The 64,913-nt window shown below is 51.4% G+C and overlaps 1 protein-coding gene across 2 annotated transcripts; it reads right to left on the bottom strand.

Annotated features, from left to right (window-relative positions):
• Nucleotides 1-4,423: 4,423 nt before the first annotated feature.
• Nucleotides 4,424-34,926, bottom strand: LOC119431085 (PC-esterase domain-containing protein 1A-like). Of its 2 annotated transcripts, XM_037698543.2 has the most exons (7): nucleotides 34,698-34,926; nucleotides 34,558-34,637; nucleotides 33,084-33,307; nucleotides 28,961-29,174; nucleotides 26,889-27,058; nucleotides 17,578-17,737; nucleotides 4,424-4,805 (listed from the first exon to the last, which is right to left on the bottom strand). In XM_037698543.2, the coding sequence occupies exons 1-7, from the start codon at nucleotides 34,771-34,773 to the stop codon at nucleotides 4,587-4,589; spliced, it is 1,143 nt and encodes a 380-aa protein (XP_037554471.1). In that variant the 5' UTR covers nucleotides 34,774-34,926; the 3' UTR covers nucleotides 4,424-4,586. The 2 variants fall into 2 exon arrangements, with proteins under 2 accessions (XP_037554471.1, XP_049512992.1); XM_049657035.1 differs by lacking the exon at nucleotides 34,558-34,637 and having other exon boundaries at nucleotides 34,698-34,924.
• Nucleotides 34,927-64,913: the final 29,987 nt, after the last annotated feature.

Here is a 64,913-nt window from a genome sequence, read left to right as displayed (position 1 = left end):
GCGATGGTGTCTTGCGTCGCTGGCATTTCTCACACGCAGCTACGTATCTTCGAACGGAGCGAGCAAGCCCTGGCCAAAAGAAGCGTCGGCGAATCTGGTCGTAGGTACGTGACACACCGAGGTGACCGGCAGTGGGAGGTTGTGAAGTTCGTGGAGAACAGCCGAGCGAAGGTGTTTAGGGATCACAAGGAGTAATGCTGGGCCGTCGGGGTGAACATTGTGGCGGTAGAGTACGTCGTCTTGAAGTGTGAATAAGCGAAGGGAACTGTCGGCAAGTGACGATTTCAGGCGGTCAATGATGATACGCAAGGACGGGTCACGGCGCTGCTCGTCGGCGACATGGACCAGTGGAAAAACAGAGAGAACGCAGGCGTCGGTGTCAGGCTCAGACGTAGAGGTCGGGTCTGCAAGTGGGTAGCGAGAGAGGCAATCTGCGTCCTGGTGTTGGCGTCCCGACTTGTACATCACTGTGTAGGGATATTCTTGTAGTCGGAGGGCCCAACGACCGAGCCGGCCAGTATGATTCTTGAGCGACAAAAGCCAACACAGCGCATGATGATCTGCGATTACTGAGAAGGGCTTGCCATATAAATATGGGCGGAACTTTGAAACAGCGCAGACAAGAGCAAGACATTCGTGCTCGGTAATCGAATAGTTGCGCTCTGCAGTTGTCAGGAGCCGGCTAGCGTAGGCTATAACGCGGTCATGTCCGTGTTGGCGTTGCGCTAAGACGGCGCTGATCCCATAACCACTGGCATCGGTTCGGACCTCTGTATGTGCGGACGGGTCAAAGTGGGCCAAGATCGGCGGATTGGTCAGAATCGTGATAAGGCGTGAAAATGCGGCAGCCTGAGGGGAACCCCACTGTAAAAGGCACGTCTTTCTTCAGAAATTCAGTGAGTGGTCGAGCAATTGCCGCGAAATCTTTCACGAACCGTCTGAAATATGAACACAGCCCCACAAAACTCCGGACGTCTTTGACAGACTGAGGTACAGGAAAAGCCGTTACTGCTCGAACCTTCTCTGGGTCGGGTTGTACTCCAGAAGCATCGACGAGATGGCCGAGCACTGTAATCTGTCGGCGCCCGAAGTGGCACTTCGATGAGTTTAATTGGAGCCCAGCCTTGCGGAAGACGTCAAGGATAGCTACGACGTGCCCAAGGTGCGTCTCAAATGCAAGAGAAAACACAACGTCGTCGTCGAGGTAACAAAGGCAAGTTGACCATTTGAAACCTTGAAGCAGAGTCTATAACCCGTTTTAACGTGGCGTGGGAATCACAAACTGAACGGCATAACCTTAAATTGGTAGAGGCCAGCTGGAGTGACGAATGCGGTCTTTTCTTGGGCTTGCTCATCGACGGAAATCTGCCAATAACCAGATCGAAGGTCAATGGACGAAAAGTATTTGGCACCGTGAAGACAATCAAGAGCGTCGTCAATTCGTGGTAAAGGGTAAACTTCCTTTTTAGTGATTCGGTTTAGGTGGCGGTAATCAACGCAGAAACGCCACGTGCCATCTTTCTTTTTGACGAGCACGACCGGCGATGCCCAAGGACTCGACGAGGGCTCAACAATGCCTTTGGTGAGCATCTTGTTTACTTCCTGGTGAATAACTTGCCGCTCTGCCGTGGACACGTGATACGGTCAGCGGTGAATGGGAACAGCATCACCAGTGTTTATCCGATGCTTAACAAGGGACGTCTGACCAAGTGGGCGATTGTCAGTGTCAAATATGTCGCGGTAGGAAAGCAAAAGGCGATATAGGGTGGCTGCTTGGTCAGGGCCAAGGTCCGGAGCGACCATGGGACGTAATGGGCCGTCGAGGTTCAAGGCATCTTGCGGGTAATCAGGAGGATCTGGAGACGCGTCGGCTGCAAAAGCAGTGACATGGTCGTCCGTCACTGACCAGAGCGTGGCCACCGCTATGCCTTCAGGTAACACTTGCTTCCTCAAGCTAAAATTGATAACGGGGAGAGACATCCAATTAGCGGCAAAGGTAACGACGGAGTGTGGCACAGAGACGTCACGCGCCAGGAGGACGTCACGAATAGGTGCAACGACATAGTCGCCATCAGGCACGGTTGCCGTAGAGGCCAATTCAACGAAGGTTAGGGCTTTTGGAGGTAACCGAACAAACGCTGTAGTGCAGAGGGTGTTCGGTTGTTCGGGGCGAACGTCGGAAAGAAGAGGAAGCTCGAGGCACAGCATACTGGTGGTGGAACAGTCGATGAGGGCAGAATGCGTCGTCAGAAAGTCAAGCCCGAAGATTAGGTCATGAAGGCAACTGGTCAGCACGGTGAACAGGACTGGAACTTGGCAATTCCTACGCGAGCAGTGCACATACCACTGACGGCAACAGTGGCGCCATTGGCGACGTGTATGGCTCGAGTGATGGCAGGCGTAAGAACCTTTTTGAGGCGACGACATAGGTTAGCGCTCATTATGGACACTTGGGCTCCAGTATCAATCAATGCCTTGAACGGAACACCATCTACGTCTACTTCAATTAGGTTCGCGTTCGTGAGGAGCATCAACGGAGCACCATCTACGTCTACTTCAATTAGGTTTGCGTTCGTGAGGAGCGTCAACGGAGGATTTCGACAGGACTAACCTGATGTAGCACTACCTCCAAGAGCTGCAAGGCCTAGATTTCTGTCCGGCGGTTTGGCAAGGAAAAGCGGCGAGGTTGGGGTGACGGGGAGAGACGGCGTTGAGGCGACGGCAATCGCCCGGAGGAGCGGCTGTCAGGAGCATCAGAAGTAGGGTACGGACGGCGAGGTGAGGAACGGCGAGCGTCGGCGTATGGGCGAGGAGCAGTGAATGAGCTCCAGTACAGCGGCATCCAGGTGGTGCAGCAGTGGCGGGATACGTGACCAACTCGGTGGCAGCGGAAGCAGATCGGTTTGTCTGGGGTTCGCCATTCAGCAGGATTGCATGGTCTGGGAGCAAAATACTGGTCATTAAAGGTTGTGGACATAGGAATGGGTGCCGAATCAGATTGGGAGACAGAGCAGGCGGTAGGGATGCCAAGGTTTGCAATTTCTTGCCGCACAAGTGCTTGTATAACGGAAATAGTAGGGGCTGCTGGGTCAAAGGTACCGTCGAGGGGTCGTGGATGAAGGGAGGCCGGACTCGCCGCTTCAATCTCACGACGAATGATACACGTGATAACGTTCTCTTGAAATGATTGTGTGGCAGGAAGAGCGGAGCAAGAGGACGTGGCAGGGGTGTTTGGGAGCCGGGAAAACTGTGGGACAATGCGGCGGCTTTTAGCTACCTCGAAGCGGCGGCATTCTTTGACGATGGCGTCAACAGTAGAAACGTCGTTATAGACGAGCAAATTGAAGGCGTCGTCCGCGATGGCTTATAGGATATGGCCCACCTTGTCAACTTCGGTCATGTGCTTGTCGACTTTCCGGCAAAGCGCGAGCACTTCCTGTATGTAGGAGACATACGATTCTGTCGACGACTGGACACGGGTAGCAAGCTCTTTTCGCGCAGCCTGTTGGCGACCTGACAGGTTGCCAAATAGGTTGCGAAGCCTCTCTTTGAAAGTGTCCCAGCTGGATAGCCCAACCTCATGGGTGCGAAACCAGACACGCTGTGTCCCGTCCAGATAAAAGATCACATAAGCAAGCATGATGGTAGGGTGCCAGTGGTGGCTTCGGCTAACACGCTCATACATGCTGAGCCAGTCGTCGATGTCAACGCCATTTTGGGCGGAGAATGTCCCAGGATCACGGAGACTAGGAAACATAACGTACGTTGTGATTGATGCCGCAGGTGTAGGTGGCGACGGGGTGTTTCCATCGGAAGCCATGGCTGAGAAGACGATGGTGCGGCCGCTTCGGAGCTCCGTGGCGAGGACGGGGAACGTTCCACCTCCACCACAATGTTACGCGAAAGACGAGTCAGCAAGACGAGAAACTATTTACAAGTTGTATTTACAACAGCGGTTGCAGCGCTGACCGGTTAAATTCACAGCGCGAGCCCAGCTTGTTCTTTGTCTTGTCTCGAGTGATTGCGCCCGCGCGCCTCGTTCAAACAATCAAATACCACACGCGTGTAGCAATATACGAAATAAACCCATAACATTGCATTGTATGTAGAAGTTTTCAGCATCATATCTCAAAGAGTACAGATTCCAAAGAACTTTTTTTTTCTCAAAGACCCACTCCTTCCCATATTCATGCCTCCTGTGCTGCAAGCTGTTAAGAAATTCCTCAATTTACCACAAAACATGCCAGCCAGCTACGTGCACCATATATGCTTGAAACCCTCCGCCCTTGAGAACAAGTGGAAGGGTCAGACGCTGGCGCCCTTGGCAGTCGGTGTGCGAAACGCAGCAGCCGAGTGACATTCCTGACATTGGAAAGAGTAGTAGAAGAGGCCCTGGCTTGGGCAGGGCATGCAACTCTGTGTACACTGTAATTGGGGCTTTTTATTTAGGAAAATGGGCATCAATAAAACAACCAAGGCACAACACGATGCTTATTCCCAATCATTTATACATAAACGTTCATATTTAAATTCTTTGGCATGTCCTATTGCATTGTATCCTGAAACGAATTCCTGAACTCGTTTCGCTAGAAGCCATTGCTTTGGCCATTAGGCTCAGGCTGGCCCTGGTTGTTCCATGGTCCTGGTCCCTGAGGTTGGAAACCAGGCTGCCACGGATCTTGCCACCTTCCGTTTTGACGTGGGACGCGAAAGGGATGATGCCCATTGAAGCGTCTGGCCCTCCAGTTGCCCCTGCGTGCCTTCGGTCGCTCGGATGGTGGGACCTCGGTGGCGTTCTTGATCACCTGCACAGAAGCCAGTGACAAAGTTGGAACTGTTGGTGACAGATAAGCCTACTCTGATGGGTCCAGCGGATGCCTTGGCAAGCGCCGAGAGTGAAGCAAAAAACGTTGAAATTGTGGTGGCGCTGCCGTCGCCTTATTCTGAATCTGCGGCCAATAAACAAACGTTGGCTCCGGCCGTTTCGGCAGCGCTCATTGGCTGAGGCGAGCTCACGGGCCAAGTAGCTGTAGGCTGCTCGACGCACCGTCATTGTTGCGTTGTTTGAATTCTTTCGGCCGCTATTTTTCCATTTTATTTACAATAAATCGATGAGGTATAATATCAGTGTTGCCGCCACTGAGTCCGCCTGTAAAAGCTCCATGCAGCTGAGCTAGGGTCTCCAACGCGGCAAGTGTCCGGCCGGTGGGCGGGGCCGCTCATTCGGGAGAAAGCGACAGTAGTGCCACCAACCTTTCATTAAAAAAAAAAGCTTCAGTGAGGAGCCTGTGTTGGACCCACTCCCCCAATCTAGCACACTCTGACTCAAGGCCTTTCAGGTGCCACTTAATCCTGTCTATTGAAAACTTACTTTCAACAGATTTCTTGCATCTTCAGAATTGCAAGGTCTACAGCTGAGATTAAGAATTCTCAATTCTGTCGTGAGTTTTGTCAAGTTTACAAAATGTGGATTCCGCGCGAAAACTAACTACAGGAACATCAACAATGTGAACATCAACTATTCCGTGTATTGAAAAGCTTGAAAAAAAAAAATCACTTATCCAGCTGGTTGAAAGTTATGCCTGTGCAAGACATTGTGAAAAACAATGAAAAAGTGAACCTGCTAGATACTGACACTGAGCACAGACACCCAGCTCACTCATTTAACTGAAGCATTTTGCATATGTTATCCAAAATTGCAGCACAATTCCAATCATAAGTTTTTCTACATATATGCGACACATTTTAAATATCATTACTTTCGTCAGTGCTTTTGCTGTTGATGCACTATCTTGGTGTACACAATTGTGTGCACAGCGTCTGAAGGGGACATACACAGCAAAGGGCTCCAATTTTTGTTCTTTTCATCACCTGAACGTTTTGCACCTGTAGTTGGTGCAAAGAGAGCAGATTGGAGTGTTGAAAGTTGTATACCCACGTGCTCTCGATGTGTTGCAAAAATCTTATCTTATTGCTTTGTTGCAACAAAAACAAAGCCTCAGAAAGTTCAATAACATCTGAAAAAATAATATTATTATTACTTTGCAATAAAGTTGCGAGCATGACCAGGCAAGAAAGCTGAAGCTTGCAGATTGAGGGCAACTTGGCCACCTCATACACAGGGCAGCTTCATAGCAGCTGATTGAAAGCATGCATTTTACTCAATGCAGTTAGCAAAATCTGACCCAACTCTATTGGAAAGAACACTAATCGACGTGCCAGACCTCAGAAGACTTCTGCAGTTCTGTCGGGGCAATACCTACTTCATATTCCAGAAGAACATCTCCAAGCAGGTCCATGGAACAACGATGGGTGCTTCGATTTCAGTCACTAGAGTCTCGCGCCCTCTCCAGCTTCACACCACGTCCAAGGATCTTCCTTTGGTACGTGGATGAATGCTTCACCACGATCAAGAAAATGGCTTTGAGGGCATTTCTTTTGAATCTCAATAGCATAGAACCGGCCATACAGTTCAAGACGAGGAAGAAGCCGACGGCCGTCTGCCTTTTCTAGACACCTTAGTAAACTGCGACAGTAACAGAATGTCGTTCAGCGTATTCAGGAAGGACATGCACACCGGCATGTACCTCAACTTCAGCTCCGTGCACCCGGCCTGTCAAGAAAAGTCAGTGGTCGCCTCCCTTGTACGCCGTGCAGAAGACCTCTGCTACTCAACCCTGGAGGACCGAGCAGCTGATCTGGCTACTACGTGACGTGACCTATCGTCTTCGGGCTACCCCAGTTCGTTTATCTGAACTATCGAAAATCGCTTAGCTGATACAGCGCGACAACAGCCCCAGCGACACGAGAAAAGGATTCCAATACCATACGTCCTCAGCATAAGCGAAGTCGATGTCACACATGTCCCTACGCGCAAGCTCAGACACGCAATGGTGACTGTGAAAGACAAGTTTGTGAAAGAGAAGTTCCCGGGGGTCTTGTACAGGATTCCTTGCGCTGGTTGTGAACACGTGTACATCGGTTGAAACGGGCGATTTCGGAAAAAGACTAAAACAACACAACTATGATGTCAACAACAAGCACGTGGCAACAAACGCGCTGGCTGAGCACGCAGTGACCACGGGCCATGGCATTGACTGGGATAATGCGAAGATAATTGGAAAAGAAGAGAACAAGACGGTAAGGCTTTACCTAGAATCCCTTCATATCCAAACGACAACAGACACGCTTAATCGCAACTCAGACAATCTGCCCCCGATATACACCCGATGCTCACGTCACATCAAGAAGCGTATATAAACAACCTTCACTTTAAGTTCCCTTCATTGTGAACAAGGCTCCCGTAGCGGGGCTGAAACTTCTTTTTTGTTTTAAACGATTGGTCGGTGCTCGATATTTCCTGCCATTAAAAAAGTTAAATTATGGGGTCTTACATGCCAAAACCACAATCTGATTATGAGGCACGCCGTAGTGGGGGACTCCGGCAATTTGGACCACCTGGGGTTCTTTAACATGCACCTAAATCTAAGTACGCGGGTGTTTTCGCATTTCACTCCCATCGAAACGTGGCCGCCGTGGCCGGGATTCGATCCCGCAACCTCGTGCTCAGCAGCCCAACACCATAGCCACTGAGCAACCACGGTGCCCTAGCAAAAATTCTAATAGAAGTTTGTATTAGTCTAATACAGTTTTGTATTAGCTGTATTAGTTTTGTATTAGACTAATAGAAATTTATTAGAAGTTTGTATTGGTCTAATACAGTTTTGTATTAGTTGTATCAGTTTTGTATTAGACCAATAGAAATTTCTATTAGTCGTACTGATTTACCTATAAGACCAATAGGCCCTGTATTAGTCTTATGCAAACAGTGTTGCGTGTCTACTAGTATCTCTGTTAGACTAATAGTCTTACTATTGGTCTTATGCAGATTGTTGCTGGTCTGATACAACATGTATTGCTGGATTCCACAGCTCGTGTTTGCTGGTGAAAGTTGATGAAAAAAATGACTAGCGGACCCCTTGCTTGCATGGAGAGGTGTTTCTATTTAATCATTGAATAATTAAAAATCAGGCCTGCTGTACAAATGTGCAGCAGACTGCGTTCGCACGTTTGCATTAGTTTCAGCGCACTAAGCTAGTGAAACTGGCCATCTCTCGGCGACATACACAAAAGCGACGTGCGCCAACATGGTCTTGCCAATTTTGCTTCACTGAACCTCGTCGCGATTAGTCGTTGAGGAAACAGCTAGTGTTTACAGCACAGCGAATACTTCCCCATGAAAAAAAAAAGACAAAAAAAAAAACCGAATTACCAGCTGTAATCTGCAAGGCAGAATCGCGCTGCCCGGTCAGCTTACGAACGACGGTGCAATAGTACAGAACACCCATGGCAATAGCAGCAACCATATTTGTTTGCGGCTGAAGTTTTGTTAGTGTCGTATTTTTTGTTGAAGTGCGCAAAAAGTAAATGTAAAAACTTTTAACCTAAATTACTGACTTGATACCGCATATAAAAGGCCGTAATATTTATTGACATCAAAGAGCAGTATCGCAGAGAAGGGAACACGGCGGTTGGGAAGGGTATAAAACTGCGACCGTAGTCAGCCGTAGTTGCGCACAGCACGTGTGCAATGGCGGCCGCCATGTCAAGGCGAGGCGTGCGTGTTAGTGAATGAACGATGTGTTTTTAAGGAACCCGTGGTGTTAGCGCCTGCGCAATCTCATTCGTGCAGTAATATAATTGGATAGTTTTATCTATGGATGCTGTTAATACTTCAAAACAACGCAAGGCAACTGTTTTACCCCTGTCCTTCGCGGCTTTGTGGATCTATCAGCGTGCATCGATGTGCAGCGTTTTCCCCGGCGCCGATTTGCCATTTCGAGGTAATTATACTTCTTATTTATGCCTCTGTAGTACAGTATGAAGCATTTTCTTCTTTTTTTTAAAATCCTGACGGTGGACGTAAGTACAGTGCTGTCGGGCCGATAGCTGTGTGCGTTGCAGCAATAACATGCCTGTTTCCGACAACGCTGTGCAAGATTTCTGTCTAGAGTTCCTTATATTTGTCTACAGTTTCGATGGAACATACATCTTATGTTGATTTTGTGTGCTTTGTAATTGTCCTGTCACGTCAGGTAACGTCATTGTTTGTTATAAATATTTTGAGCTAGCATATATCAACTGTCCTAAAATATTGCCGAGCCGCATTTATTCTAATTTGGAAGCAAGTATTGCCAGCTTAAACGTTTCGTGGTAGAACTAGCACCCCTGCTTTCAACTGTTTCTATATGTGTGTATTTTTGTACCCAGGTTTTTTTAACCACTTCATCAAAAGGACGTCCTCTGGTGGAAGTCAACGAAAAGCTCTCTCAATCAAGATTGCTGACCTGACGAAGATCTCGAAAGAGGAATCTGTAAAAAGATATGCTGTGCTAATAAATGCTTCTAGAAATTTTACCTGTTTTTCGTTATCTGGTGCATTGGCAACATTTTCTTTCACAGCAATAGACTTATTAGACTAACACTAATAGGCCTATTAGACTAATACACTAATAGACCTACTAGACTAATACACTAATAGACCTACTAGACTAATAGGCCTATTAGACTAATACACCAATGTCTATTAGACTAATACACTAATAGACCTAATAGACTGTATTAGTGTCAATAACCTAATAGGCTATTAGTTTTTGTATTAGAATTTTTGCTAGGGGTAGCTCACTTTAACAGCTGCCGAACTGAATATCTGACAGTGCGGCCACTTTAACTCAATAGACTTCATGACTGCCTAAACTGCAGTGATTTACTTTGTACCTGTCTGTCAACGTGTAGCTCTCCGTTTTGTAATGCGAGATTTTCAGGGCAATGCAGGTTCAAATAGCGCATTCTTCTTAAAACCGTGATGTAAAGCTGGTGCATGAAACACACGGGCAACGAATTGGCATGCCGCCGAGCTGCCAGATGCTTGGCACGGCTCGGCTACAGTGGTTCGACTTTAGTGCGAAATCTAGGCAACGCAATTTCCCGTGCAATCATGGAGGACTTGTTCAAATATCCCGCCAGCTGTGCCGTCGGGCACGTTGCAAGCGTCTGCCGCCAGAGGCACTGGCCGCACCCCCCAAACATGTGATTGGTTTGATGCTATCGTTCATCATGTTTGAAGCAACAACCTCCTCAGTCGTTCCTTCTGCGCAATGGATTTTTTCAGTGGGTTTAGTGTGCTTTTTACGCTGGCACAGTGAGCACATTTCATGTGTGAAAGGACAAGATGCCGGAGCACCTTGTTGGGGAAAAGCTGAGGAAAAAGACCTACCATTGACATCGGTTTGCAGCATGTAGAATGCAAAAGTAAAATGCGGGGTAGCTTGAACTAAAGGCGCAAGGCTAAAGACACAGCGGAGCTGATTGGTTCCTAGCTGGTCGTGGCTATACAAAGTGATGCTAAGTTATCCAAAGTAATGCCAAGTGATGCTAAGTTATACGAACTGTATAAGCATTTCCTCGTGGTCCGTGGCATCGGGAACGCCTTGCGAAGCACTTGCAGTCCGAGCACGAAAGCTATCCAAAAGCTATGTACAGTGTACAGGCAGCAGACGGAACGCCAGGATGACATCACAGTGAATGTGCAGTAGTGTACAGCTGGTGGGAGCTCCACGACACCGTGTCTGTGTCGGGCGAAGTGAGCGTGGACCTGCGCGAGCGGTTACCAGGCAACACGAGGTGACATCGCTACTGCTTCGGCGCATGCGTAGCTAGGCGAGGTTGGGCGCAGCTGTGGCTTGGTTGTTGCTATGCAACGGCGCAGTTTTCTGCGGACTTCGAATGTTTCTCCTCCAGCTTTAACAGCGAAGCTGTTGAAACTGCTGTACAGCTATATCTTTCAGTACATACATCTTGCATAGGACAAGGCAAGATGTATGCACTGAAAGATACGCAAGGTAATGATCAGCAATTTCAATAACATAGTAAAAGCAGTGGAAGAATTCTATGCTGACCTGTACAGTACCCAGAGCAGCCAAGCTACCCTCATTCGAAGTAGTGATTAACAGGATGCAGAGGCTCCTATAAGGAGGGATGAAGTTAGAAGGGCCTTGAAAGACATGACCAGGGGAAAAGCTGCTAGAGAAGATAGAATAATAGTCGATTTAATCAAAGTTGGAGGGGATATCATGCTTGAAAAGCTTGCGGCTCTTTATACGCAATGCTTCACGACTTCAAGTGTACCAGAAAGCTGGAAGAACGCAACATTGTACTTATCCATAAGAAGGGAGACGTTAAATAATTGAAAAATTATAGACCCATCAGCTTGCTCTCAGTATTGTATAAAATATTCACCAAGGTAATTTCCAATATAATCAGGGCAACACTTGACTTCAGCCACCAAGACAACAGGCTGGCTTCAGGAAGGGATATTCTAAGATGAATCATATCCATGTCATCAATCAGGTAATTGAGACATATGCAAAGTACAATCAACCTCTCTAAATGGCTTTCATAGATTATGAAAAGGCATTTGATTCAGTAGAGATACCAGCAGTCATAGAGGCATCGCATAACCGAGGAGTACAGGAGGCATACGTGAATATCTTGGCAAATATCTACAAGGATTACACAGTAACCTTAGTTCTCCACAAGAAAAGTAAAAAGATACCTATCAAGAAAGGGGTCCCAGGCAAGGAGACACAATCTCTTCAATGCTATTCACTGCATGTGTAGAAGAAGTATTCAAGGTCTTAAGACTGGGAAGGCTTAGGAGTGGGGATCAACGGCGAATATTGCAGCAACCTGCCGTTTGCAGACGACATTCTCCTATTCAGCAACAATGGGGACAAACTACAACATATTATTGAGAACCTTAACGGAGAAAGTGTAAGAGTGGGCTTGAAGATTATTATGCAGAAAACAAAGATAATGTTCAATAGCCTGGCAGGATTCAGGATCGCCAGTCAGCTTCTAGAGTCTATAAAGGAGTACGTTTATCTAGGTCAATTACTCACAGGGGACCCTGATCATGTGAAAGAGTTTTACAGAAGAATAAAATTGGGTTGAAGTGCATACGGCAGGCATTGCCAAATCCTGACATTAAGAGACAGGAAGAGAGCGGTGTGGATCAGAGAGCAAACGGGGATAGCCGATATTCTAGCTGACATTAAGCGGAAGAAATGGAGCTGGATAGGCCATGTAATGCATACGATGGATAACCGGTGGACCATTAGAGTTACAGAATGGATACCAAGAGAAGAGAAGCTTAGTTGTGGATGGCAGAAAACTATAGGTGGAGTGTTGAAGCTAGGAAATTTGCAGGCGCAAGTTGGAATCAGCTAGCGCAAGACAGGGGTAATTGGAGATCGCAAGGAGAGGCCTTCGTCCTGCCGTGGACATAAATATAGGCTGATAATGATGATGATAACAGTTATACGGCTGCAAATGTTCCGAGGTGTCATGTACAGGAATCGACATATTCGTACATCCAAGAGGCATTGGTGCTCCGGCTCAAAAAAGTGTGGTCTCAAAACCTTCCTGTCAGCGGTTCCCTCCTGCTCGAAAGCATAAGGACTTTGCAGCAATTGGTGGCTGTCAAGATTTAAGACCTGCAACAGCAGCAAACACATGCTGTGGAGGATTGGCAGCATGGGCAACTTCTACAGTCTCTGGCAAACTACCGTATTTATTTGAATATAAGGCAAGGTTCTTTTCTCAGAATTTTCTGCCTCGAAGTCACCCCCCGCCTTAACACTTTGAAGGTTTTTGCCGTATCTGTACGGCGGCGGTTTTCTGTCCCGCAAGGTCTTTGCCGTACGGGTACGGTTTCGATCCTCCGTTTGAAATTTCGCGCCATAATGACGATGCATGCTTACCGGGAGGTGCTGCCACCTTTTAGGACTTACAAGAAGCGTTTGACATTTGTGCTACTTTCTTGCGGAGATAAACAGAACTGATTTCTAGTTTCAGCGCGTGCGTCGCGCAGACTGCGGCAACACCCCTCTCGCTGTTTCGGTTTCGCCGCGTGATCGCAACAGAGGCGCGCGAAACATTTGAAGGGGCGGCGGAAGTTGATTTCTACCTTTATTGGCGCTGCTCTTAGCTTGTTTATCACCGTCGCTCACGAGGTATTCTCGCTCTCTGCGGCAATGCGCTTTCGGTTCCACCGCGTGATCGCAATGGAGGCGCGCGAAACGTGAGTTTTCTCTCCGTCGGCACTGTCTTGCAATGGCGCTGAAGTTGATTTCTATCTTGATTGGCGCTGTCTTAGCTTGTTTATCAGCGCCGCGTGATCGCAACGGAGGCGCGCCAGACGTGAGTTTTCTCTCTGTCGGCACTCTCTTGCAGGGGCGGTGGAAGTTGATTTCTATCTTGATTGGCGCTCTTAGCTTGTTTATCAGCGTCGATCACGAGGTATTCTCGCTCTCTGCGGCAACGCGCTTACGCGGTTTCAGTTCTGCCGAATGATCGCAACGGAGGCGCGCGAAATGTGAGTTTTCTCTTTGTCGGCACTCTCTTGCAGATGCTGCGGAAGCTGATTTCTACCTTGATTGGCGCTGCTCTTTGATTGGCGCTACCTTGATTTGCGCGATAAGGCGCTGTGCGTAGAACCGTGTTTCAAGGAATACCCCACTGAAATATTGTTACGCGCTATGCCGAGCATGGAAGAATGCGCCAAAAAGGCGGTGAAGACGACGATCGGGGCAGCGCTCGTGTTGTTGTTCTGCCATCTTGCCTGCAGCCGTCTCTCTTTGTATATATCGTGTAAATATAATTTTCCTATCCCTTTTGCTACTCACATCCCCGTGGCAATATTATGGAACATTTGGAGTTCTGAGTGATGCCGACATCAAAATACTGTTTCTAATTTTTTTTCACTATTTATTCCCGACTTTATACATTTTGTACATTCAATATCCACAATAAACTAATTTGACCCCATCTGGGAAAGTTTTTTCAAAATAATTCGACCTTCAAAGGGTTAAAGCGACTTTTGCCTTTAGGTGTGGCTTCACAGCAGTGCGCGCTGTGATGCCGTGAAGCCACACCTAAAGGCAAAAGTCACTTATGGTGATGCCGTGAAGCCACACTATAAGGAGAAATGCATGCTGCCCTGAAGCCGCACCGAAAGGCAAAATTCTCATATAAGCCGCACTACGCGTGTTGAAGCTCCCTTCCGTGCGCAGGCAATGCTGCCAATGTGGGACAGAGTGGCGCCGAGGACCATGCTCGCAACAGCCTCTTTGCGGAGACTTTAGGGTAGGATGGATGGATGGATGGATGGATGGAAAAACTTTATTTTGGTCCATTGGGTCGTGCTAGTTTCCTAGCCCAAAGCGGGCCGCTCCCACGTTGGGACCGAAAGGTCTAGCCTATCGGCCACTTCGCGGGCCAGTTGGACTGCCCATAGCTGTTCATCTAATATGAGACTGCATAGAGCTGCGTCCCACCGCTCTTCAGTTGTCCTTGTCGCTGCGTAACGCGGAGCAGCGCCAGAGCATATGACTTAGATCTATGGTGCCGTTACATTTATCGCATGTCGTAGGAGTAGAGATCTCCGGATAGATCTTGCTGATTAATAAAGGGTTCGGATAAGTTCTTGTTTGTAAGAGGCTTAGCGTAATGGCCTGAGCTCTATTTAGTTTACTGTGTGGAGGGGGGAAGACCCTGCGTTGTAGGTAGAAGTGCTTGGTTAGCTCGTTTTACGTAAAGTACAACGAGCTCGTTTAGAGTAGGATGGTGCAGCGAATAGCCTCCCCTTCCGCAGATTCTGGGACATTGACAGCAATGTTGCAACATGTCCCAACTTAACTGATGATGGCATTGTTGGTGCTATTGCATCGCACCCATCGCTGGGAGCATACGATGAGTAGGAGGATGGCAACAAGGCAGCTGTGCCGTGCCCAACAGTCATAGAAGCTACAAAGGCACTGAATGTATGTGCCTGTTTGTGATGGGAAAGGGATGTTGAAGACGCTGAGACCAGTATTAAACAAATTTGAGGTCACAGTTGTCTCGTCCAGGCTGCCATGGCGGCAGACTAAAGCGTCTCACTTCTTTCAACGCACTTGAAAATAAAAGCATCTTCGGATGCTTTATTCACTGAACAGTGCATCTCAATTTTTTCCGAGTAAGTGGCTGCAAATTTCTTGTCGCCTGTTAATCCGTACTACCAGTTAGCACCTACTTTTCCTTCATCCCCACCAGGTCCGGCTTAACAAGGTTCCACTGTACATGAATTTGCCTAAAGTTTGTCCTCCTGGCTTCAAATGGCTTTGTGACTAGGCAAACTGATTACTTGCAACAAAATACTGCATTATAAATGACACAATTTGTGCCAATTATGCATGTTCTCAAAGTCTCATTGCCCTGTGTGTTTAGAAAAATAGGACTGCTTTGATATTGAGGTCAATAAGGCAGCTAAAGCGTAGTAAAGAAAGCTGCAAAGATTGTGAAGTTGCAAGCACCAAGATCAGAGAAATCTTTGTACCGACCATCATTCCCATTACAATGAATGATCACAGCAACAGAGTTGGTCACATTACAGTTGACTTCTGGTGATTCAACCCTGATGGGACCAGCGAAAGTGATCAAATTATCAGGTGAGTCAAATTAAACAAGATGCAGAAAAAACGCCATAACAAACCACTGATTCATTTGCCAGCATTTACCCAGCACTTGCACCTCCCCAAATCAAATGCGCGCCCACTTTCTGTATGTCCAAAGTAGAAAACTATTTACCCTTTTCGCGGAGCAGTTTGTTCTAGAGAAACGAGATGGCGCTTACGGCGGCGCGCCATACGTCTCCTCAGCGACCGCACACTAATACGAAACCATTACCGCTTCTACCTTGCTTCTGTGCAATCAGCTGTTGGAAATGCAACTGAGTTTTCGCTAACGCACTGTGCTCCAATCATGCTGGATTGAATCATGTGGATTGAAGACGTGTGCAGTAGTTGGCTGCAAAAATAGTGACTGGCATTTCAAGGAATGGAATGAATATGTGGGGCCAAGTTGGCGGACCGCTGCTGCAACTGTCCGTTTATGTTTTCGGCACTTCGAGATGTACGGATTTCCCCGAGGATACAGAAATTTGCTCATCCACCAGCCTTGTATTGCTATCCTTCAAAGAAAGGGCTTCAGCCCCGGTACGTCGGCAAGAGTGAGTACCGCTCGTTAAACAATGATAACGGTAGTAGCGCCGCTTCCTGTCATAGTAGGTTTTGCGCACAGTATCTACACACATCTACACCAACCAGTGCGGAAACTTACGCCCACTCTTTCGCCAACGTGTCAAGAATACGTGAATTGGCGCACACTTGAATGCATGCGCACTATATACGCACAATTAGTGAAGGTACTACACCGATAGCGCACGAATAGTCGAAGCTGAATGTTTCGTGAAGGTCCACAAGAGTAAGTGAGTTACTAGCGATAATACGCATTTGCTACAAGGTATTACAATGTGTAGAACAGCTACGTTTCAAGCCTTGTGTGCAGCAGGAACAAATCTAACGGAACTGAGCACACCCACAAGCGATTAGGCAGAAAATAATCAGATAGTGGCCGCACTGAGGAACCTTACTGAGTCAGAAACGTGACAAGCCGCTGCTTCAAAATATTTGCCAGATAAAGAACGAAGACCAAGACACCATAGTCGTGAATCAATTCATGAGCGGAAAGTTTGGGTAGCTTCGAATACATAATTATCCCCGCTTTTAGAGCCAGCACCATATACACTGCTCGCGCCGTTTGAACATAGCTTAATCAACTCTGAAAGCGCTTTTGCATCTTCTTTGAAACTGGCCAAAGCTTAGTGTCGTCCACCCAGTCACTGTCTACGATATCTCCCGAAACAGCGGTTTGCTAAGCCGCACCGGCATCATACACATCCATTGTAAACACGGAGGCAACGGAGGCAGTTGAGGCAAGCAATGGATGCGTCACCACGTGATCAAACATGGCAGCGCCCACGGGATCGCCGCGAAAAGGGTTAATAGTAGAAATGACATTAAAGCACCTAAACCAAGTACAAATCTAACGCGCACCCGATTTTTTAGCAATAAAAATGCCCAAGGGTCTAATGTGTTGCACGACGACGGCCAATTTCCTCAATTCAGCATCGCTGCAATACACGTATTAGGCAGAAAATCATACGAACACTGCTAATGCGGTTTTGGTTTCGTATCGGACCGTAACTACACAGCCAATTTTCGGCCAAGTTTTCTTGAAGAACCGGTGCGCATTAGAATCAGTTAAATAGTGTACTCAGCCATTGGGAGCTGTGGTCATGCGTGAAAATATGCACGTTCGATGGGAGATTTGACGCGTGTTCAATGCATTCACTGTCCCCTAAGCTACGCTGAGACGGACGCTGCCAGTAAGGGGGACGCTATTGGGTCACCATAGGGGTCTGGCATGTGTGTACCGACTGGTCTAGTTCGGATTATCCGGCGAAGGGCAATTTTGGGATCTAAACGAAAGTTTGGGCCAACAGAATTGCATGGCCACTGGCCCGGACCTTCATTGACAAATTGAAATAATTGGAGTCCAATTAACAGAAGTCTACTGTAGTAGGAAACTCAATAGCTCCTGCCACAAAACTGTCAGTGGTGCACCCTTGGAGCTCACCTCTTTCTTGACTTCCTCATCACATCCAAGGATGGTGCTGAAGGAGAGCTCGGCAGGAAGCATACTGCATTCGCTCGCACTGTCCTCGTCGGTCGCATAGTCGAAACCATTCTTTTCAGCCAGCATGATCTTCTTCTCTTCGCCCGTGATGTACTTGTGACTGAAAACAAACGGGCAGCATGTACAGAAATGAGGTGAAAAAAGTGCATGGTATACCTCCCAAAAAGACCATAACTGCATCAAGTTTAAAACATTCTCTACCATAGAACCATGGAAGAGCTTTCGATGAAGTAACAGACGAGTAACAGCTCACACCTGCACTTACCTGTTCAATCACACTGGCTGAACATATAAAATTAGGTCTTGAGTATTAAACCAGTCAGAAGACAAAGTAAAGAGAACAGACGTGGCACACACAATGACTGGACTAATAACTGTCCAGTCGTTGTGCGTGCCACGTCTCTTCTCTGTGCTTCGTCTTCTGACTGGTTTAATATTCAAGAATATATACCAACTGACCCAGATCGCAACTCTAAAATTAGGTCGTGCATTTATCACACTGTAAAACTCTGTTACAATGTACTTCTGTAAAAAGAAGAGGCCAGGACACCGGCCAAAAGGCTTTAAAGGGCTCCTGAACCATCCTTCAAGCTTGGTGAAAAAACAAACGCTATCCACGAAAAGCATACGCTGCTGTGAACATATCAGCCATATTTTGCGGTCGTTCGTAGTGCGTGGAGCTTCCAAACGGAGTGCAAAGTTACTTTTTTCTCATCTTCTTTCAGGGGTTTTACGTGCCAAAACCAATTCTGATTACGAGGCACTACTACTACTAATATGTGGACTGTAACTTTTTCTCAAACAGTCTTTTCAACAGAAGCCTGCTTCTCACTTATTCCAGGCCCTATTATTTCTTCATATGGCATATTCCCATAAGTGTGTCGGCCAACAGCTGACATCAATCAAGAAGGGTGTTTGTATCAGTGCACTACTTCGTACTGTTACTGTGTATATTTATTGACTAAGCTTAATAAACAGGCTGAAGTAAGCGAAAATCTGCTTTCTAATTCCAATAAGAATTACGTACTCCCGAAAGTAAGCCGACTATCGTCTGCTTATGCTACACCATGACCGCCTATGCAGCAGTCCAAACTGCTTATTGGTGTCGTAGCCATCCAGTCTTGCTAATTTCGATTAGTTTTGAACACTCAACTAGCCTCAATGACGCGAAAATCAGACCACACAGATGCTTGCCAGCGCGCGCTCACTCCTGGGCGCTCCTGGCTAGGCGCCTTGGCAGACTTCGCTTCGTAGGTAGCTGTTGACAGCGCTTCAAAATGCGCAAGTTGGATGTGGCTACTATCAGTTGGCCAAGCCAGTCTGCACCACGTATCACGGCCAGACTGGAGCACACGAGCGCAAGCCTGCACTCAAGCCTTGTCGTGCACAAAGCAAACACTGCGCATACGCACTACAGTTGCATGTAGCTGCAGCTTGCTACGTAGCGTAGATACCGTGGCCGCTGCAGGGTGTCGCGACAAGTCCACTCGCTTAGCGTGCTGTGGCTTACTGAAGGCAACCGCATTTGGCACATAGAAGGCACCAAAATCGGAAATACACCCAGGTGAAAATTTCCAACTGGGAATGCAACTGGTTCCAGTTAAACTGGTTTATGGAACAATTCCCAGTTGGTTCCCATTGAAACTGGTCCCAGTTGGTCCCCGTTGCAACTGGTCCCAGTTGGTCCCCGTTGCAACTGGTCCCAGTTGGTCCCCATTGCAACTGGTCCCAGTTGGTCCCCATTGCAACTGATCCCAGTTGGTCCCCATTGCAACTGGCCCATGCAGAAGCCTATCAAAAGTGTATTCTGCTGATGGATTTCATACAACTAAGGCAGTTCAGCTATTATTGCTTAATTCCCTAGCCAAAATTCTAATACAAACACTAATAGCCTATTAGGTTATTGACACTACTACAGTCTGTTAGTGAAAGAAAATGTTGCAATGTACCAATACATAACGAAAAACAGGTAAAATTGCTGAAAGCATTTATTAGCACAGCATGTATTTTTACAGATTCATCTTTCGAGATCTTCATCAGGTCGGCAATCTTGATTGCGAGCTTTTCGTTGACTTCGACCAAAGGGCGTCCTTTTGAGGAAGTGGTTAAAAAACCTGGGCACAAAAATACACACATATAGAAGAATTAGAATACAGAATTACCAAACTAATTTTAGGACAGTGATATATGCAAACTCAAAATGCTTATCATAATAAAAAATGATGCCACGTGACACGATAGGACAATTATAAAGCACACAAAATCAACATAAGATATGTGTTCCATCGAAACAGAAGGCAGATATAAAGAACTCTAGACAGAAATCTTGCACAGCGTTGTCGGAAACAGGCATGTCATTGCTGCAACGCACACAGCAATCGGCCCGACGGCACTGTACAGAAGTACTTACGTCCACCGTCAGGATAAAAAAAAAGAAAACACTTCATACTAAGAAGAATAAGAAGTATAATTACCTCAAAATGGTGAATCGGCGCCGGCGAGAACACTGCACATCGATGCACGCTGATAAATCCACGAAGCCGCGAAGGGCAGGTGTAAAACACTTGCCTTGCCTTGTTTTGAAGTCAAAACAGCAGCCATAGATAAAACTATCCAAATATACTACTGCACGAATCAGATTGCGCAGACGCTAACACCACGGGTTCCTTAAAAACACATCGTTCATTCACTAACACGCACGCACGCACGCCTCGCCTAGACATGGCAGCCGCCATTACACACACGTGCTGTGCGCAACTACGGCTGATACGGTAGCAGTTTTATGTCCTTCCCGCCCGCCGTGTTCCCTTCTCTGCGATACTGCTCTTTGATGTCAATAAATATTACGGCCTTTTATATGCGGTATCAAGTTAGCAATTTACATTAAAAGTTTAACATCTACTTTATGTGCACTTCAACAGAAAATACGACACTGACGAAACTTCAGCGGCAAACAAATATGGTTGCTGCTATTGACCGTCGTTCGAAAGCTGACCGGGCACCGCGATCTGACGGCTGGTTGTTCGGGTTTTTCTTTTCTTTTTTTTTTTTTTTTTTTCGTGTGCTGTAAACACTAGCTGTTTCCTCGACTCATCCCGACGAGGCTCAGTGAAGCAAAATTGGCAAGACCATGTAGGCGCACGTCGCTTTTGTGTATGTCGCTGAGAGATGGTGCGCTGAAACAAATGCAAACGTGCGAATGCAATCTGCGGCCCAATTGTACAGCAGAATTTTGAATTATTCAGTGATTAATTAGAAACACCTCTCCATGCAAGCAAGCGGTCCGCTAGTCTAATTTTTTGTCGATTAACTTTCACCAGCAAACAAGAGCTGCAGAATCTAGCAGTACATGTTGTATATGACCAGCAACAATCTGCATAAGGCCAATAGGACCTATTAGTCTAATAGAGAAACTAGTAGACACGCAACACTGCTTGTATAAGACTAATATAAGTCTAATACGCACGGCCTATTGATCTTATAGGTAAATCAGTACGACTAATAGAAATTTATATCGGTCTAATACAAACGTATTAGACTAATTATTACAAACTTCTATTAGAATGTTTGCTAGGATTGCTAAAACTGCCAAACTTAATTACTCAGTATAAGTAGGACTAGCTGCTGCTGTTGTCTTAGCAAGCACTGCATGTTACTTGCTTTCATTTAAACTTCTGGTCAACATTTCATTTGGATTCAAACTGGAGCCAGTTGCTACCAGTACAACTGGCCATTGTTTAAGTTGGTTCCAGTTGCTACTGATACAACTGGTCAAAGTTCCAGTTGGAATCCAACTGGAACTTTGATTCCAGTACAACTGGTGAAAGTTCCAGTTGCCTCTCTACTGGGACCAGTTGATTCCAGTACAACTGGTGAATGTTCCAGTTGGATCCCAACTGGGTCCAGTCACTCCCAGTATAACTGGAAATTGTTCCAGTTGGATCCCAACTGGAACCAGTTGCTACCCAGTTGCTTTCCAACTGGGACCAGTTGGAGTGTAACTGGGACCAGTTGGTTTCCAGCTGGAACCAGTTCATCCCAGCTGATCCCAGTTGGATCCCAGTTGGAAATTTTCACCTGGGCAGTAAAATCTCGTTCATACGTTTTGGAAAAGAACATGAGAAATAACATACTAAATGGGAAAATATACGATCAGAAGTAACTATAAAATTTAACAACCCAACTATAGTTGCCATCTATGTAATGCGAATCATTGCACAAATTGTTGCGGCCCGAGACGCCAACGCGCGTTCATTTTGTGGGCCCAAAACGACCTGATACGCATTTTGTTGTTTTCCTATTGCGCAGTATTTTAAGACAGCGACGGGAAACCGAAAAGAAATGAAACTGGTGGGCGACGCCTAATGCCACCGGAGCGAAATGTGATGCACACATCGCACTGCCTGCAGCAGGGAATGGCGGCGCATTTGGGTTATTGCGTACTAAAAGCGTGCAGCATGCTTCTAATGACACTACACGCTGTGAAACAGATAGGTGAAGATGCGTATGGCAATGGGGTTAGTGGCATGCCTGTGAATGCGGCGTGTGACGACCTGGCACAAGATTTGCTGCTACCGGAATAAGGAACTCAGTCGCGCCAGCGTTTTCACGCGAGACGGACGGGCAAGTATTGCGGGGGAGCTACCGTAGCGGGCAGCTACTGTACTCCATAGTGCGCGCCTCGCGCATTTCCTTGTTGACATGGGACCTAGCGGCCACAAAACGTATCATACGATCCCAGTTTAACGATGTACTGATCGTGGCATTGAAAAATAATGTTTTCCAGGACCGTATGAGTAAGCATAACTCTAGCTTTTTTTGTGTTCTCAATTGCGAACGTCTGCGCCGGGAAGTCGTATGCAACGGGTTCGCATCAACACGAGGTTCTACTGTAGTGGAGTTAACGTGAACATCCAAAAATCAAATTTGAATTGCGCTTCATGGTGACGTTCAGTAGGCAAAGCATTGTGGGCACGTCCCACTCCCCCATAGCCTTCGCAGTGCAAGGCATCGAAGAACGAGTGGGAGTACCGCTAAGGGATCATAGGCGACCTTTGACTGCCAAGAACTCTTCTACTGAATGCATTGAAGTACTCTTTGTGGCAAAGTATTTCTGAAATAGTCTACTTCAACTTCAAATGTATTTCTCAACTTCGTTACGAAGTGGTTCAGGGCCCCTTTGAAAGCGTTTTAACATGTCGTAGTGGAGCCTTGTTCACAATGGATTCTGTATGTGGCACATCGTAGATTTTGATTAGTTACATGGTACTTATGTACTCTACTAAGTCCCTACGGCCCCAAATGAGGTCACCAATTTAAGCATATATAGTTGTTAAAATGACGTATCTTTCTGAAACTAGAAAAGTTGTCGCAGTTTCACCTGAAAGGCGAAGCATCAATTGCGATAGCAAAATTGTAGAGAGCTATACGGAGTAATGATATTAGCTTTATCAGCTGTATAAACTTGGACATGCAGCAGCACCGGCAACACGCAGAACTGTTGTCGACGCCGTCGGCGTTTTGCCCGCGTTCGCTCAAAATGCGTGCGGTGTTGGTGACTGTTGCCGGAGCCTCTGATATAAATAGGCACTTAGTGCCGCAGCTAAACGTCGCCTCCTTTCCCTCCCCCTCCCCCCCCTCCCCCACGGCCTCTCGCGCGTCGGAAGAAGGCGCGTTTGCTCTACATATATGGTGATTGTAAAGGAGGAAAGAGACGCCTACTTCTGCAGCCCTTAAGCGAGCACGGCGCAGAACGCGCGTTTGTTGTTCGCCATGCGTTCACTCCCCGTGAAAGCGCGTGCCCCTCGCGCCCTTTCACTCGCACATACAGCGTTCGGCGCGCGGTGACGATTTCATCTCCATTGACGTCATACGGAACCTCACGGCGACGGCGACGCCGACGGGCAGAAATCTGCTTTTGAGTGTCCACATAATTGCTATCGCAATAATAAGTCGCATTTTTAGGTTCTACTTTGTGCACTTTGCACGACTTGGCGCGTCCAGTCCAGCCAAAGCAACAACAGTTACATTCAAAGATGGCGTCCTCCAGCAAAAGCATGTTTCTTCAACCTTGCAGCAAGTGATTCCTTCTTTTAAACAGCCTATGGGGATTTGTTTACGCTGCACAGCTGGGGAAGTATTCTGAACAGATGTACCAATTACAGCCTGCCTTGGAGCAATGCTTTTTATGTGTTGCAAGCCTTTTCAAAAGTTTGTAGGTCAGACATGCATACCTGCCAACCTCGCAACATGAAAATTCCGGAGACAGCCGCGCGAGGGGGGAGGGGTCGAGAAAGTTTTCACCCCCCCCCAAAAAAAATGTTGCTGCCGTACTAAACGGCGCACATGGTACAGAGTCCATACTTGTCACGACTCCGCAAAGTGACAAAGCATAGAAACTCAGTCGTGTATGATCTCGGAAATACTTACAAGTACCATATTTTCCGATGTATAAGACGCATTTTTTTTTAACAATTTTTCGGCGGAGCATCTGATAGAATGGTGCGACAGATGTACATTTTATTTTTCCGGAAAAACTGCCGTCAAAATCGAATGCGATGTTATGGCCACGCGAAGCGCACTGGTTTGACTTAACTGCTCCGGCTTCTGTGCGCGATATCGAGGTGCTGGGTTCTTTCAGTGATCGAGTTCCCGAGCGCCGTGCGAGGACGGAGCAGCAACGCAAGCGGCGGCAGGACGACCGCGAGTCGACCGACCCTGAAGTCGTCGCATCTACAGATCGGTATCAAGATACAGCACACGCCGCTGAGCAAGCTACGCAGTTGCTATCCGAGTATAAGCCCCCCCCCCCTACCTTCCGCGCTAGCTCGCCTTCCTGCTTTCCTCCCTTGTGCGAGATTCGGCTCACCATCGAGGCTTTCACTCGCACATACAGTATACGATATGCGGGGATGATGTTATTGCCCTTGCACTTTATACGGAACATCACGGCAACCACAATGGCAGAAATGCGCCTGGAGCGGAAATATATGGCACTCATACGCTTGCGCGTGACCCGCGTTCACTGAGTGAAATATCACTGTTATTTATTTTTAAATCGCTTACCGAACGAACAGCTGCGTCTTATACACCGGTACGACTTATATACGTCTTTTTCCAGAAAAACTGCCGTTTTGAGGGGGGATGCGTTTTTTACAAAGGTGCGAGTTATAGACCGGAAAATACGGTACTCATTCTTGGCTTTTGAAAGTGCCATCGATCGTTCTAACTAAACTCAGGGAAACAAAGAGTAGTTCGGCATTCGCACTTCACTCGACAACCTGACAAAGCCAACTGACGCCTAGCGCACTCACGGTCATATAACGACTGGATTGCTAAAAAACACTCGACCCAGCCTGAGACACGCCAATCCAGAAAATCCAATATGGCAGCACCTGCCGGCTGCTCGCGTTCGTGGTTGTGCCGGCGGCCGCTACCATGATTCACGGTGCATGCTGGTGACAAACTGATCCCGCACCGCTTTTTGCATGGTTATATTACAGGCCAGAAAGAAGAAAAAAAGTGGCGGCCACTTTCCAGGAGACTTGAGGTCGTGTCCGTACAATCGGGCGATGCGAGAAAACTTCGGGAGGCTCCTGGATAATTCGGGAGAGTTGGCAGGTATGAACGTGTATAATTTAAATGTAGAAGCTAGGCTGTAATGGACAACTCGGGAAACTAACGTCGATGTATTAGATAAGGGCCTGTCAGTCTTATTCACTAATGGCTAACAGCACGATATTTGACTGACGAAGAGATTCAAGCGCTTTTTCAAGACAGTGATGCACATTTGTCATAATCAAAAGAAACTGAAATTTTTGTCGATGATGGCAAAGGTTGTTACGCTGCAAAGATTGAGAGCAAAAACGGTGTGCCCATGTAGAGGTCGACAAACATGACCCACGACCAGCAGCAGCTGCACACCCCAAACAGAGAAACAAAGCATACATATTCTAATTTATATTTGTTTCTGCAAGAAGCCACTTCGGAGGAACTTGGCTGGTCAATGTTACAAACTTGAGAACTCAAAATGGGCTTCTTATTATTCCTATCAGGTTTTCAAGCATCACCAATGATGATATCGATGATGAACTCCAGACGTCATCAGATAGGACAGGGCAGGTCACACACTTTCCTATTCTTGAACGGATGATGAACGTTGGCACAGATATCCAGGATGCCTTACCTGATGCTCCCTTACAAGTTGCAGAGTGATATATGGAGAACATTTCATGCAGCAGCATGTTTCCGCCTTCGCACTTGCTGGCGGCTCTGAGAAGCTTATAAAATGTAATGGAAGGCACACTGAATATTGACCACATAGCTAAATGTGCGCTTAAGAATGCGAAAGTTTAGATTTCTGCTTTTTTTTTCACAATGCAAAAAGCTTGGATTGTAATTTTTTTTATGTTACCATAGCATCAGGCACACTTTTGGGGTGAACGAATAGCCACATCATATATTTAGAAAAAGTCAAGCTAAGAAACAGAGCATGTAACGACCTGCACTGCAGCCCAAATAATGTGACAAAAAAGAACAGCTATGAGAAAACGGCTCTCATAGTCTCACCTTCTCTTCAGTTCTCTAAAAGACACCAAATTTGTAGCCTTTGGTGCATTTTGTGATGCGGGACTTCTTGGACATGTGGCCTGTGGTATGGTGTGCCTTCGTTCACCCTTATGGATTTCACAGAACGAAACCTTCCCAGTTTAAAACTTCGTATTGGTCCAGGGATTGAAACCGGGACCAATGCCTATCCGGGGTGGCCGCTCTACCACCTGAGCTAACCAGGAGGCCAGCTGATTAAAGTACGAGGCGAGTTTCTCTTGTAGCGTCAGGTTTCCTTTGTAGTTTCCTGCTACAGTCAGATGGATGTCCTTGTCAGGCAGACCTTGCAGGCTTCCGCAGAACCAATTTGCCTAATTCAGTGTCGATCGCTTCAAGCTGCCAATTAATTCGCCCACACGCTGCAATCACCTGGCCTCCTGGTTTACTCAGGTGGTAGAGTGACCACCCCGGAAAGGCGTTGGTCCTGGGCTCAATCCCCGAACTAGGATGAATATTTAAACTGCGAATCTCCCTGTGGAAACCATAAGGGTGCGTAGCTTATGCTACAGGTCGGGTGGATGTCAATTTTCTCTTTCATAAACTTTCCTCCACCACCTTATCTGCTTTCACAGAACTGATTGGCCTGCGCAAGACTCATGGGGCATAATACTGAACAGAGGAAACTTTTCGCCAAGGCCACTTACCCTGCTGGCATTTTGCTGCCCCATGACAGGGCAGCGTGCGTGAGGAGCAGATTGGTACAGAGACGCACAGCCAGGGGCAGCCAGTGGATTCCGTCTCCGGCTCGATGCTCCAGCAGCATGCGCAGGTGGTAGTGGATATCCACGACATCGATGCCGAACTTGTCAGCTGTCTACACAGTGGACAAAAGGAGGGCGCACCAAAGTGTGCCAGTGTTAGAACAGATGGGAAAGCAATAGCCCTCAGCTGGGCAGAGTGCTTGAAGAAGGCACTGAAAAAATCAAATGCAAATCCAATTATTGGGTATAACGACCAAAGCAATACACACAGACTCCGAGACATAATTGCCGCTAAAAGGACGAGCACAAACCACAGACACAAAACGAAATGAACACGACAACACAGGCGGGGACCTTTTAGCAGCAATTGTGTCTCCGAGCAAGTAATAACTAAGCCAACCACAAGTTATTCTGAAACACACAAGCATACCTGCTAACCTGTGAGGCTAAAAATTCATAAAAAACCCAGACACAACAGGGGCGGAGGGGGAGGGAAGGAGGTGAAATAGCAGGCATTTTTCTAATGTTTACCCGGAGCGCACATGTGTCATGGGATACATATGCGCTACATTAACAACTATTCACCTTTAGCCATAGTACATAACCATCGTCAGCCTATTTTTATGGCCACTGTAGGGCGAACGCCTCTCCCAGTGATCTCCAATTACCCCCGCCTTGCGCTAGCCGATTCCAACTTCTGCCTGCAAATTTCCTCAGTTCAGTACATACGTAACAAGCACAAGTAGTTTATAAATTACTGCTATTCATTTCAGAGACATTACTGTTGCCCATTTGGCGTGTTTTAAGAACTTATCTCAAGAGACTTGTTCAAAACAACTGTCCCCGTGGCATTGGTGTCTTGGGCTGTCACGAGAGGGCAACGCAGATACCATCGCAATTTTTTTTAGATGGACTTATTTTCTTTGTGATATTACACTGCCACATCACTGTACACCTTATTTGTCGTAAAACATAATGCAACATTTGTAAAATTGTAGAGCGAGCTCAAATTTGTGAATTTAACAAAAAATTGGGAGAGTTGGCAGGTAAGCACAGGCTTCGAGGGACACCGCAGTGTGGGCCTTCGGATTAATTTGACCACCTGGGGTTCTCAAAATATTATGCAGTTCTTACGTGCCAAAACCATGACCTGATTATGAGGCATGCTGTAGTAGGTGCCTCGAATAATTTGGACCACCTGGGGTTCTCTCAACGTGCACCTAAATCTAAGCACACAGGTGTTTTTGCGTTTCACTTCTGGGGTTCTTTAATGTGCACCTAACTCTAAGCACACAAGCATTTTCACGTTTTTTGCATTGAACAGCAAATATGGGTAATTGATTGAGGGAAGACAAAGATTAAGCAAGAAAATATTTTAACAATAATATGAATTTGGGCAGGTCATGCAAATTGTAAAGCAGTAAATAGACGTCAGTCAAGTTAACGGAATAAGGTCCAACCAAGAGAACAGATACAAAATTAGGGATTGCAGAGCGTTAGATGGTAAGATACAGCCAAGATATTTACAGGCATAGGATGACGTCAGCTGGTGGAAGACCGGGGAGACTGCTTTCGTCCTAACAAAGCCAGGTTATGGTGATATTGGCAAGACTATGCTCCTGGGGCTGTCCTCTGCAGAAGTTTGTGTTACCATGAAAGTGTTTCATGCCGTGCTCAATGAAAAATCAGGCGCACTGTACGTATGCCATGCAATAATCATCGCTGAAATCGAGCCCAGCATCGCGAGCCAATAGGTTGTTGTCAGTGTCGTCAACTCCATTGCGACGAGTGTTGACGATCATCATGTTTACAATTCGGTGCACGCTTTTCCTTCCGCTTTTGCACTGCCGTAGGCTCTGTCTTGGCTCTGTTTCTGGCCGTGCGTCTGCGTTTTCCGCAAAAACATCGTCTGCGGGCGGTGTTTTATCACCGGCGGCTTTACAGTTCAACTTATATCCTTCTCTTCCGTGTCCCTAGTGTGTTTGTTACAGAGAGGTCACGTGAGTAGAGCGTACCTCTTTGCAGAAGGAGTTGGCCTCGAGGACATGAAATCTCAGCGAGTACTTGAGGAACTCGAGCTGTGGTATGAGGAATCCACCGCGCACGTCTTGAGCCAGAGGGGCTGCCGTGAGCCAAATCACCAGAGAACTCGGCGGGAGTATCCGGTTGAGTTCGCTGAAGAACACGGCCAGGTTTGTCTTGTACTCTTCGACGCCATTGGGCCCCCAACTGCGGATGAAAATCGTGGCCTTGTGTGAGTACATTTCAAAAAGGAAAACCAGCAAGTCTGCGCAGCAAATAATCATGGAGAGAATGGCAATGGAGGCAGTGTTAACACAAGAAGAAAATGACGAGCACCTAACTATTATGCCCATGTTGTTGACCTAACCTTGATATAATTAGCACTGGTAATTACAAATTATTGAACAAAGATGTAAAACTGAAATGCTTCCTGCATCAATGTGTAACGAATACATGCTTGTAATAAAAATGGGTCTAGCCAAGGTGTTTGTGTTGGATGCAGCTTCACAACAATGAGGCTTGATTGTTATAATTTCATTTATTTATTTATTACCGTCAGCGTGACTACCAGGCCTTGGTAACATGATATTAATGTTTATTCAGCCTTGATTTATACAAACGGTTTGGCAGGTCGCCTCAAGTCGAAATGGAGAGATTTCAGGCAGTACACAGTAGTCAGCAACTAAAGGCACTATTGCAAATGCATGACTATACAAACGTATACAAAGTCACACAGGTGGATTAAGCCACAGCAGTGAAATTTTTAGAAGGCTAATTCACACTCAACAGTGCAAAGGTCATGTCAGGCAGTAAAAGGTTCTTAGAACATAGTAAATCTTTACAAAATAATCATATCCTGTGTAAGATCTCTGAACACGGAATTTCAAACGAAAGTCAAACAGGCACGTGAGAAACTAAAGAGGAAGTATTACAAAAATGACCACAGAGAACAGTTTGAAAGGACACAGCATCATTAGATGGCAAGTGCAAGTTCAAAAACAGGTCCAAACTCTTCGGAGAGTAAGGATTAAAGGCAACACTTAAATTAATTAAATTCTGGGGTATACTTTCCAAAACCACAATCTGATTATGAGGCATGCTGTAGTGGGGGGAAGGCTCCAAATTTTGGCTACCTAGGGTTCTTTAACGTGCACCCAATGCACAGCATACACACGTTTTTGCGTTTTGACCAGATCGAAATGCAGCCGCTGCAGCTGAGGTTTCATCCCACGACCATGTGCTTAGCAGATCAACACAACAACTGCTATGCCACAACGGCTGGTTATGCACCACTTCAAAGTACAGTTTCCAGAAGTAATCTTATTGTGTCAGGGGACAGAACAGTTAAGGAGAAAGCTGATGCCTCATCTAAATATGCTGTAAACAGAAGGGTACTGCTTTGGGCTAGTTGGTAACAATTAATGATGAATGTTAATTGCGCACCACTTGAAACGAGGACTAGAAACGGCAGACACAAGTGCAAACTTTCAACTGGTTTTAATGGCAGGAAGTCGTGTGGTTTTATATATACATGTGGTGAAACATGAAGAACATAAAATATGCATGTGTTCTCAACAGAACAGACTTGTACACGTGCGTTCACAATAGCAGGATAGCCAGATAAATTCTAAATAATAAGTAAGTCTCAAGAAACACATATCGATATCCTACGCATCTGTCACCCAGAAATCGCAAAATTTGGCCCCATTAAGATAATTAAGCACTTTTTGTGACAGACCCAACGAAGCCACACTGAAGCAGTTTGTCCCAAGGTGTAGAAATTCTGCCGCTTCAATTATCTCTCGTGTCGTCTGATTATTTGCCTGGCTATAACCTTGTAGTCATCGCAGAACAGCTGACAACCGCAATCCCGACAATGCAAACCCAAAGCTATCAATACGTGCATCTAGTGTCTTATTATTTATGCTTTATCTGGCTGTCTTGATACTGTGAATGCACATGTACAAGTCTGTTCCGTTGACTACACATGCATATTTCATAACCACATGTACGTATAAAACCACTCAACTTCCTACCATTAAAACTAGTTGAAAGCTTACACTTGTGTCTGCCGTTTCAAGTCCTCGTTTCAAGTTGTGCGCAAATAACATCTATCGTGCTGTAAAGAAGCACGCGCGAAATTAGCTTGAGCATTCGATGTGAAATCATAAAATGCAAGTTGCATAAAACACAAGACAAACTACAAAGTTGATTGTGATTAACAGTGCTACCTGTCTATTGGTGCATGCCGGTGCATTAAGGTCATCAACGATATGTGCCAATTAGCATGACGTACGTTCATAATGGGGAAGTAGTGAATGTAGAGTTCTGAAGAAAATTCATGCATTGTTTGGTTCGTGACCATTGTTTGGGGATAAGATAAGCCCAATAACAGTTTTTCCTAAGTGTCAGCAAACTGACTTGCTTGCCAGTGTGGTTGGAAGTGCCACTTTACGACCACTTCCAATTTCTGCCATGTAACAAGACAGCCTGCTTAACACAAAGCAGTGCTGCAAGTCACGTTTCTTTTTAACTGCCTATGTCACATTAAAAGATTACCTATTTACTGAATTCTACTGTGCATTTTTTTTCAGCAGGAATGTACTAAAACGGAGATGCGCATCGAATATCAGTATGAAATCAAAATGTAAACAGTGATGAGGTAATGCCATTGGCTTTAAGAATTTCTGTAATCCAATTACAATCAACAGGTTGCTGCCACTGTGGAAGCTGCAGTAGCTTTGTGCCTGCTCTGCAAGTTTTTTAGGCTGCCATGCATGGTTTGCAAGACATGTTTAAGAAATGCGGTACTTGAAATTCCGCACACAACACCGCAGATGAGATGTGCTTGGCTCTTCCCAGTGATAACGAGACCTCCAACAGCCACGAGTGATGCCTAGTACATTGTAGCTCATTGCAATAAATTTCTTTTTAAGCAACTTAGAGAGATGTTCTTTTAACTCTAAATGGTTTTAAAAAATTCTTATGTCTCAATTTTTTTTCTGTTTGTATTGTTCTCTCATTGAGTGTTTCCTCATTTGCCCTTTCACTTCAATTTCAGGATAGCAGACACTTTGATCAGTAGCAAAACTTCCCATACTGTTGTAGATAATAAAAGAAAAATTCAAAACAAATGGCCATTACTCCCTGTCTTACTGCTAAATACTGATGTAGGAAAAACCAGGGATGTTGAATGAAGTATCGAAAATAAACTTTGTTGAACTTGAGGGCACTGCATTTCTCGCATCTCGCCGTGATAGAGGCTCATCTTTTCCTGTCAAGAGCTGTCGACAACATTCTTAACTCGTGTTCTAGTTAGCACAGGATTGCTGCAGCTTACCACCCCCAAGCATTAAAAAAAAGATTACTAACAGCTGCAAAGACACAAATGCATTGTAGCACATGTAGGTGAATCCCATACTAATTGACCTTCCCATTTTTCCGTTACAATGTCGCCAACTAACAAAGAAGTGTAGAGGCCTAAGCCATTTAAGAGATTAAAAGGCAGACACGTCAACCAGGCATTAATAGCTCCAACAACAAAAGAAACACAGTCAATACCGCATCAGGTTCCTGTGAGCATTAATTTGGCACAATATACAAACTTCTGCACGTTCCTGCTTTGACCATTGTCACTTAGTTTTAATAACACTGCTTTTTCCAGTTTGTTATACTGAAGAGTTTAGTTCTCAATTAAAAGAAATAAAAAAAACTTAGCTGCAAGAACAGAACCTGTAGGTTCATTATCTCAATCTCACCCAATGCGAGATCAAATGATAGCACGGAACAACTATAAGCTATAAATAGATTTTTAAGCACACCGCAAAGGCGCCATATTTTCCTCTCGGCTGCCACCAGAAAGCCACCTGGCCGAAATCACCGGAAAGGAGCCGCGCTCTTACAGAGCTACAAGCCCCCCAAAGTTTCATTAGTCAATCATTTCAACAGACTGATTGAAAACCCAGTGAACACACAACTTCTATGCTAAATCTAATACACCACTTGACCCCTGCCCGCCAAGAGAAGCAACGACATTTGGCTCAGGTGTTTGTCGCGCCACTGAAACGTGCTACAAGTTTGTTTTGCGAAAGAAATGCATGGCACAGCGCCACTGACCGTGTGATGTCCCAGAGGCAAGATCCAACGATGACTACGTCTGGCACGAATTCATCGACCATGCCTTCCAGGATTGCTTTGACGTAATCGTTGTAGATTCTGGTAAGGAAGTAGAAGGCAATGGTCGTCTTGTGCATCTTGAACAGCCTTTCCTCTTTGTAATCACGACCATTGTGCTTCTTGCCATGACAAACGAGGATGTCTCCGAAGCAACTCTCTTCCATCTGAAAGGTTTTGTTTTTTGGTTTTTAATCAAATCTTTACCAAGGAGAACGTTAGGCTCACACAGAACGACTGCCAACTAATCTGTAACAGCTCTCTTTCACCTAAAAAAACAATCATCTTTCTTTTTTTTAATAACTCGGCTCATTAAATCTTATTCCCATTGCATGCTAAACTTTTAGGTTAGTGGTGAAATCTGGCTGACAAAACATTACCCACTGTGAGAGTAAGTGTATCTGAACATAAGAGGAGTCAGCTGCTATAGTACAATTAGCAAGAGTGCATGAAGCCCATGAAGTTGCATGAGAATAATAAGTGGTCAGATTTAACAACCAAGAGCAACAGCTGGACTAATTAACATGAAGCAAAGCAGGGCTCTGTAATACTTTGGCCACTTTAAAAGGCACCTAAATCTGATGGTGAGTGCCACCCGATGCGCTAGAACAAGTCTTCATGTTTAATTTTTTATATATTGCTATACTTTGCTCGAGAGAAGAGAAAATTGTAGTTCATTGTTCAATTTTGACTGGTTTCGCTGATCGATGCGTTGGACAAACTCGTTGCGCACCTCGTTTTTTTTTTTTTTTTTTTTTTTTTTTTTTTTTTTTTTACACAGGGCCCTTTTTTTGACAAGCGCGCGTTGCTTTTGGGAGCATGAGTCGGCACCTATTTTTGAGGGTTACCTATAAGCATCGCCACACAAAAAAGGAAAGAGCAAAAAAGCCTTTTTTTTGTGCTTTTCTTATGCTTTCTTCAGCTGGTTCTTTGTGCCTATGTGAGGCGTTTAGCAAACAACTGATGAGCGATAACGCGACACAAATATATCTGGTTTCCTGATCGCAAACCGCACCGCGATGATCCGGCGCGAGCAAGTTTACTTTCCGCTGGAAGGTTAGGGATGTGTATACCAGATCCGAGCAGGCACTCAAGTACTCTCAGCCAACTACTGCACCCTGAATAAGTGGAATCAACCATCGACCCACGAGCCTTCTTGCCATACCGTCCCGCTGGGCACTCCCCACATCCCTCACCACGACCCCCTACGTCGTTGACCCGTCAAGAGCTTGCAAGCCAAAAACGAAACTACTGGGAACGTGCTTGAGTACTTGTTAAACTCATATGAGCCTTAGAACGCGATAAATGCACTGCCCACTTGACTATTGTTCATGGCCAAGACACCAGAACAAACCCGCCGCAGGATATATGAAAAAGTATAGAACGGCATGTACTCAATCGTTGAAGGGACGCTTACCTTCAATTTTAACTTGTGGTTTGAGATAAACTGATCGTGCTGGTAGATGCAAATCATGTCTTTGTAGATGGCCCTGACATCTAACAGGGGTAGAGCAAGAAGTAAGCGCTTGAAGAAAACGGAATGGTACGAGTACTTACTTGAGCAGCCCATCAAAACAACGCGCTTGTTTTTAAGCAAGGAGCGCACATCTTCGCTCATAAACATTACCGGCATCTCTAAAGGCGGGAAACCATTTACTGGACCAGGGAGTGCAGGAAAACGTGCTCCGAACGCTCGAACGCTGCTGCTTCTTAAGAAACGAGCGCAAAAACACAAGTACGCAGACGCACACTGCACGCGCTGTCAGGTGATTGCGCGATGATCGACATCCGGATATCACCGCGACAGCATGGAGCAGCACCACTTTGGTGACGTAACGTACCGTCACGAAAACTCGATAACATTTCTTAGTACTCAAGGCAGATGCGATGTTCCTGTAAAGTGGCAACTAAACTTACATTAAGCATAACTTACAATAAAAAAATAGTTCCGTGTTATTTACCAGTTCCGTCTCTTTTCCATTTCACGTATAAGCTGCATCCCTTTCAAGGAAAAATTGACGTAGCCTCCGAGATAAAAACTCCAAAATTAAATATCTTTAACCTATAAATTGTTTATTTTTTCTTTAGTTTTGAAAGTGTACACAGCTTTTTTGCGTTCAAGTCGACACCGCAGCATTGTAGAGCACGTGCTATCTACTCCGGGCTCTTCGATTTGACGCCGTGAAAGACCCCTGCCACTCTTTCACTACAAATTTTAGAGCTGTTGTGTTTCTGACATGGTGGCGATGACGTCAAGGTTGCGTGTAATTACTTTTAGTAGAGCCTTCGAGACTGACTTTTGACACTCCGAGGGGGACAGTACGTCGCGCTGTAGGAGTTTATTGTAGCCATATTTGTAGCGGATGACACGAAGCTGCGCTTGATTATTAGCAGTGAGGAGACGGCAGTGTTTCGCACTTTCATTAGAGCATTCTGTCTTGTCGACGAAAAGACGTGGTCGAGGCGGTGCTCACTTCTTTCCTATCGGATGTAGCTACGTTTGCATGAACCCTCATCGAGCGAGTCGACTCAAGGTCGGGATCAGACAGTTCGACTTTACAGCGTGTTCGTGAACTAGTACCTGACAGGTCGAGATTATTGCGACAGTCGGCGTCGAGTACAGAGATGAGACAACGCGCCCGGTTAATCGCTACCGGCTGCGAACTACCGACACAACGCGTCCGCGTTTGCACGTGCTCTTTAAGTAGGTCGGGCTGGGTCGACTCGACGCTCGCTCAAACCGACCGGCTAGCGCTACATGAGCGCAATAGGCAAATCTCAGCCCGACGAGAGGACTCTAGCCACTTTTGCAGGGTTCATGCAAGTTCATGCTGTATGAGCAAGTTGCTTAGCTGAACCCTTCGTCGACTTCGATTGCCACCGTATACCGTTCGGTGAGAGGGAAGACGCAGAGCGCGCGTGCTACCATTTCACATGTGCGTTCGTGAAAAATGCTGTCTGTTGCAGCACACGAGACAGCTCGCTCGTCGCTGTACTTTTCTCGCCGATTGGTAAATACCACGTACGTGGTACTTTCGTAGCACGGCATGCAATCCGTGACATTTTGCAACACCGCTCACTGCATCTGTCGAAAACGGGTACATGAAAGTATGGACAAGTCGAGGAGACCTAGAGTGTCGTATTGTGTAGAGTGTAGGTTGCAGCCAGGGCTCTCCGACGTCGTCGTGGTGGATCACTTAAGGCTGATTCACACTACGCCGACACGACAACAATTTTGGTCTGCCGACTGATAACGACATCAGTTTCCATGACCGAACTTTCATCATCAGCATTGGCTCGAGCGTCGTCGCCAACTATACTCTATGGTCGTCGCCTTCCGCAGCTGGCTCGTTGGCGCCCTCGGTCAGCGCTCGTACTCGTGTTCTGCACGCGCTCGTGCCACTGCTCCCGCGCGCGTTTCACGAAACTATCATCAGCATTGGCTCGAGCGTCGTCGCCAACTATACTCTATGGTCGTCGCGTTCCGCAGCTGGCTCGTTGGCGCCCTCGGTTAGCGCTCGTACTCGTGCTCAGCACGCACTCATGCCACTGCTCCCGCGCGCGTTTCACGAAACTATCATCAGCATTGGCTCGAGCGTCGTCGCCAACTATACTCTATGGTCGTCGCGTTCCGCAGCTGGCTCGTTGGCGCCCTCGGTTAGCGCTCGTACTCGTGCTCAGCACGCACTCATGCCACTGCTCCCGCGCGCGTTTCACGAAACTATCATCAGCATTGGCTCGAGCGTCGTCGCCAACTATACTCTATGGTCGTCGCGTTCCGCAGCTGGCTCGTTGGCGCCCTCGGTTAGCGCTCGTACTCGTGCTCAGCACGCACTCATGCCACTGCTCCCGCGCGCGTTTCACGAAACTATCATCAGCATTGGCTCGAGCGTCGTCGCCAACTATACTCTATGGTCGTCGCGTTCCGCAGCTGGCTCGTTCGCGCCCTCGGTTAGCGCTCGTACTCGTGCTCAGCACGCACTCATGCCACTGCTCCCGCGCGCGTTTCACGAAACTATCATCAGCATTGGCTCGAGCGTCGTCGCCAACTATACTCTATGGTCGTCGCGTTCCGCAGCTGGCTCGTTGGCGCCCTCGGTTAGCGCTCGTACTCGTGCTCAGCACGCACTCATGCCACTGCTCCCGCGCGCGTTTCACGGAACTATCATCAGCATTGGCTCGAGCGTCGTCGCCAACTATACTCCATGGTCGTCGCCTTCCGCAGCTGGCTCGTTGGCGCCCTCGGTTAGCGCTCGTACTCGTGCTCAGCACGCACTCATGCCACTGCTCCCGCGCGCGTTTCACGAAACTATCATCAGCATTGGCTCGAGCGTCGTCGCCAACTATACTCTATGGTCGTCGCGTTCCGCAGCTGGCTCGTTGGCGCCCTCGGTTAGCGCTCGTACTCGTGCTCAGCACGCACTCATGCCACTGCTCCCGCGCGCGTTTCACGAAACTATCATCAGCATTGGCTCGAGCGTCGTCGCCAACTATACTCTATGGTCGTCGCGTTCCGCAGCTGGCTCGTTGGCGCCCTCGGTTAGCGCTCGTACTCGTGCTCAGCACGCACTCATGCCACTGCTCCCGCGCGCGTTTCACGAAACTATCATCAGCATTGGCTCGAGCGTCGTCGCCAACTATACTCTATGGTCGTCGCGTTCCGCAGCTGGCTCGTTGGCGCCCTCGGTTAGCGCTCGTACCCGTGCTCAGCACGCACTCATGCCACTGCTCCCGCGCGCGTTTCACGAAACTCATCAGCATTGGCTCGAGCGTCGTCGCCAACTATACTCTATGGTCGTCGCCTTCCGCAGCTGGCTCGTTGGCGCCCTCGGTTAGCGCTCGTACTCGTGCTCAGCACGCACTCATGCCACTGCTCCCGCGCGCGTTTCACGAAACTATCATCAGCATTGGCTCGAGCGTCGTCGCCAACTATACTCTATGGTCGTCGCGTTCCGCAGCTGGCTCGTTGGCGCCCTCGGTTAGCGCTCGTACTCGTGCTCAGCACGCACTCATGCCACTGCTCCCGCGCGCGTTTCACGAAACTATCATCAGCATTGGCTCGAGCGTCGTCGCCAACTATACTCTATGGTCGTCGCGTTCCGCAGCTGGCTCGTTGGCACCCTCGGTTAGCGCTCGTACTCGTGCTCAGCACGCACTCATGCCACTGCTCCCGCGCGCGTTTCACGAAACTATCATCAGCATTGGCTCGAGCGCCGTCGCCAACTATACTCTATGGTCGTCGCGTTCCGCAGCTGGCTCGTTGGCGCCCTCGGTTAGCGCTCGTACTCGTGTTCTGCACGCGCTCGTGCCACTGCTCCCGCGCGCGTTTCACGAAACTATCATCAGCATTGGCTCGAGCGTCGTCGCCAACTATACTCTATGGTCGTCGCGTTCCGCAGCTGGCTCGTTGGCGCCCTCGGTTAGCGCTCGTACTCGTGTTCTGCACGCGCTCGTGCCACTGCTCCCGCGCGCGTTTCACGAAACTATCATCAGCATTGGCTCGAGCGTCGTCGCCAACTATACTCTATGGTCGTCGCCTTCCGCAGCTGGCTCGTTGGCGCCCTCGGTTAGCGCTCGTACTCGTGTTCTGCACGCGCTCGTGCCACTGCTCCCGCGCGCGTTTCACGAAACTATCATCAGCATTGGCTCGAGCGTCGTCGCCAACTATACTCTATGGTCGTCGCGTTCCGCAGCTGGCTCGTTGGCGCCCTCGGTTAGCGCTCGTACTCGTGTTCTGCACGCGCTCGTGCCACTGCTCCCGCGCGCGTTTCACGAAACTATCATCAGCATTGGCTCGAGCGTCGTCGCCAACTATACTCTATGGTCGTCGCCTTCCGCAGCTGGCTCGTTGGCGCCCTCGGTTAGCGCTCGTACTCGTGCTCAGCACGCACTCATGCCACTGCTCCCGCGCGCGTTTCACGAAACTATCATCAGCATTGGCTCGAGCGTCGTCGCCAACTATACTCTATGGTCGTCGCGTTCCGCAGCTGGCTCGTTGGCGCCCTCGGTTAGCGCTCGTACTCGTGTTCTGCACGCGCTCGTGCCACTGCTCCCGCGCGCGTTTCACGAAACTATCATCAGCATTGGCTCGAGCGTCGTCGCCAACTATACTCTATGGTCGTCGCCTTCCGCAGCTGGCTCGTTGGCGCCCTCGGTTAGCGCTCGTACTCGTGCTCAGCACGCACTCATGCCACTGCTCCCGCGCGCGTTTCACGAAACTATCATCAGCATTGGCTCGAGCGTCGTCGCCATTTATACTCTATGGTCGTCGCGTTCCGCAGCTGGCTCGTTGGCGCCCTCGGTTAGCGCTCGTACTCGTGTTCTGCACGCGCTCGTGCCACTGCTCCCGCGCGCGTTTCACGAAACTATCATCAGCATTGGCTCGAGCGTCGTCGCCAACTATACTCTATGGTCGTCGCGTTCCGCAGCTGGCTCGTTGGCGCCCTCGGTTAGCGCTCGTACTCGTGTTCTGCACGCGCTCGTGCCACTGCTCCCGCGCGCGTTTCACGAAACTATCATCAGCATTGGCTCGAGCGTCGTCGCGTTCCGCAGCTGGCTCGTTGGCGCCCTCGGTTAGCGCTCGTACTCGTGTTCTGCACGCGCTCGTGCCACTGCTCCCGCGCGCGTTTCACGAAACTATCATCAGCATTGGCTCGAGCGTCGTCGCCAACTATACTCTATGGTCGTCGCCTTCCGCAGCTGGCTCGTTGGCGCCCTCGGTTAGCGCTCGTACTCGTGCTCAGCACGCACTCATGCCACTGCTCCCGCGCGCGTTTCACGAAACTATCATCAGCATTGGCTCGAGCGTCGTCGCCATTTATACTCTATGGTCGTCGCGTTCCGCAGCTGGCTCGTTGGCGCCCTCGGTTAGCGCTCGTACTCGTGTTCTGCACGCGCTCGTGCCACTGCTCCCGCGCGCGTTTCACGAAACTATCATCAGCATTGGCTCGAGCGTCGTCGCCAACTATACTCTATGGTCGTCGCGTTCCGCAGCTGGCTCGTTGGCGCCCTCGGTTAGCGCTCGTACTCGTGCTCAGCACGCACTCATGCCACTGCTCCCGCGCGCGTTTCACGAAACTATCAGCATTGGCTCGAGCGTCGTCGCCAACTATACTCTATGGTCGTCGCCTTCCGCAGCTGGCTCGTTGGCGCCCTCGGTTAGCGCTCGTACTCGTGTTCTGCACGCGCTCGTGCCACTGCTCCCGCGCGCGTTTCACGAAACTATCATCAGCATTGGCTCGAGCGTCGTCGCCAACTATACTCTATGGTCGTCGCGTTCCGCAGCTGGCTCGTTGGCGCCCTCGGTTAGCGCTCGTACTCGTGTTCTGCACGCGCTCGTGCCACTGCTCCCGCGCGCGTTTCACGAAACTATCATCAGCATTGGCTCGAGCGTCGTCGCCAACTATACTCTATGGTCGTCGCCTTCCGCAGCTGGCTCGTTGGCGCCCTCGGTTAGCGCTCGTAGTCGTGTTCTGCACGCGCTCGTGCCACTGCTCCCGCGCGCGTTTCACGAAACTATCATCAGCATTGGCTCGAGCGTCGTCGCCAACTATACTCTATGGTCGTCGCGTTCCGCAGCTGGCTCGTTGGCGCCCTCGGTTAGCGCTCGTACTCGTGTTCTGCACGCGCTCGTGCCACTGCTCCCGCGCGCGTTTCACGAAACTATCATCAGCATTGGCTCGAGCGTCGTCGCCAACTATACTCTATGGTCGTCGCCTTCCGCAGCTGGCTCGTTGGCGCCCTCGGTTAGCGCTCGTACTCGTGCTCAGCACGCACTCATGCCACTGCTCCCGCGCGCGTTTCACGAAACTATCATCAGCATTGGCTCGAGCGTCGTCGCCAACTATACTCTATGGTCGTCGCGTTCCGCAGCTGGCTCGTTGGCGCCCTCGGTTAGCGCTCGTACTCGTGTTCTGCACGCGCTCGTACCACTGCTCCCGCGCGCGTTTCACGAAACTATCATCAGCATTGGCTCGAGCGTCGTCGCCAACTATACTCTATGGTCGTCGCGTTCCGCAGCTGGCTCGTTGGCGCCCTCGGTTAGCGCTCGTACTCGTGTTCTGCACGCGCTCGTGCCACTGCTCCCGCGCGCGTTTCACGAAACTATCATCAGCATTGGCTCGAGCGTCGTCGCCAACTATACTCTATGGTCGTCGCCTTCCGCAGCTGGCTCGTTGGCGCCCTCGGTTAGCGCTCGTACTCGTGTTCTGCACGCGCTCGTGCCACTGCTCCCGCGCGCGTTTCACGAAACAATCATCAGCATTGGCTCGAGCGTCGTCGCCAACTATACTCTATGGTCGTCGCGTTCCGCAGCTGGCTCGTTGGCGCCCTCGGTTAGCGCTCGTATTCGTGTTCTGCACGCGCTCGTGCCACTGCTCCCGCGCGCGTTTCACGAAACTATCATCAGCATTGGCTCGAGCGTCGTCGCCAACTATACTCTATGGTCGTCGCCTTCCGCAGCTGGCCGGTGGCGCCCTCGGTTAGCGCTCGTACTCGTGTTCTGCACGCGCTCGTGCCACTGCTCCCGCGCGCGTTTCACGAAACTATCATCAGCATTGGCTCGAGCGTCGTCGCCAACTATACTCTATGGTCGTCGCGTTCCGCAGCTGGCTCGTTGGCGCCCTCGGTTAGCGCTCGTACTCGTGCTCAGCACGCACTCATGCCACTGCTCCCGCGCGCGTTTCACGAAACTATCATCAGCATTGGCTCGAGCGTCGTCGCCAACTATACTCTATGGTCGTCGCCTTCCGCAGCTGGCTCGTTGGCGCCCTCGGTTAGCGCTCGTACTCGTGTTCTGCACGCGCTCGTGCCACTGCTCCCGCGCGCGTTTCACGAAACTATCATCAGCATTGGCTCGAGCGTCGTCGCCAACTATACTCTATGGTCGTCGCGTTCCGCAGCTGGCTCGTTGGCGCCCTCGGTTAGCGCTCGTACTCGTGCTCAGCACGCACTCATGCCACTGCTCCCGCGCGCGTTTCACGAAACTATCATCAGCATTGGCTCGAGCGTCGTCGCCAACTATACTCTATGGTCGTCGCCTTCCGCAGCTGGCTCGTTGGCGCCCTCGGTTAGCGCTCGTACTCGTGCTCAGCACGCACTCATGCCACTGCTCCCGCGCGCGTTTCACGAAACTCATCAGCATTGGCTCGAGCGTCGTCGCCAACTATACTCTATGGTCGTCGCCTTCCGCAGCTGGCTCGTTGGCGCCCTCGGTTAGCGCTCGTACTCGTGCTCAGCACGCACTCATGCCACTGCTCCCGCGCGCGTTTCACGAAACTATCATCAGCATTGGCTCGAGCGTCGTCGCCAACTATACTCTATGGTCGTCGCGTTCCGCAGCTGGCTCGTTGGCGCCCTCGGTTAGCGCTCGTACTCGTGCTCAGCACGCACTCATGCCACTGCTCCCGCGCGCGTTTCACGAAACTATCATCAGCATTGGCTCGAGCGTCGTCGCCAACTATACTCTATGGTCGTCGCGTTCCGCAGCTGGCTCGTTGGCGCCCTCGGTTAGCGCTCGTACTCGTGCTCAGCACGCACTCATGCCACTGCTCCCGCGCGCGTTTCACGAAACTATCATCAGCATTGGCTCGAGCGCCGTCGCCAACTATACTCTATGGTCGTCGCGTTCCGCAGCTGGCTCGTTGGCGCCCTCGGTTAGCGCTCGTACTCGTGTTCTGCACGCGCTCGTGCCACTGCTCCCGCGCGCGTTTCACGAAACTATCATCAGCATTGGCTCGAGCGTCGTCGCCAACTATACTCTATGGTCGTCGCGTTCCGCAGCTGGCTCGTTGGCGCCCTCGGTTAGCGCTCGTACTCGTGTTCTGCACGCGCTCGTGCCACTGCTCCCGCGCGCGTTTCACGAAACTATCATCAGCATTGGCTCGAGCGTCGTCGCCAACTATACTCTATGGTCGTCGCGTTCCGCAGCTGGCTCGTTGGCGCCCTCGGTTAGCGCTCGTACTCGTGTTCTGCACGCGCTCGTGCCACTGCTCCCGCGCGCGTTTCACGAAACTATATCATCAGCATTGGCTCGAGCGTCGTCGCCAACTATACTCTATGGTCGTCGCCTTCCGCAGCTGGCTCGTTGGCGCCCTCGGTTAGCGCTCGTACTCGTGTTCTGCACGCGCTCGTGCCACTGCTCCCGCGCGCGTTTCACGAAACTATCATCAGCATTGGCTCGAGCGTCGTCGCCAACTATACTCTATGGTCGTCGCCTTCCGCAGCTGGCTCGTTGGCGCCCTCGGTTAGCGCTCGTACTCGTGTTCTGCACGCGCTCGTGCCACTGCTCCCGCACGCGTTTCACGAAACTATCATCAGCATTGGCTCGAGCGTCGTCGCCAACTATACTCTATGGTCGTCGCGTTCCGCAGCTGGCTCGTTGGCGCCCTCGGTTAGCGCTCGTACTCGTGTTCTGCACGCGCTCGTGCCACTGCTCCCGCGCGCGTTTCACGAAACTATCATCAGCATTGGCTCGAGCGTCGTCGCCAACTATACTCTATGGTCGTCGCGTTCCGCAGCTGGCTCGTTGGCGCCCTCGGTTAGCGCTCGTACTCGTGTTCTGCACGCGCTCGTGCCACTGCTCCCGCGCGCGTTTCACGAAACTATCATCAGCATTGGCTCGAGCGTCGTCGCCAACTATACTCTATGGTCGTCGCGTTCCGCAGCTGGCTCGTTGGCGCCCTCGGTTAGCGCTCGTACTCGTGCTCAGCACGCACTCATGCCACTGCTCCCGCGCGCGTTTCACGGAACTATCATCAGCATTGGCTCGAGCGTCGTCGCCAACTATACTCCATGGTCGTCGCCTTCCGCAGCTGGCTCGTTGGCGCCCTCGGTTAGCGCTCGTACTCGTGCTCAGCACGCACTCATGCCACTGCTCCCGCGCGCGTTTCACGAAACTATCATCAGCATTGGCTCGAGCGTCGTCGCCAACTATACTCTATGGTCGTCGCGTTCCGCAGCTGGCTCGTTGGCGCCCTCGGTTAGCGCTCGTACTCGTGCTCAGCACGCACTCATGCCACTGCTCCCGCGCGCGTTTCACGAAACTATCATCAGCATTGGCTCGAGCGTCGTCGCCAACTATACTCTATGGTCGTCGCGTTCCGCAGCTGGCTCGTTGGCGCCCTCGGTTAGCGCTCGTACTCGTGCTCAGCACGCACTCATGCCACTGCTCCCGCGCGCGTTTCACGAAACTATCATCAGCATTGGCTCGAGCGTCGTCGCCAACTATACTCTATGGTCGTCGCGTTCCGCAGCTGGCTCGTTGGCGCCCTCGGTTAGCGCTCGTACCCGTGCTCAGCACGCACTCATGCCACTGCTCCCGCGCGCGTTTCACGAAACTCATCAGCATTGGCTCGAGCGTCGTCGCCAACTATACTCTATGGTCGTCGCCTTCCGCAGCTGGCTCGTTGGCGCCCTCGGTTAGCGCTCGTACTCGTGCTCAGCACGCACTCATGCCACTGCTCCCGCGCGCGTTTCACGAAACTATCATCAGCATTGGCTCGAGCGTCGTCGCCAACTATACTCTATGGTCGTCGCGTTCCGCAGCTGGCTCGTTGGCGCCCTCGGTTAGCGCTCGTACTCGTGCTCAGCACGCACTCATGCCACTGCTCCCGCGCGCGTTTCACGAAACTATCAGCATTGGCTCGAGCGTCGTCGCCAACTATACTCTATGGTCGTCGCGTTCCGCAGCTGGCTCGTTGGCGCCCTCGGTTAGCGCTCGTACTCGTGTTCTGCACGCGCTCGTGCCACTGCTCCCGCGCGCGTTTCACGAAACTATCATCAGCATTGGCTCGAGCGTCGTCGCCAACTATACTCTATGGTCGTCGCGTTCCGCAGCTGGCTCGTTGGCGCCCTCGGTTAGCGCTCGTACTCGTGTTCTGCACGCGCTCGTGCCACTGCTCCCGCGCGCGTTTCACGAAACTATCATCAGCATTGGCTCGAGCGTCGTCGCCAACTATACTCTATGGTCGTCGCCTTCCGCAGCTGGCTCGTTGGCGCCCTCGGTTAGCGCTCGTAGTCGTGTTCTGCACGCGCTCGTGCCACTGCTCCCGCGCGCGTTTCACGAAACTATCATCAGCATTGGCTCGAGCGTCGTCGCCAACTATACTCTATGGTCGTCGCGTTCCGCAGCTGGCTCGTTGGCGCCCTCGGTTAGCGCTCGTACTCGTGTTCTGCACGCGCTCGTGCCACTGCTCCCGCGCGCGTTTCACGAAACTATCATCAGCATTGGCTCGAGCGTCGTCGCCAACTATACTCTATGGTCGTCGCCTTCCGCAGCTGGCTCGTTGGCGCCCTCGGTTAGCGCTCGTACTCGTGCTCAGCACGCACTCATGCCACTGCTCCCGCGCGCGTTTCACGAAACTATCATCAGCATTGGCTCGAGCGTCGTCGCCAACTATACTCTATGGTCGTCGCGTTCCGCAGCTGGCTCGTTGGCGCCCTCGGTTAGCGCTCGTACTCGTGTTCTGCACGCGCTCGTACCACTGCTCCCGCGCGCGTTTCACGAAACTATCATCAGCATTGGCTCGAGCGTCGTCGCCAACTATACTCTATGGTCGTCGCGTTCCGCAGCTGGCTCGTTGGCGCCCTCGGTTAGCGCTCGTACTCGTGTTCTGCACGCGCTCGTGCCACTGCTCCCGCGCGCGTTTCACGAAACTATCATCAGCATTGGCTCGAGCGTCGTCGCCAACTATACTCTATGGTCGTCGCCTTCCGCAGCTGGCTCGTTGGCGCCCTCGGTTAGCGCTCGTACTCGTGTTCTGCACGCGCTCGTGCCACTGCTCCCGCGCGCGTTTCACGAAACAATCATCAGCATTGGCTCGAGCGTCGTCGCCAACTATACTCTATGGTCGTCGCGTTCCGCAGCTGGCTCGTTGGCGCCCTCGGTTAGCGCTCGTATTCGTGTTCTGCACGCGCTCGTGCCACTGCTCCCGCGCGCGTTTCACGAAACTATCATCAGCATTGGCTCGAGCGTCGTCGCCAACTATACTCTATGGTCGTCGCCTTCCGCAGCTGGCCGGTGGCGCCCTCGGTTAGCGCTCGTACTCGTGTTCTGCACGCGCTCGTGCCACTGCTCCCGCGCGCGTTTCACGAAACTATCATCAGCATTGGCTCGAGCGTCGTCGCCAACTATACTCTATGGTCGTCGCGTTCCGCAGCTGGCTCGTTGGCGCCCTCGGTTAGCGCTCGTACTCGTGCTCAGCACGCACTCATGCCACTGCTCCCGCGCGCGTTTCACGAAACTATCATCAGCATTGGCTCGAGCGTCGTCGCCAACTATACTCTATGGTCGTCGCCTTCCGCAGCTGGCTCGTTGGCGCCCTCGGTTAGCGCTCGTACTCGTGTTCTGCACGCGCTCGTGCCACTGCTCCCGCGCGCGTTTCACGAAACTATCATCAGCATTGGCTCGAGCGTCGTCGCCAACTATACTCTATGGTCGTCGCGTTCCGCAGCTGGCTCGTTGGCGCCCTCGGTTAGCGCTCGTACTCGTGCTCAGCACGCACTCATGCCACTGCTCCCGCGCGCGTTTCACGAAACTATCATCAGCATTGGCTCGAGCGTCGTCGCCAACTATACTCTATGGTCGTCGCCTTCCGCAGCTGGCTCGTTGGCGCCCTCGGTTAGCGCTCGTACTCGTGCTCAGCACGCACTCATGCCACTGCTCCCGCGCGCGTTTCACGAAACTCATCAGCATTGGCTCGAGCGTCGTCGCCAACTATACTCTATGGTCGTCGCCTTCCGCAGCTGGCTCGTTGGCGCCCTCGGTTAGCGCTCGTACTCGTGCTCAGCACGCACTCATGCCACTGCTCCCGCGCGCGTTTCACGAAACTATCATCAGCATTGGCTCGAGCGTCGTCGCCAACTATACTCTATGGTCGTCGCGTTCCGCAGCTGGCTCGTTGGCGCCCTCGGTTAGCGCTCGTACTCGTGCTCAGCACGCACTCATGCCACTGCTCCCGCGCGCGTTTCACGAAACTATCATCAGCATTGGCTCGAGCGTCGTCGCCAACTATACTCTATGGTCGTCGCGTTCCGCAGCTGGCTCGTTGGCGCCCTCGGTTAGCGCTCGTACTCGTGCTCAGCACGCACTCATGCCACTGCTCCCGCGCGCGTTTCACGAAACTATCATCAGCATTGGCTCGAGCGCCGTCGCCAACTATACTCTATGGTCGTCGCGTTCCGCAGCTGGCTCGTTGGCGCCCTCGGTTAGCGCTCGTACTCGTGTTCTGCACGCGCTCGTGCCACTGCTCCCGCGCGCGTTTCACGAAACTATCATCAGCATTGGCTCGAGCGTCGTCGCCAACTATACTCTATGGTCGTCGCGTTCCGCAGCTGGCTCGTTGGCGCCCTCGGTTAGCGCTCGTACTCGTGTTCTGCACGCGCTCGTGCCACTGCTCCCGCGCGCGTTTCACGAAACTATCATCAGCATTGGCTCGAGCGTCGTCGCCAACTATACTCTATGGTCGTCGCGTTCCGCAGCTGGCTCGTTGGCGCCCTCGGTTAGCGCTCGTACTCGTGTTCTGCACGCGCTCGTGCCACTGCTCCCGCGCGCGTTTCACGAAACTATATCATCAGCATTGGCTCGAGCGTCGTCGCCAACTATACTCTATGGTCGTCGCCTTCCGCAGCTGGCTCGTTGGCGCCCTCGGTTAGCGCTCGTACTCGTGTTCTGCACGCGCTCGTGCCACTGCTCCCGCGCGCGTTTCACGAAACTATCATCAGCATTGGCTCGAGCGTCGTCGCCAACTATACTCTATGGTCGTCGCCTTCCGCAGCTGGCTCGTTGGCGCCCTCGGTTAGCGCTCGTACTCGTGTTCTGCACGCGCTCGTGCCACTGCTCCCGCACGCGTTTCACGAAACTATCATCAGCATTGGCTCGAGCGTCGTCGCCAACTATACTCTATGGTCGTCGCGTTCCGCAGCTGGCTCGTTGGCGCCCTCGGTTAGCGCTCGTACTCGTGTTCTGCACGCGCTCGTGCCACTGCTCCCGCGCGCGTTTCACGAAACTATCATCAGCATTGGCTCGAGCGTCGTCGCCAACTATACTCTATGGTCGTCGCGTTCCGCAGCTGGCTCGTTGGCGCCCTCGGTTAGCGCTCGTACTCGTGTTCTGCACGCGCTCGTGCCACTGCTCCCGCGCGCGTTTCACGAAACTATCATCAGCATTGGCTCGAGCGTCGTCGCCAACTATACTCTATGGTCGTCGCGTTCCGCAGCTGGCTCGTTGGCGCCCTCGGTTAGCGCTCGTACTCGTGCTCAGCACGCACTCATGCCACTGCTCCCGCGCGCGTTTCACGGAACTATCATCAGCATTGGCTCGAGCGTCGTCGCCAACTATACTCCATGGTCGTCGCCTTCCGCAGCTGGCTCGTTGGCGCCCTCGGTTAGCGCTCGTACTCGTGCTCAGCACGCACTCATGCCACTGCTCCCGCGCGCGTTTCACGAAACTATCATCAGCATTGGCTCGAGCGTCGTCGCCAACTATACTCTATGGTCGTCGCGTTCCGCAGCTGGCTCGTTGGCGCCCTCGGTTAGCGCTCGTACTCGTGCTCAGCACGCACTCATGCCACTGCTCCCGCGCGCGTTTCACGAAACTATCATCAGCATTGGCTCGAGCGTCGTCGCCAACTATACTCTATGGTCGTCGCGTTCCGCAGCTGGCTCGTTGGCGCCCTCGGTTAGCGCTCGTACTCGTGCTCAGCACGCACTCATGCCACTGCTCCCGCGCGCGTTTCACGAAACTATCATCAGCATTGGCTCGAGCGTCGTCGCCAACTATACTCTATGGTCGTCGCGTTCCGCAGCTGGCTCGTTGGCGCCCTCGGTTAGCGCTCGTACCCGTGCTCAGCACGCACTCATGCCACTGCTCCCGCGCGCGTTTCACGAAACTCATCAGCATTGGCTCGAGCGTCGTCGCCAACTATACTCTATGGTCGTCGCCTTCCGCAGCTGGCTCGTTGGCGCCCTCGGTTAGCGCTCGTACTCGTGCTCAGCACGCACTCATGCCACTGCTCCCGCGCGCGTTTCACGAAACTATCATCAGCATTGGCTCGAGCGTCGTCGCCAACTATACTCTATGGTCGTCGCGTTCCGCAGCTGGCTCGTTGGCGCCCTCGGTTAGCGCTCGTACTCGTGCTCAGCACGCACTCATGCCACTGCTCCCGCGCGCGTTTCACGAAACTATCATCAGCATTGGCTCGAGCGTCGTCGCCAACTATACTCTATGGTCGTCGCGTTCCGCAGCTGGCTCGTTGGCACCCTCGGTTAGCGCTCGTACTCGTGCTCAGCACGCTCTCATGCCACTGCTCCCGCGCGCGTTTCACGAAACTATCATCAGCATTGGCTCGAGCGCCGTCGCCAACTATACTCTATGGTCGTCGCGTTCCGCAGCTGGCTCGTTGGCGCCCTCGGTTAGCGCTCGTACTCGTGTTCTGCACGCGCTCGTGCCACTGCTCCCGCGCGCGTTTCACGAAACTATCATCAGCATTGGCTCGAGCGTCGTCGCCAACTATACTCTATGGTCGTCGCGTTCCGCAGCTGGCTCGTTGGCGCCCTCGGTTAGCGCTCGTACTCGTGTTCTGCACGCGCTCGTGCCACTGCTCCCGCGCGCGTTTCACGAAACTATCATCAGCATTGGCTCGAGCGTCGTCGCCAACTATACTCTATGGTCGTCGCCTTCCGCAGCTGGCTCGTTGGCGCCCTCGGTTAGCGCTCGTACTCGTGTTCTGCACGCGCTCGTGCCACTGCTCCCGCGCGCGTTTCACGAAACTATCATCAGCATTGGCTCGAGCGTCGTCGCCAACTATACTCTATGGTCGTCGCGTTCCGCAGCTGGCTCGTTGGCGCCCTCGGTTAGCGCTCGTACTCGTGTTCTGCACGCGCTCGTGCCACTGCTCCCGCGCGCGTTTCACGAAACTATCATCAGCATTGGCTCGAGCGTCGTCGCCAACTATACTCTATGGTCGTCGCCTTCCGCAGCTGGCTCGTTGGCGCCCTCGGTTAGCGCTCGTACTCGTGCTCAGCACGCACTCATGCCACTGCTCCCGCGCGCGTTTCACGAAACTATCATCAGCATTGGCTCGAGCGTCGTCGCCAACTATACTCTATGGTCGTCGCGTTCCGCAGCTGGCTCGTTGGCGCCCTCGGTTAGCGCTCGTACTCGTGTTCTGCACGCGCTCGTGCCACTGCTCCCGCGCGCGTTTCACGAAACTATCATCAGCATTGGCTCGAGCGTCGTCGCCAACTATACTCTATGGTCGTCGCCTTCCGCAGCTGGCTCGTTGGCGCCCTCGGTTAGCGCTCGTACTCGTGCTCAGCACGCACTCATGCCACTGCTCCCGCGCGCGTTTCACGAAACTATCATCAGCATTGGCTCGAGCGTCGTCGCCATTTATACTCTATGGTCGTCGCGTTCCGCAGCTGGCTCGTTGGCGCCCTCGGTTAGCGCTCGTACTCGTGTTCTGCACGCGCTCGTGCCACTGCTCCCGCGCGCGTTTCACGAAACTATCATCAGCATTGGCTCGAGCGTCGTCGCCAACTATACTCTATGGTCGTCGCGTTCCGCAGCTGGCTCGTTGGCGCCCTCGGTTAGCGCTCGTACTCGTGTTCTGCACGCGCTCGTGCCACTGCTCCCGCGCGCGTTTCACGAAACTATCATCAGCATTGGCTCGAGCGTCGTCGCGTTCCGCAGCTGGCTCGTTGGCGCCCTCGGTTAGCGCTCGTACTCGTGTTCTGCACGCGCTCGTGCCACTGCTCCCGCGCGCGTTTCACGAAACTATCATCAGCATTGGCTCGAGCGTCGTCGCCAACTATACTCTATGGTCGTCGCCTTCCGCAGCTGGCTCGTTGGCGCCCTCGGTTAGCGCTCGTACTCGTGCTCAGCACGCACTCATGCCACTGCTCCCGCGCGCGTTTCACGAAACTATCATCAGCATTGGCTCGAGCGTCGTCGCCATTTATACTCTATGGTCGTCGCGTTCCGCAGCTGGCTCGTTGGCGCCCTCGGTTAGCGCTCGTACTCGTGTTCTGCACGCGCTCGTGCCACTGCTCCCGCGCGCGTTTCACGAAACTATCATCAGCATTGGCTCGAGCGTCGTCGCCAACTATACTCTATGGTCGTCGCGTTCCGCAGCTGGCTCGTTGGCGCCCTCGGTTAGCGCTCGTACTCGTGCTCAGCACGCACTCATGCCACTGCTCCCGCGCGCGTTTCACGAAACTATCATCAGCATTGGCTCGAGCGTCGTCGCCAACTATACTCTATGGTCGTCGCCTTCCGCAGCTGGCTCGTTGGCGCCCTCGGTTAGCGCTCGTACTCGTGTTCTGCACGCGCTCGTGCCACTGCTCCCGCGCGCGTTTCACGAAACTATCATCAGCATTGGCTCGAGCGTCGTCGCCAACTATACTCTATGGTCGTCGCCTTCCGCAGCTGGCTCGTTGGCGCCCTCGGTTAGCGCTCGTAGTCGTGTTCTGCACGCGCTCGTGCCACTGCTCCCGCGCGCGTTTCACGAAACTATCATCAGCATTGGCTCGAGCGTCGTCGCCAACTATACTCTATGGTCGTCGCGTTCCGCAGCTGGCTCGTTGGCGCCCTCGGTTAGCGCTCGTACTCGTGTTCTGCACGCGCTCGTGCCACTGCTCCCGCGCGCGTTTCACGAAACTATCATCAGCATTGGCTCGAGCGTCGTCGCCAACTATACTCTATGGTCGTCGCCTTCCGCAGCTGGCTCGTTGGCGCCCTCGGTTAGCGCTCGTACTCGTGCTCAGCACGCACTCATGCCACTGCTCCCGCGCGCGTTTCACGAAACTATCATCAGCATTGGCTCGAGCGTCGTCGCCAACTATACTCTATGGTCGTCGCGTTCCGCAGCTGGCTCGTTGGCGCCCTCGGTTAGCGCTCGTACTCGTGTTCTGCACGCGCTCGTACCACTGCTCCCGCGCGCGTTTCACGAAACTATCATCAGCATTGGCTCGAGCGTCGTCGCCAACTATACTCTATGGTCGTCGCGTTCCGCAGCTGGCTCGTTGGCGCCCTCGGTTAGCGCTCGTACTCGTGTTCTGCACGCGCTCGTGCCACTGCTCCCGCGCGCGTTTCACGAAACTATCATCAGCATTGGCTCGAGCGTCGTCGCCAACTATACTCTATGGTCGTCGCCTTCCGCAGCTGGCTCGTTGGCGCCCTCGGTTAGCGCTCGTACTCGTGTTCTGCACGCGCTCGTGCCACTGCTCCCGCGCGCGTTTCACGAAACTAATCATCAGCATTGGCTCGAGCGTCGTCGCCAACTATACTCTATGGTCGTCGCGTTCCGCAGCTGGCTCGTTGGCGCCCTCGGTTAGCGCTCGTACTCGTGTTCTGCACGCGCTCGTGCCACTGCTCCCGCGCGCGTTTCACGAAACTATCATCAGCATTGGCTCGAGCGTCGTCGCCAACTATACTCTATGGTCGTCGCCTTCCGCAGCTGGCCGGTGGCGCCCTCGGTTAGCGCTCGTACTCGTGTTCTGCACGCGCTCGTGCCACTGCTCCCGCGCGCGTTTCACGAAACTATCATCAGCATTGGCTCGAGCGTCGTCGCCAACTATACTCTATGGTCGTCGCGTTCCGCAGCTGGCTCGTTGGCGCCCTCGGTTAGCGCTCGTACTCGTGCTCAGCACGCACTCATGCCACTGCTCCCGCGCGCGTTTCACGAAACTATCATCAGCATTGGCTCGAGCGTCGTCGCCAACTATACTCTATGGTCGTCGCCTTCCGCAGCTGGCTCGTTGGCGCCCTCGGTTAGCGCTCGTACTCGTGTTCTGCACGCGCTCGTGCCACTGCTCCCGCGCGCGTTTCACGAAACTATCATCAGCATTGGCTCGAGCGTCGTCGCCAACTATACTCTATGGTCGTCGCGTTCCGCAGCTGGCTCGTTGGCGCCCTCGGTTAGCGCTCGTACTCGTGCTCAGCACGCGCTCGTGCCACTGCTCCCGCGCGCGTTTCACGAAACAATCATCAGCATTGGCTCGAGCGTCGTCGCCAACTATACTCTATGGTCGTCGCGTTCCGCAGCTGGCTCGTTGGCGCCCTCGGTTAGCGCTCGTACTCGTGTTCTGCACGCGCTCGTGCCACTGCTCCCGCGCGCGTTTCACGAAACTATCATCAGCATTGGCTCGAGCGTCGTCGCCAACTATACTCTATGGTCGTCGCCTTCCGCAGCTGGCCGGTGGCGCCCTCGGTTAGCGCTCGTACTCGTGTTCTGCACGCGCTCGTGCCACTGCTCCCGCGCGCGTTTCACGAAACTATCATCAGCATTGGCTCGAGCGTCGTCGCCAACTATACTCTATGGTCGTCGCGTTCCGCAGCTGGCTCGTTGGCGCCCTCGGTTAGCGCTCGTACTCGTGCTCAGCACGCACTCATGCCACTGCTCCCGCGCGCGTTTCACGAAACTATCATCAGCATTGGCTCGAGCGTCGTCGCCAACTATACTCTATGGTCATCGCCTTCCGCAGCTGGCTCGTTGGCGCCCTCGGTTAGCGCTCGTACTCGTGTTCTGCACGCGCTCGTGCCACTGCTCCCGCGCGCGTTTCACGAAACTATCATCAGCATTGGCTCGAGCGTCGTCGCCAACTATACTCTATGGTCGTCGCGTTCCGCAGCTGGCTCGTTGGCGCCCTCGGTTAGCGCTCGTACTCGTGCTCAGCACGCACTCATGCCACTGCTCCCGCGCGCGTTTCACGAAACTATCATCAGCATTGGCTCGAGCGTCGTCGCCAACTATACTCTATGGTCGTCGCGTTCCGCAGCTGGCTCGTTGGCGCCCTCGGTTAGCGCTCGTACTCGTGCTCAGCACGCACTCATGCCACTGCTCCCGCGCGCGTTTCACGAAACTATCATCAGCATTGGCTCGAGCGCCGTCGCCAACTATACTCTATGGTCGTCGCGTTCCGCAGCTGGCTCGTTGGCGCCCTCGGTTAGCGCTCGTACTCGTGTTCTGCACGCGCTCGTGCCACTGCTCCCGCGCGCGTTTCACGAAACTATCATCAGCATTGGCTCGAGCGTCGTCGCCAACTATACTCTATGGTCGTCGCGTTCCGCAGCTGGCTCGTTGGCGCCCTCGGTTAGCGCTCGTACTCGTGTTCTGCACGCGCTCGTGCCACTGCTCCCGCGCGCGTTTCACGAAACTATCATCAGCATTGGCTCGAGCGTCGTCGCCAACTATACTCTATGGTCGTCGCGTTCCGCAGCTGGCTCGTTGGCGCCCTCGGTTAGCGCTCGTACTCGTGTTCTGCACGCGCTCGTGCCACTGCTCCCGCGCGCGTTTCACGAAACTATATCATCAGCATTGGCTCGAGCGTCGTCGCCAACTATACTCTATGGTCGTCGCCTTCCGCAGCTGGCTCGTTGGCGCCCTCGGTTAGCGCTCGTACTCGTGCTCAGCACGCACTCATGCCACTGCTCCCGCGCGCGTTTCACGAAACTATCATCAGCATTGGCTCGAGCGTCGTCGCCAACTATACTCTATGGTCGTCGCGTTCCGCAGCTGGCTCGTTGGCGCCCTCGGTTAGCGCTCGTACTCGTGTTCTGCACGCGCTCGTGCCACTGCTCCCGCGCGCGTTTCACGAAACTATCATCAGCATTGGCTCGAGCGTCGTCGCCAACTATACTCTATGGTCGTCGCCTTCCGCAGCTGGCTCGTTGGCGCCCTCGGTTAGCGCTCGTACTCGTGTTCTGCACGCGCTCGTGCCACTGCTCCCGCACGCGTTTCACGAAACTATCATCAGCATTGGCTCGAGCGTCGTCGCCAACTATACTCTATGGTCGTCGCGTTCCGCAGCTGGCTCGTTGGCGCCCTCGGTTAGCGCTCGTACTCGTGCTCAGCACGCACTCATGCCACTGCTCCCGCGCGCGTTTCACGAAACTATCATCAGCATTGGCTCGAGCGTCGTCGCCAACTATACTCTATGGTCGTCGCGTTCCGCAGCTGGCTCGTTGGCGCCCTCGGTTAGCGCTCGTACTCGTGCTCAGCACGCACTCATTCCACTGCTCCCGCGCGCGTTTCACGAAACTATCATCAGCATTGGCTCGAGCGTCGTCGCCAACTATACTCTATGGTCGTCGCCTTCCGCAGCTGGCTCGTTGGCGCCCTCGGTTAGCGCTCGTACTCGTGTTCTGCACGCGCTCGTGCCACTGCTCCCGCGCGCGTTTCACGAAACTATCATCAGCATTGGCTCGAGCGTCGTCGCCAACTATACTCTATGGTCGTCGCGTTCCGCAGCTGGCTCGTTGGCGCCCTCGGTTAGCGCTCGTACTCGTGTTCTGCACGCGCTCGTGCCACTGCTCCCGCGCGCGTTTCACGAAACTATCATCAGCATTGGCTCGAGCGTCGTCGCCAACTATACTCTATGGTCGTCGCCTTCCGCAGCTGGCCGGTGGCGCCCTCGGTTAGCGCTCGTACTCGTGTTCTGCACGCGCTCGTGCCACTGCTCCCGCGCGCGTTTCACGAAACTATCATCAGCATTGGCTCGAGCGTCGTCGCCAACTATACTCTATGGTCGTCGCGTTCCGCAGCTGGCTCGTTGGCGCCCTCGGTTAGCGCTCGTACTCGTGTTCTGCACGCGCTCGTGCCACTGCTCCCGCGCGCGTTTCACGAAACTATCATCAGCATTGGCTCGAGCGTCGTCGCCAACTATACTCTATGGTCGTCGCCTTCCGCAGCTGGCCGGTGGCGCCCTCGGTTAGCGCTCGTACTCGTGCTCAGCACGCACTCATGCCACTGCTCCCGCGCGCGTTTCACGAAACTATCATCAGCATTGGCTCGAGCGTCGTCGCCAACTATACTCTATGGTCGTCGCCTTCCGCAGCTGGCTCGTTGGCGCCCTCGGTTAGCGCTCGTACTCGTGTTCTGCACGCGCTCGTGCCACTGCTCCCGCGCGCGTTTCACGAAACTATCATCCGCATTGGCTCGAGCGTCGTCGCCAACTATACTCTATGGTCGTCGCGTTCCGCAGCTGGCTCGTTGGCGCCCTCGGCTAGCGCTCGTACTCGTGCTCAGCACGCACTCATGCCACTGCTCCCGCGCGCGTTTCATGAAACTATCATCAGCATTGGCTCGAGCGTCGTCGCCAACTATACTCTATGGTCGTCGCCTTCCGCAGCTGGCTCGTTGGCGCCCTCGGTTAGCGCTCGTACTCGTGTTCTGCACGCGCTCGTGCCACTGCTCCCGCGCGCGTTTCACGAAACTATCATCAGCATTGGCTCGAGCGTCGTCGCCAACTATACTCTATGGTCGTCGCGTTCCGCAGCTGGCTCGTTGGCGCCCTCGGTTAGCGCTCGTACTCGTGTTCTGCACGCGCTCGTGCCACTGCTCCCGCGCGCGTTTCACGAAACTATCATCAGCATTGGCTCGAGCGTCGTCGCCAACTATACTCTATGGTCGTCGCCTTCCGCAGCTGGCTCGTTGGCGCCCTCAGTTAGCGCTCGTACTCGTGTTCTGCACGCGCTCGTGCCACTGCTCCCGCGCGCGTTTCACGAAACTATCATCAGCATTGGCTCGAGCGTCGTCGCCAACTATACTCTATGGTCGTCGCGTTCCGCAGCTGGCTCGTTGGCGCCCTCGGTTAGCGCTCGTACTTGTGCTCAGCACGCACTCATGCCACTGCTCCCGCGCGCGTTTCACGAAACTATCATCAGCATTGGCTCGAGCGTCGTCGCCAACTATACTCTATGGTCGTCGCCTTCCGCAGCTGGCTCGTTGGCGCCCTCGGTTAGCGCTCGTACTCGTGTTCTGCACGCGCTCGTGCCACTGCTCCCGCGCGCGTTTCACGAAACTATCATCAGCATTGGCTCGAGCGTCGTCGCCAACTATACTCTATGGTCGTCGCGTTCCGCAGCTGGCTCGTTGGCGCCCTCGGTTAGCGCTCGTACTCGTGCTCAGCACGCACTCATGCCACTGCTCCCGCGCGCGTTTCACGAAACTATCATCAGCATTGGCTCGAGCGTCGTCGCCAACTATACTCTATGGTCGTCGCCTTCCGCAGCTGGCTCGTTGGCGCCCTCGGTTAGCGCTCGTACTCGTGTTCTGCACGCGCTCGTGCCACTGCTCCCGCGCGCGTTTCACGAAACTATTATCATCAGCATTGGCTCGCGCGTCGTCGCCTTCCGCAGCTGGCTCGTTGGCTGGTCAACCGAGCCCGGACGGCGGCAAAAGCCAATGGTCTTCCGGACTAGGAGGTCCGACCACAAAACGGCTATTAATTTTCAATAATAAATTTTTATTCTATCTCTCTCGCCCCTCGGTTAGCGCTCGAACTTGTGCTCGGCACGCGCTCGTGCCATTGCTCCAACCTTCGTCGTCGCCGTCTTCTTCCACAGCTGGCTGCGTGGCCGCTAATCATTCCAGCGTCCTATTTCACTTCACTTCTGTGGTCCTAATGGGTAGGAAAAGCTTACACTAGGCCGCGCAAAGCTCGAGTCACAACGAAGCTGGCCGATCGATTGCGTCTCCTGGTAGTAGCTAGGTTGAACTTGGCTATGTCGAGGTTGAACTTGGTTGCATCTAGGTTGAACTTGGTAGCAGCTAGGTTCGGCCTTGGCTATTCCTGAGTTGAGCTTGGTTATGCCAGCTATCTCTTAGGTTATGACGCAAACGATCGGCCACCTTCACTGTGTCTCGTGCTTCGCGCGGCCTAGTACAAGCTATGCCGTTTTTTTATTGTGATAGCAGATATTGGTCAGTCCGATTTTTGCCATCGGCGTCACCGTTATGTTTCCTTAATGTCCAAGTGCCATATCAGGCCCTGAGCGCCGTATTCTGTGGGTGCTAGGGAAGCGTGCGAAGGTGTGCCGATGATGGCGGCTTGACGCGCGCCGTGTGCCAGCACGCCCAATACTGATGGTCACGCGGTCAAGCATGCGCATGGGGGGAGTGGGAGTAACGCGATCAAGCGGGCATATGAGGGGATGGGGGTGCAAGTGAGCGTGGGTCTCTCCGCCTAGACCGGCCGAGACTGCGCATCGCTGTCTGCGCGGCTGAGTGCCCTGTGTTGGAGCTAATCTGTGGCGGGGGCAAAGATTGGGCTGGCCGAGATGGCGTCTGGCTTCATGTGGCTTTATATATTGAGACATTAGTGTCTGATAAATATTCACGCACACGCCACGCGTGGACTTCGGACAGCGCCGCTAGATGGCACAGCATACCCGGTGGAGTGCGCCAGAGGAGCCCGCATGGCTGCGTACGCGCACGAGCAGTGACACGCGCTCGTGCCACTGGTCCCGCGCGCGTTTCACAAAACTTACATCATCAGCATTAGCTCGATCGTCGTCGTCTTCTTCCACAACTGGATCGTTGGCGCCCTCGGTTAGCGCTCGTACTTGTGTTCGGCACGCGCTCGTGCCATTGCTCCAACGTTCGTCGTTTTTTTTTTGTTGTTGTTTCTTCTATCACCTTTTATTCTCTTTACCCCTTTCCCCCGTACAGGGTAGCAAGCCGGTATTTACACTGGCTAACCTCCTTGTCTTTCTTTTCCTTTCTCTCTTTCTCTCTCTCTCATACACGACGTGTTGCGGTAGTGGCAATACGATGTGTCTGCGTTGATTCAATGGAAATCGCGTTGACGTCGACGTTCGTCGTGAAATGGGTCACGCCGGCATTTCTTTTTCAACACATTGACACGTACTAAAATGTGCACAAGTGGTAAATCGTAGTTGGATATAAGGTACGTTCGATTCGTCTGCACCGCCTGGACCAGTTCACGAGGTGCTGCACCCTGCCATTCGTTTAAGCGGTGCAGCAATGGCACCCGGTGAACCACGCATGTTCGTTTCAAAAGGTGCAGGAAAGGTGCAGGGCTGCAGTGGTTCATGATTTTGCTGCACTGTTGCGCCTCGGGGTTGAGTTTTCCTCCCACCGCTTCGACCAGTTGTTGCGGGTCGGAGAATAATCGCGCCGCTGCTCCCAGTTTGTTGGGAACGGGTTGTTGAGACTCGGGTAGCGTTTAGGCCGGTGATCCTTCAGCCAGAGGGATGAGTACGCCCGGGAGTAAGAGCGAGAGAAAAAAGGGTTTGTTCTACATATTTACAGTGGCTCCAAATATGGAAGCCCACTCCATGGGGGGAGCACTTTGAAAGTCTCAGCTCACTACATGTCTGAGCACATATCAGAACAGGTCAGGACACACCACTGCACTCAAGGTGTCTCCTTATAAAACATCGGTCTTCCCTAGTTGACCCGACTAGGGAATCAGATGACCTTGATGCGGCCAATCAGACGCGCTCGTCGCGCGTCTGAACTCCGCGCTGAACGTCGCGCTGAACTCCGCCTCTAATGTTGCACCTTCGAAGCAAGGACGAGGCAATCCGGAAACAGGGGGTTGACACTCCTTCCACGAAAGTCGGTGACCTGTTTCTTGCCCTCCGACGGTCATCTTGCCAGGGTCGGAGAATGGCATTTGCACTAATCCCCGCGTCTAACGAAGGGTGGCGGTTGTGGTCGGTCGCTTCTAAGTGAGCTTCTCTGTCATGGCGTCACTGCCGCTGTCGGGCACTGTCGCCGTCTGGACGACGCTGATGAAAAGGGGTGGCATCGGGGGAAGCACCCAAAGAATGGGCACTGCCGAGTTGGGGCGCTTGTTTGCCCATCTCGTCGGTGTCTGACACTGTCTCCAGCTGGGCGACGCTCATAAAAGGGCCTGCCTCGATGGGAAACAATCAAAGAATGCGCCCAGCCGATTCGGGACGCAACAGCACCCACTCCACTGTCGGTGCAGAATTGGTGCAGGCGTGCTGGTGCGAAGCAGCAGCGCAGCAGACGACGCAGCACACGGGCGCCTGTGACATTAAAACCCCGCTTATGCACGTCTGATGTATCTACGAAAATGTGGCGCGTATTTACGCCCCAGAAGGCGAATGCACCAGCCGTTCAGGGCCTCTCAAACTTACACACTCCGTACATATTAGTCGGACATAACATAACGCCTGCACCGCGTTTGCACCTTGGCCTTCGTTTCCAGTGTCGCGCTTTACCTGCACCGCAGAAATAGAGCTGCGCATGTTTCTGAACTTCTCGTGAACCGCCGTGAACTGGTTCACAGTGGTGCAGGTGAATCGAACGGACCTATAGACTATTTTACGGAAGCGTTTAGGTGCCGCCATTTTGTGCTCATAACGCTGCTGTTTTCTGTCTTTAACAGCGAAGCGTACGTTACTAGTCGAATCGCAAGCATGAAAATAGTTGTATAAATAAGTGCAGCGTTTCACGACTATGTTACGTGACTTCCCTTCTCATAAAACGTAGAAATTGTTTGTGTAACAGCCCATGATGCGGCGTCCACAAATCGAATATAAAATCGCCTATAAGCTGCGTTCAGCAGCTTCACAAGCCCCACTACCCCATAACACAAAGCCAGCAGAAGGCAACGATGCAGCAATGTTCACATGACACAAATCACAATCTTTCATAGAGCACAATTCACGTAGCACACAAACAATATAGGCACAAGCTAGAGCTTCACGAACTCTATAGAGGAAACAGAATTGTAAGTATTCGACCCAACATTTGCACATACCATAATTTGACGAACGACGTAGATTTTTATGTACTAATTTAGGCCTTTTTAATATATCTGGGAGAGAATAGCACCGTGATTGAAAACCGTAATTTGTACGCGGCAGTGGAATACACCAGTGATCAGTTTGTCTTGTTAGATGAAAGGCTTGATTTCATTGCAAATTAGCTAAACTGCGCATGTGTGAGATGTTTCGAATTATTTCATGCAGATTTCAAAGCTGTTAAGAGCTGGCACTCATAAAGAGCCGTGATTTTCAAAAGTTTGAACCTCTAAAACAATTCGGACGTGTGGGCACTATGGAAAACTTGCGACGGCACGCATTTTTTTTTAATACTATGCTTACTCTTTCTTAGTGCTAACAGCCCAAGCCAAGTGTCAGTATAGCGTAGATGAGAGGAAAATAAGAGCATTTCACAATCATAGATTTTGTGGTAGTATAGTAATGTAGTCCGACAATTGCGTAGTCCACCTAAGACTACAAAACGTATTGCTTTTGTAGCAGACGACATGAAGCCACGCCTCCAGGCCAAGTCCAGGCTTGAGGCACCACTGCATATGAGCTGGCGTGCAGCAAAGCGCGGCGACACCCTCCCGTGTTCACGCTCACTACGAATAAGGAGTGCTATTCTGGCTATTCTGGACACTGGCGAATTCCGGCTTACTGCCTAATTCGTCATCTTGCCAGCTCTGATTGGCCCAGAGGGCGGCTACGGCCTATCTGATTGGCTGAAAATGCCGACATTACAGAATTCGACAATACGGAGAAATATGAAGCGTCCAGAAATAGTACCCCGATATATAGTACCTCCGCCTGACCGGAAATATCATCCCTTGCGACGTCTTCTCGCTGATCTTGATCGACTGAAAAGTGATTTCGCCACGAGATTCGCATTCGCCGGAAGACTGTAGGGCATGTCATCTGCCGTTTCGCATTGCTCAACGAATGCAGATCTTGTGACGCCGCGCTTCTCTTGTCTCCAAGCAATAGTCGTCATCTGGATTGAGTGCTTTTCCATTCTTTAACATTCTGCGATCACAACCTTACTGTCAAGAGCTTTATGTCATGCTGATACCCACATGCCGTACGGACCTTGTGAATCTACACTAATACGATATCTGGCTGGGTGATCACCGAACACCATCCTGGGGCTTTATGTGACAAAACCATGATGGGATTATGAAGCGTGCTTATAGTGAGGGGCTCCGGAATGATCTTGACCATCTGGGGTTCTTTAACGTACGCCCGATTCACTGTAGTATACGAGGACGTCTTTGCAGTCCGCCTCCATTGGAATGCGGCCGTCGCGGTCGGGATTGCACCATCCATTATCGAGCTCAGCAGCGCAACACGATAGCCACTGGGCTTCCGAGGCAAGTCTGATGGTCAGCGGTAAAGAAAGGAAAAGCAAGCAAGACAGAGGGCTATTATTGTTTGAACACAATTAAGATAATAGCAAAATGGGTGCAAACATTTCTTAGAGTGTACCATGATGACGATACGAGCAACGCCTTCGAAAAGAAGTAGTGGGGCATGTAACGAGGCGAATTCGTTTAACATTTCTGGTGTTCCTAAATATTCTAAATGTTTTTATACGCTGATCGAGCTACCTAAGACAAAACAGAATGCTTGATTGATGTTTGTTTTCCTTTCGCTTGCACCGGCAATCATCCAGCCGTCCCTTAGACCCTGATTCATGTTCGTTGGGCCATTCACAAGGTTTGGGTATTGCAAGCAGAAAAGCGCGACGCGTAGATCCTGTCTGCAAAGTATCAGACGGCTGCTCGGCGTGACTGCTGAAACTTCAAACAGCGAAAATTTCAAAGAAAAGTATTCCTCTAGAGGCAGTACCACACCTGCCCACTCTCCCGAATTTTTCGTTACGAATTTGGGCCTGCTTTACCATCTTACGAATATCGTGTTAAATTTTGCAAAAATAGACTGTGCTCGCGAAAAATACAAAAAAAAAAAACTTTAGACATATCACAGGATGGAGCAGCGCAATGTTGAAAAAATAATGCATACAGGAAGAAGAATGTGATGGTATATATGGCGCTATTTTGTGACATCTCAAGACGCCAAATACCAGAGAGGCATTCCCTTCAAACAAGCTATTCCCTTCCAGCAAATTATTCAGACAAGCTTCCACAGCACGCAAATTTGGCAATAACGAGGTCGGTGAAAATGAGTATGGTCAAAAAATAATTTACGAGTTGCGTTTCAGTTTATGCTGTGCCAAGTTTGTTGCTTCTAGTGGGATGCGTCATGGTCCTATAAAGTGCTTCCACTACTAATTCCAGTTTAATCGCTAGATGGACGCTGTTACATTGCACCAGGACATACTCAATAGTGTATATACGCGGCATCTCTAAATGAAGTGTTCATCCGGTGGACCATCTTTTTACTATCTCGAAACCTGAAACGCGGGGTCCTCTCGCAGGGTCGGCAGCAGTGTCTTATCGTTTTTTGAACAATGCTCGCGCCAAGCAGAGGGGACACCACGTGACACCCTGGTGTCAGTAATTGCAGCACATTAACGTTACGTTGGAGCGCAAAGCTATACGTACGACAAATGAGTAGTCATTATCTGGAAAAAGCCGGCCGTGTATCACTTTCTCTGATAATATAGACATTATTTCTCTGTTTTGTCCGTGCCTTACTTGAAGTTTAATCGGATCTTACTTTGTTGACACCCCTTGTTAAAAAAAAAATTTCAACAAAAAAATGAATGTGGACGGAAAGAATCCCGCCACAGGAAAAAAAAAAAAAAAAAGTGGGCCTATTTTTATCCCTTCTGTTTTCCCTCTCCCACCACACACACACTTGCACAAAACGAAGAAAAACAATTCCAAGCTTTGAGGCACTAATAGTAAATTTATCAGCAAGGTCTAGAGTGTTTTTACTCTAGTAATGGAAGGGGTCGACGATGAAGTGTCTGCTTGGCCATAGCCTCCTATATACTTTGGTTTGGCAGAACGTTGCATGTTGCTGCGGGACCAAGTGTTACTGTTATATTGTACATACCAGAACTTACGCAATAGTATGTGCGGCATTTATCAATGCTATACACGACGTGTTCATCCAGCAGACCGGTGGAATGCAGTGTAGGGGCGCGCCCTAAGCGCGCTCCCGATTGCAGCGCCAACACAGCGTTGCGCAAGACGCGCGAAATAAACACAGATTGCATCTCTGCGTTCGTTGTGTGTTGACGTGCGTCCCGCCGTTCGTCGTTATATAGGCGTCGTATATCGCGAGCACTATAGCTTGGTGACCCGGACGTACGTACGTGATGGCTACGAACACAAGTCCCACGTCGGCGGACGACGGTACTCAACAGCAACCGCAGTCAACGATGAGCAACGAGAACCATTCCCTCGCCATCGACATGGAAGCAGTCTCAAACGTCCAGGTGCGTCTCCCGCGATTTTGGCCGAAGAACCCGGACGTACGCACGTGATCGGCCACGACGCACACCGGCCACGGCGCTCACCGGCCACGGCGCCCACCAGGCCACAGTACGAGCACGCCGGCCACGGTACGAGTACGCCGGTCACGGTACGAGTACACCGGCCACGATGCGACACCGCTTCGGTGTGACACCGGTCTGGGTGCGACACCGGCCACGGTACGACACCGCCTCAGTACGACACCGGCCACGGTACGACAGCGTGATTCGTATCGTTCAGACTCCCGACTTTCGCCGGGGGCCCAACAGCACCAGTAACTGTTCTCGACGCCGTCGGCGTTTTGCCCAAGTTCGCGCCGAACGCGCGCGGCGTTCGTGATTTTTGCCGGTGCCTCTGGCGGCGGCTCGGAGGTTTTCGTCCAGATGAGAGTCGCTCGCAACGCCCGAACTTCATGGGTTTGTGACAAACTTCCCCTTCGCCTGCCCGGTGAATTTTTCGCCCCGGCTTCTGCCCCCGACCTGTCTTCCATGGGGGAAGCCTTGTAGGGGCGCGCCCTAAGCGCGCTCCCGATTGCAGCGCCAACACAGCGTTGCGCAAGACGCGCGAAATAAACACAGATGGCATCTCTGCGTTCGTTGTGTGCTGACGTGCGTCCCGCCGCTCGTATACAGGCGGCGTTCTATAGGCGTCGTATATCGCGAGCACTATACAATGATTGTACAATTTTCCTTTCAACGACAGTGGTGAGCTCCCAGTCAGGATTTGGAAATGCCTGCCGTATGCACTCCAACCTAATTTTGTTGTTCTGTAAGTTTCCGTCTCATGATCAGG

Source organism: Dermacentor silvarum, chromosome 10 (assembly GCF_013339745.2).
Source record: "Dermacentor silvarum isolate Dsil-2018 chromosome 10, BIME_Dsil_1.4, whole genome shotgun sequence".
Lineage (NCBI taxonomy): Eukaryota > Metazoa > Arthropoda > Arachnida > Ixodida > Ixodidae > Dermacentor > Dermacentor silvarum.
Note: the sequence above shows the minus strand (reverse complement) of the source record. Positions and strands in the feature narration are given on the sequence as shown.

Coding starts and splice junctions, on each gene's coding strand:
- LOC119431085 (XM_037698543.2), bottom strand. CDS start 34,773: ATGCCGGTAATGTTTATGAGCGAAGATGTGCGCTCCTTGCTTAAAAAC. Junction 34,638..34,697: donor TGTTTTGATGGGCTGCTCAA/GTAAGTACTCGT, acceptor TACCCCTGTTAG/ATGTCAGGGCCATCTACAAA. Junction 4,806..17,577: donor ATGAGGAAGTCAAGAAAGAG/GTGAGCTCCAAG, acceptor GCTTCTGTGCAG/GTGATCAAGAACGCCACCGA.